This window comes from Triticum aestivum, chromosome 6B, assembly GCF_018294505.1.
Source record: "Triticum aestivum cultivar Chinese Spring chromosome 6B, IWGSC CS RefSeq v2.1, whole genome shotgun sequence".
Classification (NCBI taxonomy): Eukaryota; Viridiplantae; Streptophyta; class Magnoliopsida; order Poales; family Poaceae; genus Triticum; species Triticum aestivum.
Window position 1 is genome coordinate 146,414,993 of NC_057810.1, and position 72,089 is coordinate 146,487,081.

The 72,089-nt window shown below is 42.9% G+C and overlaps 2 protein-coding genes across 3 annotated transcripts; one reads left to right on the top strand and one right to left on the bottom strand.

The window, feature by feature from the left end:
- Positions 1–27,333: 27,333 nt before the first annotated feature.
- LOC123136247 (AIG2-like protein D) lies at positions 27,334–29,113 on the top strand. Its single transcript, XM_044555582.1, has 5 exons — positions 27,334–27,569; positions 27,670–27,742; positions 27,902–27,994; positions 28,289–28,372; positions 28,758–29,113. The coding sequence occupies exons 1-5, from the start codon at positions 27,430–27,432 to the stop codon at positions 28,848–28,850; spliced, it is 483 nt and encodes a 160-aa protein (XP_044411517.1). The 5' UTR covers positions 27,334–27,429; the 3' UTR covers positions 28,851–29,113.
- A 250-nt stretch (positions 29,114–29,363) lies between these two features.
- Positions 29,364–37,105, bottom strand: LOC123136246 (auxin response factor 5). 2 transcript variants are annotated; one of them, XM_044555580.1, is made up of 14 exons: positions 36,665–37,105; positions 36,409–36,527; positions 35,093–35,191; positions 34,941–34,997; positions 34,688–34,843; positions 34,510–34,594; positions 34,320–34,410; positions 34,012–34,176; positions 33,780–33,902; positions 33,631–33,706; positions 33,418–33,547; positions 31,101–32,953; positions 30,364–30,554; positions 29,364–30,056 (listed from the first exon to the last, which is right to left on the bottom strand). In XM_044555580.1, the coding sequence occupies exons 1-14, from the start codon at positions 36,714–36,716 to the stop codon at positions 29,858–29,860; spliced, it is 3,396 nt and encodes a 1,131-aa protein (XP_044411515.1). In that variant the 5' UTR covers positions 36,717–37,105; the 3' UTR covers positions 29,364–29,857. The 2 variants fall into 2 exon arrangements, with proteins under 2 accessions (XP_044411515.1, XP_044411516.1); XM_044555581.1 differs by lacking the exon at positions 36,665–37,105 and having other exon boundaries at positions 34,920–34,997; positions 36,409–36,447.
- Between the last annotated feature and the right edge of the window lie 34,984 nt (positions 37,106–72,089).

The window sequence follows — 72,089 nt, forward strand, 5'->3', positions numbered from 1 at the left end:
TACCCTCTTGCCAGACATGTGGCAAGGCACACATCAGGTGCGGTACTTAGCATAGCATACTGTAGAGCCTACGTCTAAAGCATAGGGGACGCCCTTCGTCCTTTCTCTCTTTTCTGTCGTGGTCGAGCTTTAAGTCTTAACTTCATACCTTACATCTCAGGCAAGAACTCCTTATTTGACTGATCCATCTTGAACACCTTCAAGATCATGTCAAGGTATATGCTCATTTGAAAGTACCATTAAGCGTTTTTGATCTATCCTAATAGATCTTGATGCTCAATGTTCAAGCAGCTTAATCCAGGTTTTCTATTGAAAAACACCTTTCAAATAACCCTATATGCTTTCCAGAAATTCTACATTATTTCTGATCAACAATATGTAAACAACATATACTCATCAGAAATTCTATAGTCCTCCCACTCACTTCTTTGGAAATACAAGTTTCTCATAAACTTCGTATAAACCCAAAATCTTTGATCATCTTATCAAAGTGTATATTCCAACTCCGAGATGCTTACTCCAGTCCATGGAAGGATCGCTGGAGCTAGCATACCTTTTAGCATCCTCAGGATCGACAAAACCTTTCTGATTGTATCACATACAACCTTTCCTTATGAAAACTGGTAAGGAAACTCGTTTTGACATCCATCTGCCAGATTTCATAAATGCAGCTAATGCTAACATGATTCCGACGGACTTAAGCATCGCTACGGATGATAAAATCTCATCGTAGTCAACTCCTTGAACTTGTGAAGAACTCTTCGCCACAAGTCGAGCTTCATAGACGGTGACATTACCGTCCACGTCCGTCTTCTTCTTAAAGATCCATTTATCTCAATGGCTTGCCGATCATCGGGCAAGGCCACCAAAGTCCATGCTTTGTTATGATACATGGATCCTATCTCGGATTTCATGTCTTCTAACCATTTGTCAGAATATGAGCCCACCATCGCTTCCCCATAGCTCGTAGGTTCATTGTTGTCTAGCAACATGACCTTCAAGACAGGATTACTGTACCACTCTGAAATAGTATGCATCCTTGTCACCCTACGAGGTACGGTAGTGACTTGATCCAAAACTTCATGATCACTATCATAAGCTTCTACTTAAATTGGTGTAGGTGCCACAGAGAACAACTTCCTGTGCCCTGCTACACACTTGTTGAAGTGACGGTTCAATAACCTCATCAAGTCTCCACCACCCTCCCACTCAATTCTCGAGACAAACCTTTCCTCGAGAAAGACCCGATTCAAGAAACAATCACTTTTGCTTCCGGATCTGAATTAGGAGGTATACCCAACCATTTTGGGTATCCTATGAAGATGCATTTATCCGTTTTGGGTTCGAGCTTATCACGATGAAAAATTTTCACATAAGCGTCGCAGCCCCAAACTTTCAAGAAATGACAGCTTAGGTTTCTCTAAACCATAGTTCTCACGGTGTCATCTCAACGGATTACGTGGTGCCCTATTAAAGTGAGTGCGGTTGTCTCTAATGCCTAACCCATGAACGATAGTGGTAATTCGATAAGAGACATCATGGTACGCACCATATCCAATAGGGTGCAACTATGATGTTCGGATACACCATCACACTATGGTGTTCCAGGCGGTATTAATTGTGAAACAATTTCCACAATGTCTTAATTGTGTGCCAAAACTCGTAACTCAGATACTCATCTCTATGATCATATCATAGACATTTTATCCTCTTGTCACGAAGATCTTAAACTTCACTCCGAAATTACTTGAACCATTCAATAATTCAGACTTGTGTTTCATCAAGTAAATATACTCAACATCTACTCGAATCATCTGTGAAGTAAGAACATAACGATATTCACTGCATGCCTCGGCACTCATTGGACTGCACACATCAAAATGTGCTACTTCCAACAAGTTGCTATCTTGTTCCATCTTACTGAAAACGAGGCTTTTCAGTCATCTTGCCCATGTGGTATGATTTGCATATCTCAAGTGATTCAAAATCAAGTGAGTCCAAACGATCCATCTGCATGGAGTTTCTTCATGCGTACACACCAATAGACATGGTTCACATGTCTCAAACTTTTCAAAAACGAGTGAGTCCAAAGATCCATCAACATGGAGCTTCTTCATGCGTTTTACACCAATATGACTTACATGGCAATGCCACAAGTAAGTGGTACTATCATTACTATCTTATATCTTTTGGCATGAAAATGTGTATCACTACGATCGATATTCAATAAACCATTCCTTTAGGTGCAAGACCATTGAAGGTATTATTCAAATAAACAGAGTAACCATTATTCTCCTTAAATGAATAACCGTATTGCGATAGACATAATCCAATCATGTCTATGCTCAACGCAAACACCAAATGACAATTATTCAGGTTTAATACTAATCTTGATGGTAGAGGGAGTGTGCGATGTTTGATCACATCAAACTTGGAAACACTTCCAACACATATCGTCAGCTCACCTTTAGCTAGTCTCCGTTTATGCTGTAACCTTTTATTTCGAGTTACTAACACTTAGCAACCGAACCAGTATCTAATACCCTCGTGCTACTAGGAGTACTAGTAAAGTACACATTAACTTAATGTATATCCAATATACTTCTATCGACCTTGCCAGCCTTCTCATCTACCAAGTATCTAGGGTAATTCTGCTCCAGTGGTTGTTCCCCTTATTACAGAAGCACTTAGTCTCGGGTTTGGGTTCAACCTTGGGTTTCTTCACTAGAGCAGCAGCTGTTTTGTCGTTTCATGAAGTATCCCTTCTTGCCCTTGCCCTTCTTGAAACTAGTGGTTTCACCAACCATCAACAATTGATGCTCCTTCTTGATTTCTACTTTCGCGGTGTCAAACATCGCGAATACCTCAAGGATCATCATATCTATCCCTGATATGTTATAGTTTATCACAAAGCTCTAGCAGCTTGGTGGCAATGACTTTGGAGAAACATCACTATCTCATCTGGAAGATCAACTCCCACTCGATTCAAGTGATTGTTGCACTCAGACAATCTGAGCACAAGCTCAACGATTTAGCTTTTCTCCCTTAGTTTGTAGGCTAAGAAAATCGTCGAAGGTCTCATACCTCTTGACGTGGGCACGAGCCTGAAATCCCAATTTCAGCCCTCGAAACATCTCTTATGTTCCGCGACATTTCGAAAAACGTCTTTGGTGCCTCAACTCTAAACAGTTTAACTGAACTATCACGTAGTTATCAAAACGTGTATGTCCGATGTTCGCAACATCCACAGACGATGTTTGGGGTTCTGCACACTGAGCGGTGCATTAAGGACATAAGCTTTCTACTGATCGCATAATCGCTACTGTCAACTTTCAACTAAATTTTCTCTAGGAACATATCTAAAATAGTAGAACTAAAGCGCGAGCTATGACATAATTTGCAAAGGGTCTTTTGACTATGTTCAGGATAATTAAGTTCATCTTATGAACTCCCACTCAGATAGACATCCCTCTAGTCATCTAAGTGATTACATGATCCGAGTCAACTAGGCCGTGTCCGATCATCACGTGAGACGGACTAGTCATCATCGGTGAACATCTTCATTCTGATCATATCTACTATACGACTCATGCTCGACCTTTCGGTCTCTTGTGTTCCGAGGCCATGTCTGTACATGCTAGGCTCGTCAAGTTAACCTAAGTGTTTCGCGTGTGTAAATCTGGCTTACACCCGCTGTATGTGAACGTCAGAATCTATTACACCCGATCATCACGTGGTGCTTCGAAATGACGAACTTTCGCAACGGTGCATAGTTAGAGGGAACACTTTCTTGAAATTATTATGAGGGATCATCTTATTTACTATCGTCGTTCTAAGCAAATAAGATGCATAAACATGATAAACATCACATGCACTCAAATAGTGACATGATATGGCCAATATCATTTTGCTCCTTTTGATCTCCATCTTTGGGGCTCCATGATCATCATCGTCACCGGCATGACACCATGATCTCCATCATCATGATCTCCATCATCGTGTCTTCATGAAGTTGTCTCGCCAACTATTACTTCTACTAATATAGCTACCGGTTAGCAATAAAGTAAAGTAATTACATGGCGTTGTTTAATGACACGCAGGTCATACAATAAATTAAGACAACTCCTATGGCTCCTGCCGGTTGTCATACTCATCGACATGCAAGTCGTGATTCCTATTACAAGAACATGATCAATCTCATACATCACATATCATTCATCACATTCTTCTTGGCCATATCACATCACATAGCATACCCTGCAAAAACAAGTTAGACGTCCTCTAATTGTTGTTTGCATGTTTTACATGGCTGCTATGGGTTTCTAGCAAGAACGTTTCTTACCTACACAAAACCACAACGTGATATGCCAATTGCTATTTACCCTTCATAAGGACCCTTTTCATCGAATCCGTTCCGACTAAAGTGGGAGAGACTGGCACCCGCTAGCCACCTTATGCACCAAGTGCATGTCAATCGGTGGAACCTGTCTCACGTAAGTATACGTGTAAGGTCGGTCCGGGCCGCTTCATCCCACAATGCCGTCGAAACAAGATTGGACTAGTAACGGTAAGCATATTGAACAAAATCAACGCCCACAACTACTTTGTGTTCTACTCATGCAAAGAATCTACACAATAGACCTAGCTCATGATGCCACGGTTGGGGAACGTAGCAGAAATTCAAAATTTTCCAACGAGTCACCAAGATCTATCTATGGAGAAACCAACAACGAGGGGAAGGAGAGTGCATCTATATACCCTTGTAGATCGCTAAGCGGAAGCGTTCAAGAGAACGGGGTTGAAGGAGTCGTACTCGTCGTGATCCAAATCACCGGAGATCCTAGTGCCGAACGGACGGCACCTCCGCGTTCAACACACGTACAGCCCGGTGACGTCTCCCACGCCTTGATCTAGCAAGGAGGGAGGGAGAGGTTGAGGAAGACTCCGTCCAGCAGCAGCACAACAGCGTGGTGGTGATGGAGGAGCGTGGCAATCCTGCAGGGCTTCGCCAAGCACTGCAGGAGAGGAGGAGGAAGAGAGGTAGGGCTGCGCCAGGGAGAGGTCAAAACTCATGTGTTGGCAGCTCCAAAACCCTCAAGTATATATAGGGGAAGGGAGGGGGCTGCGCCCCCTCTAGGGTTCCCTCCCCAGGGGTGGCGGCAGCCCCAGATGCCATCTGGGTGGCGGCCAGAGGGGGAGAGAGGGGAGGCGCGTGTGGGGTGGGCCTTAGGGCCCATCTGCCCTAGGGTTTGCCCCCTCCCACTCTTCCCTGTGCCTTGGGCCCCTTGTGGGGGGCGCACCAGCCCACCTGGGGCTGGTCCCCTCCCACACTTGGCCCATGCAGCCCTCCGGGGTTGGAGGCCCCACTTGGTGGACCCCCGGGACCCTCCCGGTGGTCCCGGTACTTTACCGATAAAACCCGAAACTTTTCCGGTGACCAAAACAGGACTTCCCATATATAAATCTTTACCTCCGGACCATTCCGGAACTCCTCGTGACGTCCGGGATCTCATCCGGGACTCCGAACAACATTCAGTAACCACATACAAACTTCCTTTATAACCCTAGCATCATCGAACCTTAAGTGTGTAGACCCTACGGGTTCGGAAACCATGCAGACATGACCGAGACGTTCTCCGGTCAATAACCAACAACGGGATCTGGATACCCATGTTGGCTCCCACATGTTCCACGATGATCTCATCAGATGAACCACGATGTCAAGGACTCCATTGATCCCGTATTCAATTCCCTTTGTCCAGCTGTATTATACTTGCCCGAGATTCGATCGTCGGTGTTGGTATGCCGATACCTTGTTCAATCTCGTTACCGGCAAGTCTCTTTACTCGTTCCGTAACACATCATCCCGTGATCAACCCTTTGATCACATTGTGCACATTATGATGATGTCCTACCGAGTGGGCCCAGAGATACCTCTCCGTCACACGGAGTGACAAATCCCAGTCTCGATTCGTGCCAACCCAACAGACACTTTTGGAGATACCTGTAGTGCACCTTTATAGCGACCCAGTTACGTTGTGACGTTTGGTACACCCAAAGCATTCCTACGGTATCCGGGAGTTGCACAATCTCATGGTCTAAGGAAAAGATACTTGACATTAGAAAAGCTTTAGCATACGAACTACACGATCTCTGTGCTAGGCTTAGGATTGGGTCTTGTCCATCACATCATTATCCTAATGATGTGATCCCGTCATCAATGACATCTAATGTCCATGGTCAGGAAACCGTAACCATCTATTGATCAACGAGCTAGTCAACTAGAGGCTTACTAGGGACATGGTGTTGTCTATGTATCCACACATGTATCTGAGTTTCCTATCAATACAATTATAGCATGGATAATAAATGATTATCATGAACAAGGAAATATAATAATAACCAATTTAGTATTGCCTCTAGAGCATATTTCCAACAATAAACCCCATCTTTTTATCCTTGATGGCAACAATACAATATGTGCCTTGCTGCTCCTGCTGTCACTGGGAAAGGACACCGCAAGATTGAACCCAAAGCTAAGCACTTCTCTCGTTGCAAGAAAGATCAATCTAGTAGGCCAAACCAAACTGATAATTCGAAGAGACTTGCAAAGATAACTTAATCACACATAAAAGAATTCAGAGGAGATTATTTCTCATAGATAAACTTGATCATAAACCCACAATTCATCGGATCTCGACAAACACACCGCAAAAAGAGTTACACCGAATAGATCTCCAAGAAGATCGAAGAGAACATGGTATTGAGATCCAAAAAGAGAGAAGAAGCCATCTAGCTAATAACTATGGACCTGAAGGTCTATGGTAAACTACTCACAACTCATCGGAGGGGCTATGGTGTTGATGTAGAAGCCCTCCATGGTCGATTCCCCCTCCGGCGGAGCGCCGGCAAAGGCTCCAAGATGGGATCTCGCGGATACAGAAGGTTACAGTGGTGGAAATAGTTTTTCGTGGTCGCCTTTGATGTTCTCGGGGTATGTGGGTATATATAGGAGGAAGAAGTAGGTCGGTGGACGCCCGAGGGGCCCACGAGATAGGGGGGCGCGCCCAGTAGGTGTGGGCGCGCCCTCCACCCTCGTGGCCGCCTCGACTGCTTCTTGACTTGCACTCCAAGTCCTCTGGATCATGTTCGTTCCAAAAATGACACTCCCAAAGGTTCCATTCCGTTTGGACTCCGTTTGATATTCCTTTTCTTCGAAACACTGAAATAGGCAAAAAAAACAGCAATACGGGCTGGGCCTCCGGTAAGTAGGTTAGTCCCAAAAATGATATAAATGTGTAAAGTAAAGCCCATAAACATCCAAAACGGGTAATATAATAGCATGGAACAATCAAAAATTATAGATACGTTGGAGACGTACCATGCTACCGGAGGGGAAATCCATCACCGAAGCTACCTTAATCAACCTTGCTACCAACATGTCCATGTGTGAGTAGTTTCCTTAGGATCTTGGATACATGGCAGTAGCTAGATGGCATCCTCTCTCCCTTGTGATTCAATACAAAGTTCCTGTGAGTTGCCTCACATGATTGAGATCGATATGATGTAATCGGTGTTGTGTTTGTTGGGATATGATCAATTCTCACTTTATGATCAGACTATTCATGAATTTTATTGAATCTCATATTGTTTTTGTTGCTGCATAATTAAGTAGTCATGTATGCTTTTTGATCTATGTGTTGTTCTTTGGCCAAGTTTAATGCGTAGATCTTCAGTGGAAGTTGTGTATGGTAGTGGGTTCAATCTTGTGGTGTTCTATATCCTAGGGACAATAAGGGATAAGACACATTGTATTGTTGGTACCAAGGATAAGACAATGGTTTCTTTATCACACTTGGATGATAGCTGCTACTTGTGAGTTGTGTTGGGATTTCCCCGAAGAAGAGAAGATAATGCAGTACAATAGAGGTACGTATGTCCCTCGGTTAAGAACCAAGGTTATCAATCCAGTAGGAGAACCACATAGAACCTCATTAACAACACCTCACACACAAAAGTAAATACTTGCACCCAATGCGAACAAAAGGGTTGTCAATCCCATTGGCGGTTACTTGCAAGGATCAAATCTCGTAGTGATAGATAAATAATTATAAAAACAAAATAGAAATAAATAGAAATATGAGGTATTTTTGTGTTTATATATGATAATGATGACCCGGGGGCCATAGTTTTCACTAGAGGCTTCTCTCTTGAACATAGCATTACGGTGGGTAAACAAATTACTGTCGGGCAATTGATAGAAAAGCGCACAGTTATGATGATATTCAAGGCAATGATCATGTATATAGGCATCATGTCCGAGACAAGTAGACCGACCCCTGCCTGCATCTACTACTATTACTCCACCCATTGATCGCTACTCAACATGCATCTAGGGTATTAAGTTAAAGAAACGGAGTAACGCCTTAAGCAAGATGACATGATGTATACAAAGTAAATCCAAGCAATATTAATAAACCACGTCATTTTATCCTTAATGGAAACAATAAAAATATGTGTCCTTTCTCTTTCTATCACTGGAATGGCGCACCGCAAGTTTGAACCCATCATAAAGCACCTCTCCCATTGCAAGATAAATCAATCTAGTTGCCAAACTAAACGGATAGATCGGAGATAAATACAAAGCTATAAATATCATGCATAAAAGAATTCAGAGAAGACTTGGTTAATTAATATTAATGAATAATTTGATCATAAACCCACAATTCGTGGGATCCCAGCAAACACACCGCAAAAAAGGATTGCATCGAATAGAACTCCAAGAAGATCGAGGAGCACATGGTATTGAAGATCAAAGAGAGAGAGAAAAGTCATCTAGCTACTAGCTATGAACCCGTAGGTCAGTGGTGAACTACTCATTGGTAGGGGCAGCAACATTGATGTAGAAGCCCTCCGTGATCAATCTCCCCTCCGGCAGAGTACCGGAAAGGCCTCTAGATGGGGTCGCGGACGAACAGAGACTTGCGGCGGTGGAAAAATATTTTGGGTTGGATCACTAGTATAATGGGAATATTTGAAAATTTATAGTGGCGGAATTAGGTCAAGAGGGGCCATGAGGGTCCCACAAGCTCAGGGGGGCGGGCCCCAGGGGAGGCGTGTTAGGGAACGTAGCAGAAATTCAAAATTTTCTACGCATCACCAAGATCAATCTACGGAGATACTAGCAACGAGAGAGAGGGGAGTGCATCTTCATACCCTTGAAGATCGCGATGCGGAAGTGTTCAAGAGAACGGGGTTGATGGAGTCGTACTCATCGTGATCCAAATCACCGATGATCCTAATGCCGAATGGACGGCACCTCCGCGTTCAACACACGTGCAGCCCAGTGACGTCTCCCACGCCTTGATACAGCAAGAAGAGAGGGAGAGGTTGGGGAAGACTCCGTCCAGCAGCAGCACAACGGTCTGGTGGTGGTGGAGGAGCGTGGCAATCTTGCAGGGCTTCGCCAAGCACCGCGGGAGAGGAGGACATGGAAGAGGGGAAGGGCTGCACCAGAACTTGGGTGTGGCTGCCCTCCCACCCCCCACATATATATAGGGGCAAGGGAGAGGGGGGGCGGCCCCCTCAGATCCAATCTGTGGAGGGGGCGGCGGCCAGGGGGGTTGCCTTGCCCCCCAAAGCAAGGGGGCGCCCCCTTTTAGGGTTCCCCCAAACCCTAGGCGCCTTGGGCCCTGGTGGGGGGGCACACCAGCCCACCTGGGGCTGGTCCCCTCCCACTCTTGGCCCACGCAGCCCTCTGGGGCCGGTGGCCCCACCTGGTGGACCCTCGGGACCTTCCCGGTGGTCCCGGTACGTTACCGATAGCACCCGAAACTTTTCCGGTGACCAAAACAGGACTTCCCATATATAAATCTTTACCTACGGACCATTATGGAACTCCTCATGACATCCGAGATCTCATCCGGGACTCCGAACAACATTCAGTAACCACACAAACTTCCTTTATAACCCTAGCATCATCGAACCTTAAGTGTGTAGGCCCTACGGGTTCGGGAACCATGCAGACATGACCGAGACATTCTCCGGTCAATAACCAACAGCGGGATCTGGATACCCATGTTGGCTCCCACATGTTCCACGATGATCTCATTGAATGAACCACGATGTCAAGGATTCAATCAATCCCGTATACAATTCCTTTTGTCTACCGGTATAGTACTTGCCCGAGATTCGATCGTCGGTATCCCGATACCTTGTTCACTCTCGTTACCGGCAAGTCTCTTTACTTGTTCCGTAACACATCATCCCATGATCAACTCCTTGGTCACATTGTGCACATTATGATGATGTCCTACCGAGTGGGCCCAGAGATACCTCTCCGTTACATGGAGTGATAAATCCCAGTCTCGATTCGTGCCAACCCAACAGACACTTTCGGAGATACCCGTAGTGCACCTTTATAGCCACCCAGTTACGTTGTGACATTTGGCACACCCAAAGCACTCCTACGGTATCCGGGAGTTACACAATCTCATGGTCTAAGGAAATGATACTTGACATTAGAAAAGCTTTAGCAAACGAACTACACGATCTTGTGCTATGCTCAGGATTGGGTCTTGTCCATCACATCATTCTCCTAATGATGTGATCCCGTTATCAATGACATTCTATGTCCATGGTCAGGAAACCATAACCATCTATTGATCAACGAGCTAGTCAACTAGAGGCTCATTAGGGACATGTTGTGGTCTATGTATTCACACATGTATTACTGTTTCCAGTTAATACAATTATAGCATGAACAATAGACAATTATCATGAACAAGGAAATATAATAATAACCATTTTATTATTGCCTCTAGGGCATATTTCCAACAATCTCCCACTTGCACTAGAGTCAATAATCTAGCTCACATCACTATGTGATTGCAATGAATCCAACATCCATTGGCTTTGATCATATCTCACTTGTGAGAGAGGTCTATTAGTCAACGGGTCTGAACCTTTCAGATCCGTGTGTGCTTTACAAATATTTATGTCATCTCCTAGATGTAGCTACCACGCTCTATTTGGAGCTATTCCAAATAACTGTTCTACTATACGATTCCGGTTTACTACTCAGAATAATCTGGATTAGTGTCAAAGTTCGCATCAGCGTAACCCTTTACGACGAACTCTTTTACCACCTCCATAATCGAGAAAATTCCTTAGTCCACTAGTTACTAGGGATATGTTTGACCGCTGTCTTGTTATCCATTCCTGGATCATTCTTGTACCCCTTGACTGACTCATGGCAAGGCACACTTTAGGTGCGGTACACAGCATAGCATACTGTAGAGCCTATGTCTGAAGCATAGGGGACGACCTTCGTCCATTCTCTCTCTTCTGCCGAGGTCAGGTATTGAGTCTTACTCAATACTCACACCTTATAACACAGCCAAGAACTCCTTCTTTGCTGATCTATTTTGAACTCCTTCAAAAACTTGTCACGGTGCGTACTCATTTGAAAGTACTATCAAGCGATTTTTGATCTATCCTTATAGATCTTGATGCTCAATGTTCAAGCAGCTTAATCCAGGTTTTCCATTGAAAAACACTTTTAAAATAACCCTATATGCTTTCCAGAAATTCTACATCATTTCCGATCAACAATATGTCAACAACATATACTCATCAGAAATGATATAGTGCTCTCACTTCTTTGGAAATACAAGTTTCTCATAAACTTTGTATAAACCCAAAATCTTTGATCATCTCATCAAAGCGTATATTCCAACTCCGAGATGCTTACTCCAGTCCTTAGAAGGATTGCTAGAGCTTTGCATACTTGTTAGCATCTTTTAGGATTGACAAAGCCTTCTAGTTGTATCACATACAAACTTTCCTCAAGAAAATCGTCGAGGAAACAATGTTTTGACATCCTATCTACAAGATTTCATAAATAATGCAGTAACTGCTAATATAATTCCAATAGACTCTTAGCATCGCTACGAGTGAGAAAGTCTCATCGTAGTCAACTCCTTGAACTTGTCGGAGAACATCTTAGCGACAAGTCGAGCTTTCTTAATGGTGACACTTACCATCATTGTCTGTCTTCCTTATGAAATCCATCTGTACTCAATAGCCTTACGACCATCGAGTAGTTCTTCCAAAGTCTATACTTTGTTTTCATACATGGATCCTCTCTCGGATTTTATGGCCTCGAGCCATTCGTCGGAATCCGGGCCCACCATCGCTTCTCCATAGCTCGTAGGTTCATTGTTGACTAGCAACATGACCTCCAAGACAGGATTAAGTACCACTCTGAAGTAGTACGCATCCTTGTCGACCTACGAGGTTTGGTAGTGACTTGATTTGAAGTTTCATGATCACTATCATTAGCTTCCACTTCAATTGGTGTAGGCGCCATAGGAACAACTTCCTGTGCCCTGCTACTCACTAGTTGAAGTGATGGTTCAATAACCTTATCAAGTCTCCACCATCCTCCCACTCATTTCTTTCACGAGAAACTTTTTCTCGAGAAAGGACCCGATTCTAGAAACAATCCCTTTTGCTTCCGGAACTGAGACAGGAGGTATACCCAACTGTTTTGGGTGTCCTATGAAGATGCATTTATCCGCTTTGGGTTCGAGCTTATCAGGCTCAAACTTTTCACATAAGCGTCGCAGCCCCAAACTTTTAAGAAACGACAACTTAGGTTTCTCTAAACCATAGTTCATACGGTGTCGTCTTAACGGAATTACGTGGTGCCCTATTTAAAGTGAATGTGGTTGTCTCTAATGCCTAACCCATAAACGATAGTGGTAATTCGATAAGAGACATCATGGTATGCACCATATCCAATAGGGTGCAGTTATGATGTTCGGACACACCATCACAGTATGGTGTTCCAGGTGGTATTGGTTGTGAAACAATTTCCACAATGTCTTAATTGTATGCCAAACTCGTAACTCAGACGCTCATCTCTATGATCATATCATAGACATGTTTATCCTCCTGTCACGACGATCTCCAACTTCACTCTGAAATTACTTGAACCTTTCAATAATTCAGATTTGTGTTTCATCAAGTAAATATACTCAGTATCTACTCAAATCATCTGTGAAGTAAGAACATAACGATATCCACTGCGTGCCTCAGCACTCATTGGACTGCACACATCAAAATGTATTACTTCCAACAAGTTGCTTTCTTGTTCCGTTTTACTGAAAATGAGGCTTTCAGTCATCTTGCCCATGTGGTATGATTTGCATGTCTCAAGTGATTCAAAATCAAGTGAGTCCAAACAGTCCATCTGCATGGAGTTTCTTCATGCGTATACACCAATAGACATGGTTCGCATGTCTCAATCTTTTAAAAAACGAGTGAGTCCAAAGATCCATCAACATGGAGCTTCTTCATGTGTTTTATACCAATATGACTCAAGTGGCAGTGCCACAAGTATGTGGTACTATCATTACTATCTTATATCTTTTTGGCATGAACATGTGTATCACTATGATCGAGATTTAATAAACCATTTATTTTAGGTGTAAGACCATTGAAGGTATTATTCAAATAAACAGAGTAACCATTATTCTCCTTAAATGAATAACCGTGTTGCGATAAACATAATCCAATCATGTCTATGCTCAACGCAAATACCAAATAACAATTATTTAGGTTTAACACCAATCTCGATGGTAGAGGGAGCGTGCGATGCTTGATCACATCAACCTTGGAAACACTTCCAACACATATCGTTAACTCACCTTTAGCTAGTCTACGTTTATTCCGTAGCTTTTATTTCGAGTTACTAACACTTAGCAACCGAACCGGTATCTAATACCCTGATGCTACTAGGAGTACTAGTAAAGTACACATTGACATAATGTATATCCAATATACTTCTATCGACCTTGCCAGCCTTCTCATTTACCAAGTATCTAGGGTAGTCCTGCTTCAGTGACCGTTCCCCTCGTTACAGAAGCACTTAGTCTCGGGCTTAGTTTCAACCTTGGGTTTCTTCACTAGAGTAGCAACTGATTTGCCATTTTATGAAGTATCCCTTCTTGCCCTTGCCCTTCTTGAAACTAGTGGTTTCACTAACAATCAACAAATGATGCTCCTTTTGATTTCTACTTTCACGGCGTCAAACATCGCAAATATTTCAAGGATCATCATATCTATCCCTGATATTTTATAGTTCATCACGAAGCTCTAGCAGCTTGGTGGCAATGACTTTGGAGAAACATCACTATCTCATCTGGAAGATTAACTCCCACTCGATTCAAGTGATTGTGGTACTCAGACAATCTGAGCATAAGCTCAACGATTGAGCTTTTCTCCCTTAGTTTGCAGGCTAAGAAACTCGTCGGAGGTCTTATACCTCTTGACGTGGGCACGAGCCTGAAATCTCAATTTCAGCCCTCGAAACATCTCATATGTTCTACGATGTTTCGAAATCGTCTTCGGTGCCTCAACTCTAAACCGTTTAACATTACTGAACTATCATGTAGTTATCAAAACTTGTATGTCAGATGTTCGCAACATCCACAGACGACGTTCGAGGTTCAGCACACCGCGCGGTGTATTAAGGACATAAGCCTTCTACGAAGCAACAAGGACAATCCTCAGTTTACGGACCTAGTCCGCATAATTGCTACTATCAACTTTCAACTAAATTTTCTCTAGGAACATATCTTAAATAGTAGAACTAAAGCGTAAGCTACGACATAATTTGCAAAGTCCTTTTAACTATGTTCATGATAATTAAGTTCATCTAATGAACTCCCACTCAGATAGACATCCCTCTAGTCATCTAAGTGATACATGATCGGAGTCAACTAGGCCGTGTTCGATCATCACGTGAGACGGACTAGTCATTGTCGGTGAACATCTTCATGTTGATCATATCCACTATACGACTCATGTTCGACCTTTTGGTCTCTTGTGTTCCGAGCCCATGTCTGTACATGCTAGGCTCGTCAAGTCAACCTAAGTGTTTCGCGTGTGTAAATCTGGCTTACACCCGTTGTATGTGAACGTTAGAATCTATCACACCCGATCATCACGTGGTGCTTCGAAACAACGAACTTTCACAATGGTGCACAGTTAGGGGGAACACTTTCTTGAAATTATTATGAGGGATCATCTTATTTACTACCGTCGTTCTAAGCAAATAAGATGCATAAACATGATAAACATCACATGCACTCAAATAGTGACATGATATGGCCAATATCATTTTGCTCCTTTTGATCTCCATCTTCGGGGCTCCATGATCATCATCGTCACCGGCATGACACCATGATCTCCATCATCATGATCTCCATCATCGTGTCTCCATGAAGTTGTCTCGCCAACTATTACTTCTACTACTATGACTAACGGTTTAGCAATAAAGTAAAGTAATTACATGGCATTGTTCAATGACACGCAGGTCATACAATAAATTAAGACAACTCCTATGGCTCCTGCCGGTTGTCATACTCATCGACATGCAAGTCATGATTCCTATTACAAGAACATGATCAATCTCATACATCACATATCATTCATCACATTCTTTTGGCCATATCACATCACATAGCATACCCTGCAAAAACAAGTTAGACGTCCTCTAATTGTTGTTGCATGTTTTACGTGGCTGCTATGGGTTTCTAGCAAGAACATTTCTTACCTACGCAAAGCCACAATGGTGATGTGCCAATTGCTATTTACCCTTCATAAGGACCCTTTTCATCGAATCCGATCCGACTAAAGTGGGAGAGACTGGCACCCGCTAGCCACCTTATGCAACAAGTGCATGTCAGTCGGTGGAACCTGTCTCACGTAAGCGTACGTGTAAGGTCGGTCCGGGCCGCTTCATCCCACAATGCCGCCGAATCAAGATAGGACTAGTAACGGTAAGAAAATTGTACAAACCATCACCCGCAACTACTTGTGTTCTACTCGTGCATAGAATCTACGCAATAGACCTACCTCATGATGCCACTGTTAGGGAACGTAGCAGAAATTCAAAATTTTCTACGCATCACCAAGATCAATCTACGGAGATACTAGCAACGAGAGAGAGGGGAGTGCATCTTCATACCCTTGAAGATCGTGATGCGGAAGCATTCAAGAGAACGGGGTTGATGGAGTCGTACTCGTCGTGATCCAAATCACCGATGATCCTAGTGCCGAACGGACGGCACCTCCGTGTTCAACACACGTGCAGCCCGGTGACGTCTCCCACGCCTTGATCCAACAAGAAGAGAGGGAGAGGTTGGGGAAGACTCCGGCCAGCAGCAGCACAACGACGTGGTGGTGGTGGAGGAGCGTGGCAATCTTGCAGGGCTTCGCCAAGCACCACGGGAGAGGAGGAGGACATGGAAGAGGGGAAGGGCTACGCCAGAACTTGGGTGCGGCTGCCCTCCCACCCCCCAAATATATATAGGGGCAAGGGAGAGGGGGGCCGGGCCCCTCAGATCCAATCTGAGGAGGGGGCGGCGGCCAGGGGGGTTGCCTTGCCCCCCAAGGCAAGGAGGGCGCCCCCTTTTAGGGTTCCCCCAAACCCTAGGCACCTTGGGCCCTGGTGGGGGGTGCACCAGCCCACCTGGGGCTGGTCCCCTCCCACTCTTGGCCCACGCAGCCCTCTGGGGCCAGTGGCCCCACCTGGTGGACCCCCGGGACCCTCCCGGTGGTCCCGATACGTTACCGATAGCACTCGAAACTTTTCCGTGACCAAAACAGGACTTCCCATATATAAATCTTTACCTCCGGACCATTCTGGAACTCCTCGTGACGTCCGGGATCTCATCCGGGACTCCGAACAACATTCGGTAACCACAGACAAACTTCCTTTATAACCCTAGCGTCATCGAACCTTAAGTGTGTAGACCCTACGGGTTCGGGAACCATGCAGACATGACAGAGACGTTCTCCGGTCAATAACCAACAACGGGATCTGGATACCCATGTTGGCTCCCACATGTTCCACGATGATCTCATCGGATGAACCACGATGTCAAGGATTCAATCAATCTCGTATACAATTCCTTTTGTCTACCGGTATAGTACTTGTCCGAGATTCGATCGTCCGTATCCCGATACCTTGTTCAATCTCGTTACCGGCAAGTCTCTTTACTCGTTCCATAACACATCATCCCGTGATCAACTCCTTGGTCACATTGTGCACATTATGATGATGTCCTATCGAGTGGGCCCAGAGATACCTCTCTGTTACACGGAGTGACAAATCCCAGTCTCAATTCGTGCCAACCCAACAGACACTTTCGGAGATACCCGTAGTGCACCTTTATAGCCACCCAGTTACGTTGTGACGTTTGTCACACCCAAAGCACTCCTACGGTATCCAGGAGTTACACAATCTCATGGTCTAAGGAAATGATACTTGACATTAGAAAAGCTTTAGCAAACGAACTACACGATCTTGTGCTATGCTCAGTATTGGGTCTTGTCCATCACATCATTCTCCTAATGATGTGATCCCGTTATCAATGACATTCTATGTCCATGGTCAGGAAACCATAACCATCTATTGATCAACGAGCTAGTCAACTAGAGGCTCATTAGGGACATGTTGTGGTCTATGTATTCACACATGTATTACGGTTTCCAGTTAATACAATTATAGCATAAACAATAGACAATTATCATGAACAAGGAAATATAATAATAACCATTTTATTATTGCCTCTAGGGCATATTTCCAACAAGGCGCGCCTGATGAGCTTGTCGCTCCCCCGTGGCTCACTGGTCTTCTTCCAAACTTTCTAGGGTCTCGCTGAGTCCAGAAAAAATCGTCAAAAAGTTTCGTAGCGTTTGGACTCCGTTTGTATTGATTTTCTGAAAAGCAAAAATCAGCAATTGGCACTAGGCACTGAGTTAATAGGTTAGTCATAAAAAAATGATATATAATGGCATCTAATTGCATATAAATCATCCAAGATTGATACTATAATAGCATGGAACAATCAAAAATTATAGATACGTTGGAGACGTATCAATAGCTTTAGGACATCTCCAATGCCAACCCACAAACCGCCCACATCCGTCTGGACCACAATGTCCGGACTACAGAAGCCATCCAACATGGTCCTGTATTGGTCTGCTGCACGGTCTGGACGTACTTTCTCCCGCATACCAGAGACAAACTAGGGGGGCTTTACGGGAGTCTGAACCGCTGCCAAGCCCGCTTCTGACCGCCCTGGCCCACCCAAACCCCATCCTCCCTCGCCCGCGTGCGTTCCCTCCCGGTGTCAGCTACCCAAGGTGGCACCGAGGGAAACCCTAGATCCTCTAAGAGATCAGACGAAGCTTTGCACCACTTCTCTTGAGGCATCATTTTAGGAGCATGAGCGGTGTCGCTGGAGGAACCAGTGGTCGACGTTGTTGGTGCCTGGCAAACGTGATCCATGCTCTCAGTTAAGTGGTGGGCAGACTTGATGTTTGCATTTGAAGCTGGGCTGCCGAGCCGTATTCCTTCATGGATTAACTCATTCCCACATGACACCACTCCCTCTCTCTTCGGGGTGTTGTCGGGTGGCAACCAGACGACCAACCTAAAGGTGTCCGCCTTACTTGGACAGATGATGGTGGAAGCTGAAGACCTATTTCTCATCATTGAGACTTCATGATCCTTGAAGCCGAGATTCCTAGTCTTCTAGGGTGTGGGTTTGTTGTGGCGCTAGTATGGTCTCTTATTTTTGTGTTGTGTTTGTCTGCTCAGCGTGAGCATTGTAATGTGTTCTTCTTAATCAATGAAATGCAACACGTGTTCCTTTTTGTCAAAAATAAAACCTAGCTCTAGAATGCGAGCTTAAGTTTGCTTTTTTGCTGTAGCAGCCATGATTGTTGCTTTCAAGGGTTCATGTACATGTGAAATTTATGTGGTATCATGTTATAACGTAACCCACTAGATTTTAGTTGGCTATTTGCTAAGATGATATATCAGTTTATTTCTTTTCAATTTGATTGTTTTCTATTCAAATTGTAATTTGCTATTCATATTTGATTGGTCTGCACCAAAATACACTGTGATTTTTTGTTGTTGTAGGTCAATAGGTCAACCACATCTTTAGTGATGGCAGAACTGGTAGGCTATGCAAGTGATGATCTCTTATTACTATATTCTCTCTTTCTGTGGGATAGTTTTGTTAGCACTAATCGTGGCCATTCTTTTATGATGAATAGGATCAAGAATGATAGGTGAAGGAAGAGGTGTTCCAGAAGGACTACTCTTTACTAATGATACGTCATAATTTGTTATGGCGTCCATATGTTATATTTGTCCGGTTGAAGTTTGTTTTTTATGAACAACAACAAACAACATATATTTGATCAAGAATTGCTTAAAGGAAGCGGTTACCCTTGTATTTCATTGTTACTTAAAGGAAGAGGTTACATATTAATCAGTATGATGCATTTGTTTACATTGAAAAATTATAAGTTGTATATGGTATAAATTGGTTCTTTGTTACAACATTTAATGTCGGGTTTGTATTTTTCATGGTTCCTGTGTCAGTGTTCAATGTCGATATAATCTAGTGTACTTAATTACGATGGATTGAAAATATTCATTTTGAATAAAAGTAATTGTAGATCCATGATTTGTGAAATGATTCAAAATTCCTGCTATATTTTATGGAAATGATTTTTTTAATATTTTCTACATAATGTGCACCATGCTCTAGTTCCACTATGAGCAGATGTCTTTCGGAGATTAATAATCTAAATGATAAAAGTAAGGTTGGATTATTTGCTCAAGTAATCGCTAACTAAAAATATGTTGAGTCATTGACTTGTAATCTTGAATATTGTTTTCATCGGATTGTTGTCAGGAAGGGTTTGTTTAACGAACATGCATTAGAGTATTAGAAGCTTCCACACTGCACTTGCAGATAGCATGTTTGATTGCTCAACATTTTACATCCAAGCCATTTTCTATAGTGATATTTTCAAAGGACAACCACCGACAAGTTTAGTAGTCATGATAATTTTGAGATATTTATACATCAAGTTAGTTCAACCAATTGAATTGTTCATCTGACACTAAGAAGGCAAAAGGTACAAAAGTTTTAACCTTCTATGTATATCATCCTGTTGGGATAACATAGCAAGCGAAGTTTATCACAAGACAATGTTGCTTTTCCCGCTTTCTTTGAGCAACAATTGATATGTGCACAATATACTTGATCACACCATGATATAGGTGAAAGTGAAACGCTTGCATGAAGATTGAAGTACTACATTTGGCATGTTTGATAGATTAGATTGAATTTCTATGATTAAATATGGAGAGTTTCTTTAGTATTACTATGCTTTAGTGTGACAATATACCTAAATGTTCCAAATAAATTACCCTCCCTCCTCCCCACCATCGAAATGTCACAATACTCCCAACATCAGATCCAGTATAGATCTACAACATATTGGAAATCATCTCCATGACCATAAACTTGAATGTGTGCCAACAATAAAACATGCACCCCACGCCACCCCTCCCCAGTGGGCCGCCAGAAGGGCTAGAACTTATGCACCAGAACCTTCCAACCCCATCCCACACACCTACCCTATTTATCTTTGGTGGTGACATCACCATCCTCTGTGTTTCCTAGCCCTAACCACCACTTGTCCATCCTCTATATCCATGGTGATGATACCGCGATCGCCTCGTCGTTCCACCGCTAACAAGACTCCAAAGAGGTAGATCTAGATCTTCAAAAGTTGCAACCATTTTTGGTATTCCATCCTCTTTCGCCGCCATCACCATCTCCGTTGCTTAGATTGCAGTTAATCGTTAGTTTTCCATAAATTGGTACCTATTTTGCAACAATCTCCAACAAGGCGAAGAAGAAGAATTCTCACAGGTACTCTTCCATTGGAGATTTTGTGAATTTCTTAGTCATGGAGTCGGTCTCTCCCCAAAAACCTTGATAACTGACTAATATTGGTTGTTTTGTGTTCTTCACCCAGGCTCCACCAATGAATCCCCTGAGTTTGCTCCTACCAGAAGCAAGGCGGTGTGCCGGTGATGGTTGCACCTCTGGCACCGGGACCTGGCCCCTACAGTACGCTCGCCACCAAGGCGTGCTCTGCCGCCTCTGCTGTTCCTGCCTACTGCTCTCCCACCGTTCCTTGTACTGTTGTTGTTGCTTCGAACTCCTCAATGATGACTCGTCTTCTGACAACGACGACCCTATCATCTCCCTGGACGCGCCTATCGTCCCCTGCATTGTCTGTCGTAAGGCCATTGTTCACTTCTCATGTATCCACTCCCCCAGCGATGTGTTCGTCTGCCCCGCCTGCAACGCGGCTGCGGTCCTCCATGGCGCTGCTCGACATGCAAGGAGCACGGGTCATATTGTTGTCCACTAAGATAGCGCTCCAACTGCTGAAGGCGGAGGCTAGCCAAGTGCGTGCGTTGGGGGAGCGGATGGAAGTTGAGTCCATGGAAGCGCGGAAGCAAGCGTACAGTCGGTGAACGAACTCATCTGTGAACAAACTCATCTCATAATCCACCCTCTGTGAACGAACTCATCTCATCACCTGAGAACATGCGCCCCCAAGGCGGTGAGCCGCACATTGACATGATGAAGCTGGACCTAAACGAGCCGCCACCACCTTCCCCAGGCACGCTTGCAGTCGGCGCCGAGGATGTCCACGGAGGAATGGCAATGGCTTCCAACTACGAGCCCACATTGTCTTCCATGGCGATGCTTACACTTGGCAACGAGAATGTATGCGAGGAATTTGAAGTGACTTCTGGCGAGTTCACACTACAAATGTTCTGGAAAGACAATTATGAGGCGAAGGATGATGATGATGAGGAGTAATCAAGTATGATGCTCAAACTAGAGCCACTTTAAAATATCCATTTACTTGTTACACCTAGACATATTTACTTATCTTATAATATATAAGTGGTTTTTATTCAAGTATTAAGGTCTATGACCTAGAGTCATAATGTTGTTCTTGGTGAATTGCTAGTCAATATAGCAATGCTCATCTTGTGCAGCCCCGGTTTACAATATGGGCATGCCATGTTTCAGTTGGTTTTGTTGCCATATCAGCACTGAACAATGTATTGGGCTCCAGCGGCCTATATCCTGCTACCTGGAAATTGTAAACTTGCTAAACTTTCAACTTGCACTTTGTCAGTTTGAACTGTTGTAAGTTCTCTAAAATGTTAGCGTGCACTATTTCTAGTTTGGAAGGAAGAATCAAGGTGAGATGGGTTTCAGCCGTCTAGTTGCCTCTGGCAGCCGTGCACACGCGGTTTTGACATAAGTAGGGCCGACATAGAATGTACAGCGGGTGTCGCACAATATGGCATCACGTCGTAGCTTAGCTCTTATATGAATAAACTAGATCACTGATGGCGCTCTGTGCCGCGCCCATCTATTTTGACGATAGAATGACAATAATTTGCAACAAAGCATACTATATATGAGCATGATGCATACATGATCAACTATTCAACTTATGAAGTCTTGAGAATATGGTTGTGCTTCTAGCCAAAAAAATGTTTCAAGATAACACTTTCGTGCATAGAATTGCTCACAACTTGCAAAGTTTAATACATAGGCATACATGACCAAGAGTAGTGGCTGGTCCCCGCCTCGTGCAGGTTGGTTCAAGATTAATGTCGATGCTAGTTTCGTGGAGTCCATTAGAGAAGCCAGTGTGGGGGTGGTGGTCATGGACGAGGAAGGGGAAGTTATTGTTTCGTCGTGGGATTTCATTGATGCATGTCAAAGCATGGAGGAAGCGGAGCTTAGGGCTTGCATTGCCGGTCTCATAGGTATTTTTCTTCATAATCCTGTAATTTTAGAGACTGATTGCGCTTTTGTTGTAGCGTCTCTTGCATCGGAGGACTGCACAAGATGAAAGCGTTGAGCCTCTCGAAGTTGATCAACAATTTTCAATTGTCAAAGATTAGCCGTTCGGCCAATATGGTGGCACATTTAATCGCTAAGTATAGCTTTCACAATAGATTAGATGGTATTCTTGTAAATGACGTACCGCCCTGTGTGGTGAATATTGTATCGAATGAGTGTACGGGTGTGGCTGGTTAATTAATATTAGGTGGTGTTCAATAAAAAAAAGAGTCAGTGATCTTTCATTCCATAGCTAGCACATGCCAGAAAGATCCACGAGATAAAGAATGAACCGATCAGCAAATTCAGCAAAATATGACATTTCTAGATTTATTCAAAGAATATGCAAGAAAGTTAGACCAACATGTAGATATTGATAGTGAACTAATTGATTTCTAAGGCCTATAAAATCCTTTCTGGACCCATTCAGTTGGTTTCAAGTCTACATTCGAAAACAGAAAATGGACTGCAAGAGCGTACAATGATAAAATCGATGTAAAGGGAACCTGTAAAGATTCACTGTCAATTGACTCACGGCTGTTACGTAGTAGCATCTACGTGTGCTGGTTTGACGCATGCAGATGGTACACACATGTTAAAAAAATGTATTTACTGGTCAAATTCCAACATCATCTGCCTAGACAGAAATCTACATAGATCAATTTACCCTGGAACATGCTGGAAGATCAGATCAACAAATAAGTAATTCTGGAACAGGATTAACCGGCTGCTGTCCATCGGAGATCGGGTACCCAAGAATTTCCCCCAAAACGGGCGCTTGCGCCGAAGAAAACAGAAAGGAACGCCCGCGTTAGAAGCAGGGGGCGTATCACTCGCGTCGCCTCGCTCGACTTGCCTCTGCTCTCCACCTGCAGCAACCTGGGCCTCGCCCAGCTCGCCCCCAGGATTTGGATCCCCCTTTTGCCGGCGCCTGCCTCGCCCGGCGGTTTTTCCTATTTGCCGCTCGCTGCGGCAAATTGCCGGAGCGAACAAGCGCTCGGGGTGGGCCGGCCCATTAAATGCTTGAGAGTTTCCGGTTTTGGGAACGTTCTAGCTGGTCCCCAGACGGTTTTCTCCGGTTTTGGGACCTTCTAGGGGTTCCTGAAACGTTTGTTTTTCCTTTTTTATCTTTTTTTCGTTTTTATGTTTCATTTTTCTGTTTTCTGATTTCTTTTTCTTTATTTTTCATTTTTTCATTTTTCATTTTTCTGTTTTAAAAGTTATTTTCTTTTTTTTTCAAAAAATATTTGTGTTGCTCACAATTGTTCAAATCTTCACAAAATGTTCTCATTTTTTAAATTTTGTTCATGCTTAGAAAAAATTGTTCAAAACTTCACAAAATGTTCTCATTTTTCAAATTTTGTTCATGCTTTCAAAAAATTGTTCAAAACTTCACAAAATGTTCTGATTTTCAAAAAAAATTCCTGACTTGAAAAAAAGTTCATGCTTTCAAAAAATGTTCAAAGTTCAAAAAATGTTCTCATTTTCAAATTTTGTTCCTGACTTTAAAAAGAATGTTCCTGGCTTTCTATTTTTTTTATTTCTCTTTTTTCCTTTTTTGTTACTTTTTTTAGTTTCTGTTTCTTTTTTTATGTTTTTTTCACAATTTCACAACTTTGCAAAATTTGTTTGCAAATTAAGAAAAATGTTTGTTTTTCCAATTTTTGTTCATGAGTTTCAATAAATGTTCCTATTTCAAAATTTGTTCGCATTTTTCAAAAAATGTTCGTGTTTGAAAAGTTTCGTAAAATGATCCCGTTTCAAAATTTTGTTCACATATTTCAAATTTTATTTGGGAGTTTTAAAAAATGTTCACATATTTCATACGACCTTCTTTTTTTTTGTCAAACATAACGTTCGCGTACAAATATTAGAAATGTTCGGATGTGCGCTCGGTTTTGTTCTTAATATGTTGTGCTGCGGTAGAAACTAGGTAGCTCTCTAGATCAGCTGGTTAGCTGCACTTGTTTCACGCGTCTGGCATTCTTTTTATAGAGTCCGGTCGGCATTCTGCCGCAAAGAGTGGCACATAGGAGCTCTCTCGCCTGGCCAGCCTCTCCACCAAGCGACGCTCCTGTAAAAAAGCAATCGGCCGAGCAGTTCCCAGTCCAGCTAGCTAAATGGGCTAGGGACAGAGTCCCATTGTACCAGAGGGCTCAGATTTTCCTCGGAAAAAGCGCCCCTCCAGGGCTTTTCGCCCACGAGTTAGCAGATGCGGTTCAGCACAGAAAATCTAACAGCCTGGAGTTGCTCAAAAAAATATCTAACGGCCTGGATGGCCAGATCAGGAAAACAGATGGCCAGAAACGCATATGAGACATGGGAGGGCTGGAAAATGGCTCAATTTTACTGTCCTAAATAAAAATAAAATAAAATAGGTTGAAATTATCCAGCGCGTTCATATCAATCAAGTAACAAGCTGGCATTTATCTCAGGTGTACTTTCGCAACTTTTATAATCATACTGTAAATTGAAATCATAATAAAAATATATTGCCTCTCCCCGCAAAAATAAAAAAAATAAAAATATATTACCTTTGGAAACCATAAAAAAAATTAAGTGTCTTCAGTTTCAGAATGCATTTAGAGAGTACTAGTTCATAGTAACCAGGGACATGTCTTGTCATCCCAAGATAAGTGGCATGAATATAGTCTAGACGATATATTTGCCTTTTTCAGCCAATGAGGGCAGTCCAATGTTATCTTCTGCATACTGGCCAACTAATGCAACTAATTTCGGCCTTAGTTATTACCCGAGGCAGCTCTGCAGCTTAGTTGTGGTTCAATATACTATCACCAGGGCTCCATCGGTATCGAGTAGGCTCTATAAATTCTGAATTCTTTCAAGGAGATTATTGAAAACGCATAATGCGTTGTGATGTGAAGGCACAATGATGTCTTTGCTTGATATTTGCTCTTTTTCTTTTTGCAATAGTTGGTGCTTACTCCTCGATAGACTCAATGCTCATGATGCCGGTGCCACTTCAGTGTTGTTGAGTATGATGCCTCCTCTTGTTCTATGCCTCTTTCACCGGCCTCACACCGTTGAAACATTTGATCACTTTGTTTTTTCAATATATCTGTGTTTTAGAAATCCTTTTGAATCAAAGAACAACAAGGTTTGCCCAGCTTCGGTGAGGGAGGAGCAATGACGGTGGCGCGTCTTCGGCTCGCTTCAGTGCTTATAGTCGTCGCTAGATGGTCCACGGACATTGTTGTAATTGTTATTACCTTTGTTATTATTTGTACTGTCATAATTGAAAATGAATAAATTGAAAGTTTCTCATAAAAAAATAAAGAGAGTTCTTTGTTATTATTTGTACTGTCATTATTTGTACTGTTATTATTTGTTCGGCTTCCAATGCTCCACCTTGTATAGGTGCTAAGGCTGTCATATAGACAAAAAGTCTGATGTGGCAAGGTAATTAAAAGGAGAGAGATGAGTGTGATGACCCAGAAAGAAACAATGCCAAGCGCGAGAACCTAGGGAAAACACTTAAATTGGAAGGATCCCACCAATATATGAATAACTTTAGTTGCAAGATCATTAAATGAAGGATGCTTAGCACCAACAAATTAAGGTCATGTTTGGTTCATAAGTCCTAGGAGTTTTTCTAGTCCCAACTAAAAAGTCTCTAGTCCCTAAAAAGTCCCTCCCTGTTTGTTTCCAGAGACTAAAAAGTCCCTAGTCCCTTCCTAGAGGTTATTAAATGACCATGTTGCCCTTAATATATAGAAAAATAACAATCAAACAACACCATGGGGTGGCGGGCCAATGAATGCATGGAGAGGCATTGTTGGAAAATTCCCAAAAAATCCCAAAAAAGACTCTCCTTGAGAGTCTTCTTCATTTAGTCCCAAATGCCTAGTTTAGTCCCTAAAAAGTTCCTCCCGTTTGGTAAAAAAGTCTCTAAGAGGGACTTTTTCTAGTCCCTACACAAAAAAGTTCCTGGAAACAAACACCTCCTAAGCACCTATGCATTGGGGGCTTTAGAGCATGCTTGGATACAAGGGACTATTTTTAGTCTGACTTAAACTAGTCTCTTTTAGAGGCTAAAGTTCCAATCACCCCTGACTAAAGAGAGGCTAGAACTAGTCTTGAGACTAAAATTTTTTAGTCAGGGGAACCCTACTAAAATGTGGATTAGTCCTCTCTCTCCTCATTTAACTCATCTCCTTTAACACATGCGAGTTATAGATTTGAGGGTTTGGAGGATAATAAATGCTCATTAACTCGATTTTAATCTATTTAGTATTTGTATCCAAACATGGGCGAGGCTAGCAAGTTTTAGTCCCACTACTTTTAGTCATGAGACTAAAACGTATCCAAGCATCCTCTTAGTTGCTAACATTTTCAATGTGCTTAACATCTCATGTAAGCACCAATACATTGGAACTGGCCTTTACTCGAACAGATCCCCACGATCCGGAGGTTGTACACCCATGGTCAGCAACCTTAAATAAAACACATTTTTACCCCTGAAAAAAACAATGTCACACGAATGCTGATACAGTACCAGATACGCATCTTCGTGTAGCGTCCGGCCTGTGTTTCCCCGTCCCCTCTTTGCAGCTGTCACCGGCGGCTACTCTACTCTCCCCGCATGGCGTCGCCTCCACCGCCGGCTCCCGCCGCCGCGGCCGCCCACAGCGTGTTCGTCTACGGCACCCTGATGGCGGAGGAGGTCGTGCGCGTCCTCCTCGGCCGCGTCCCGCCGTCCTCCCCCGCGCTCCTCCCCAACCAGTACGTGCGCCCTCCGCTCCACTCCTCCCGGCGTTCGTCCTGTGTTATCCCTCTCCCTCTGCGCCCCCCTTTCGCTCTTCTCACGTTGCTTTTGTCGCAGCCAGAGGCTCAGCATCAGGGGCCGCGTCTACCCGGCGATCCTGCCCGTCGACGGCAGCAAAGTCCCCGGGAAGGTGCGTGCAATCCCACACACACACACATCGCGTTTGCTTGGTGTTAATTTTCTTAGGTTGGCCGGTGCGAGTTAAGATGTGAGAAATGGCGAGTACTGTCAGTATGGAACGGTTGAAGTGCAGAAGGAGTGACAATCTGTTCCTGTGTCTGTGCTGCAGGTTTGGAAGGGGATCACTGACAGGGAGCTCGATGTGCTGGACATCTTTGAGGATGAGCAGTATGTCAGGGAAACTGTTGGTATCTCGCTGACCGTAAGTCCATTCGCCGGCCTAGTTCTCTGCTCCAGTCGATGGTAGCCGGATTCATGCCGAACCGCAAAATTCAGTAGAATGTTCAGTTGGAATCAGTTATCCTGATACCCTTTTTAATGATTGAGCCCTCTGTTTGGAGGGGGGAAAAGCATGATTTTCGTATTTGTCTTTAAAGGCATGCAGATATTACTGCTATCAAGTGGTTTTGTTCTATCATGAAAGGATGGCACCTTAGAGAACAATTCTTCACTAGACTGTTCCACGGAAACAGGACTGAGTACTTTGGCTATGCAGGATTCAGCGGACACAATGATCGCCTATACATACATATGGGGGAATGTGGATGATCCTGACCTCTATGGTGAATGGGATTTTGATGTGAGTACTTCCCTTCATGCTAATCTTAAGCATTTTTTGTATGATGAATGAAAGGCAGACAAACACCGCCGCTATCTAACTCAGCGCATGCACCAATCTGATGATGCTATGAGAAAGCAAAGCTGTTGCAACATATGTTATTAAATTACACGTATAATGCTACTATTTGTTAAACAGTCTCCATTTGCTCAGCTGATACGAATTCTGATACGAAGAATAACATCACTAATTTACCGTGCTTGATTTAATGAAGTTCTGAGTATGCCACTATTTGCTGCTCACTGGTATATGCTATTTGGCAATGTCTTGCTCTCTTCGGATTTCCGGGGCATGTTTCCGTAGTATCCATTCAAGCACTGACCTGTATACTACGTGGTATCTGTAGGAATGGAAGAAAGTGCATCTGAAGGACTATTTCACAATGACACAAGATTTCAAGGAGGAACTGGAACAGCTTGAATCTGAGACACATGATTGAAGCTTGCCAATCATTCTTCCAGAAGGATTAATTCGCCAATTTATTGTATGTGCTTTGTTCAACCAGCTCTAATGTGAATTGTAAATAAGGTATTCATCGGATTGCCATCAACCTAGCAAAAAAATAAATAGTTTTCATATCTTGTGACGACCATAGACTCGAGGTGTTCAAGTCTACGTTCTTTTCTGTGCTTTTTGGATCCGTCAATGCTGCTTGAGACATTTGCATGTGAAACAAATTAAACTTGAATTTGTTTTGCGTAAGTTGTACTAGCCCTTTTGCCTGTTTTGCCATATGCTGTCATGTTAAAATTTTGCCTATGGTATATACCTATCAGTCACACTCTTCATCCCTCTTGATCAATGAACAGTTAATAAGTTCTGTCATAAAATTCAGCCAAAATAAGGGGTAGAGAAAGTCGTGCTTCCAAAAAACATGTGTAAGAGGTAGTCCTGGCAATAATCAACAAAACTCATCACATTTCCAGTATGCCATGAAAGGTCAACAGGTCCATTTGGCGGATTTAGAACCAAATTTCATATGGGTGTTTGATAAGACCAAACAGTAGAACTACATGGAGGCTTGTTATCTCAGTTTCATTTTTTTAGTAAACCTAGCAGTTTCTATTTGGGGATGGTGACCTTAATAAGGGCTACACACAACCCAACAATAGTCCAGTACAAATGTTCTTCCCAAGAACATACTATCTTCAGATCTGCCTAACTGTCTCAGGTCTCTAACAACTCTGGGAAAGTTTTCAGTTCTCATCCCTACGACTCGTTTCAACTGATAAAACTACATATATATCCAAAATAAAACCTAATCTGAGGAGCATTTTTCCTCACAGCTATAAGCTGACGCATCTACACTACATTCTTCACTGCATTTCTTTTGCAGCTTTGATGATTGCTGTAGTACACATGAATCCATAATGGTGAAGACAAATAGTGAATACAACTAACCAAGATGTTAACATGATAACTATGTGAATGCGCCTCTAAGTCATGTCATTCGAATTGGTCATAGGGGCCAATGGAAGGGTTCCCGGAGTTCTGCTCGTAACGAGGCTTCCAAGTATTCCCTCCATCTGAGCTGCTGCAAGCCTGGTTGGGCAGAACATTGCTCCCTAAATCACCATCCAGACTCATCTTCTGCACTTCTTGAGGGGACAGGATCCTAATGCACTTCACGCAATTCACAAACTCCCTGCATCATCCACATGAAAAAAATTAGGGCAGCGATGGATAGAATCTCTCACGGTGAACATTCATGTGCACATCCTATATGCATCAACACAAACTTAGATGTATGAAAAGAGGATAGTGGCACCAAACACAGTCTATTCCAGTTTTTTCCTCCCCTATTTATGTTTCAGTTATGTCAGCGTCCTGGATTGATCCTGTTTCACATTTCTAAACATTTCTACATGTGTCCTTTTGACAAACTTTATTTGGTTCAGACCGGGAAGTTTAGAAATTCAGTTAAACACAGGCAGAAAGGCAGATGGACTTACTCCCATGGGTCATCGCCGAGAAGTAGGACGTCATCCTCATGATCTGTGTAGACTAGCTTCCAACCGATTCTCTGTCGGTCTTCAAGTTGCCCCTCTATACCAAACATGCGGGCCAAAGCTTGATTCAGTTCTCCATATCCAGAGAACCTACCGATGTCAATGGACCGGCCTACAGCTCCACGCTTGTACACCTACAAGACACAGTTTAAGCTAAGATACAAAAGGGGAAGCATACAACAAAGAAAGCATACTCTCAAGAGAATATGGCTCCATAATGAGCATGGCCATACGAGGGCCCTGATTTCCAACTAACCCTTTAACAAGCTTTTAAAGCTCTATGTGCCTATGTGTGACCATCTCATCCACTACACATAGAAGTGTTGTCTTACAACATATATCTCATGCAATCAGTTCTTATCTGAACCATCAACCACCATTTCAAACATTATTACATACAGAATGTAAAAATTATATTGGTAAAAAACTGTAACTTTGCTAAACTACAATTGTTGTTGTGTGCATTCCTTTTTTAAAACTTTTTTACAGGCAATTGCAATGACATTATTTTATAACTAGCTGCTGGATCATAACTTAGTTTTGAGATGGTCATGTTCTTAAAATATCTCAGTGGAGGGGCTTCATTTTGCTACTATTTGGTAATATAGGCACCACACGACATATACTGCCTTAAAAATCGTACTTTCAATAGGATAAGCACATAACAGAAAAAGGAAAACCTTGGTGAATGTACGCATCCTCTGTGGTGGAGCAGCAGGAGGCCAAGAACTTCTGTTCATTAAGGCACCATCATTAATTGCAGAATCGATGGAATTAAAAGCCATATCTGATTGACCAAATGACTGTGAAACCATGGAGGTTGATATCTCTTGACGGGCATCCTTTTGCATCTGGTAGTTGTTCTCATCATCAGTTGAGAAATGATTCTGATACTTCACAGAATCAAGTGCATTTTCCAACAAGCCTTCTGTTTCCATAGGAAACCCTAATGGGCCATCATTGTTCATCCCAAAGAGGGCACTGTTACTTGGATCCACACCTTGAATTTCTACATCAGGAAGTTCATCTTTGAACATCTGGTGCTGGTTGAAGTTAGAAGTGGCGAAACCTTGATGCAGAAGTCCATCTGTTTGTGAAGGCCATAATGAAGTTGCTGACGAAGCTGTTTCCAGGTTGTCTGTTGGCAGTGCATTGTTCATAAAATTTTGAAGGCCGGACACAACATTTGGTAATTTCGAGGTGATCGCACTTGACTTAACACCATTGTTTAACTTTGGCAATTCCTTGGTCGTTACTGGAGTGACTGATACAGCTTCAATGGGGGTCAGAATTGACATCTGAGCAATAGAGTGTGGCACCTTCTCTGTGCTGACTTTGCAATGATCATTCCTGCCAATGGTTGGCTGCGCAAGATGGTTGCCATTAGCTGTGGAAGGGGATGTCGAACAAGAAGGTATTTCTTCTGTAACAGCAGATTGTGCAGCACCCGGAACTATCATGGTGTTACCAGTTTTGGGGATCACACTGGTAGAAGAGATCTGTGCAAAGGCAGCTTCTGACACATATGTAGGTGCAACCTGTTTCTGTGAAGGCTTCTGCTGTTGCTGCTCTTGCTGAATGGGCGGTGGCAGTTGTGTTGTCTGCAATGAAGAAGTTCTGCAGTCCTGTTGGGGCATCACTTGTTGCTGGGCAAGCGAATGTGAATTCGACAACTGCTGTTGCATGTCTACAAGAAAATTTTGCTGCTCTTGGATTATTGGTAATCTTGAGAGTGTAACTGCGGATTGTGACATCAGTGACTGCTGCTGTAGTTTCTGTAACAGCTGCAAGTGGAGTTCCTGCTCGGACAATTGTGTTTGCTGACTTGCCAGATTAGCTAGCTGCCCAGGCAACTTATTTAGCTGCTGCTGCTGCTGCTGCTGTAACTGTTGGTGAAGTAAAAGTTGTTGCTGCTGCATTTGCAAATTTTGGTCCTGCAGTTGATGAGACTGAAGCAGGTGCTGGCCACTGGACCCATGCTGGTTTTGAGTTGGTGATGGTGGCGGTTGTTTTTGTTGCTGTTGTTGCTGCATCTGATTCTGGAGAATTACTTGTGCCTGGACATTATTAGTTTGAGGCTGGGCCTGGCTTAGGGGAATTGCTTGGATACTGGACTGCTGTTGCCTCTGCTGATCTTGCTTCTGATCTTGGTGATTTCTGATGGCACCTAGCTGATTCAACGGAAGTGCTGCATTTGACAAATCATTAATAGGTTTCATTTGCTGATGGAGTTTGGGAGGATTAAACTGCATGCTATTCTGTTGTAGTAGATGGTTCTGCATATATAACTGCCTTGCAAGATCGGCAGCGCCAATATTTTGCATCGCAGGGTTACTCGCTGATCGGTAGTACTCGGACTGCATGGCTGTGCTAGCTAATGAGGAGCTCTGCTGCCGGTTCATGTTCATCCACTGAACCAAACTCAGGCCAGGCATTGTAACGCTCTGGGTTTGAGGGTCCTTTATGCATACCTCCTCACCAAGCCAAGGCATTGCTCTCTTCAAAAGACTTTCCATCTCTAATGACTCATCATCTGTTAATTCAAATTTAGAAGAGCATGAAGCATGCAAATTATCAGACATGATATGGTAATATGGTTAGCATTCTCCAATTTTAAGAACAGTGGCATCCATTTACTGACACATTTCAGTTCAATCTACTGTTTGCAAGACAACATACTTGATTATCTGTTGGTATGTTAAGATATGCAGACAGGTTATCTGTATGGCACATAAACTACGGTAAAATCTATATTCACATGCTTCTTTTGATGCACTTTATGTGCTGGAAGACTAAGAAACATAGTATATTCTCTTCCAGAAAAGAAGATAAAAAGTACCAAAAGCAGTCAATCACCACTCCACCAAGTAGTCTTTATGTATCTTTGCAATTAAGATCTTTACCCCCATACATGCAGTTAACATAGTGATTTGAAGAAATTCACCATTTTTTTACTGCAAGAATTCACAGTCTTTGTCATACTTATACCAGACGTACCTAATTGCCTAGGGCGCTTCACACCGAAGAATGGCTGGGGACATATGAAAAAAGGAGCAGCAAGCGGTTCAATCTCCCATATTGAAACTCTGTTCCTTCTTTCTCCTGCAGCCGACTCGTCCCACCCAACCTATCAGAGAAAATCAAATCAGTGAATCAGAAAGAATAACACAGTGCAAGAGCTGCAATTAGGATGGCGTTTGTAAATCCAACCTGTAAGCTGCGCCACTGGGAATTTTTCCATCTCACTGGATCTAGATCACTTATTCCAGTTATCGTACCCATGTACCTGAAAAGTATTAGATATGTCAGCACTATTTGGAGCTTCAGAGGTAAGAGTTTGTATGGGTAACTTGACATACCGTCTTGTTCCTAGTTCCTCCGTCTCGCACATCATGCGGAAGCGCATCCCTAAAGAGATCTGATTACTGTACATTGCCTTCTGGTATTTGGCAAACGGGATAACAAATTCAGTAGGACTGGCCCTGAAAGTCCACAGTTCATAACATAGTCATGATAGCTACTGAATCTACGTAGAAACTTTTAGGTAATTAGCATGGTTATTGAAACTAAACCGCAGATTTAGAAGCTCACCTAGGGTTATAAAATATGGTAAATGGGCTGGTGTTGGCAGAAGCATGTGCAGCTGCGGCAAGGACACCTATGTGCATACTGTCGCTTGAAAGTACCGAAGACGATATGTTCGTGGGCTGTCGGTTAGCGCGCCTGATTCCCAGTAGAAGTTGCTGCTTTTCATCTCTGGAATGTAGCAAATAAAACGAAAATGTGGCATTTACATTTCCAGTTCTGTTCTCTATTTCAAATAATCTGCTGCTAAAATTGGAACTCTAGGATGAACCGATATATGCTTAAAGAAGATGGACGGAAGCATGGGCATTTACCTAACAAATATGACAGAATCACCAGCAAATAGCTTCTTGCCACTCACAAAGAGGCTCCAACCAGTAGTAAGTAAATGTCTTTTGGGCTGACCTGGTTATTACCAAGCGCAATTATATTAGTTAAACTCGAATCGTACTCAGTTATTGCAGCAGAAGGAAGCTCTCCTCAATTGTACTACATTTTCTGTACCCCGAAATATATGACGGAATGTCCACACATTGTCATGTATATCCCTGGCCTGCAACTCTTGGCACGGAGGCTGCAACGAGAAATCCTACAGAACAGAGTAACGAAATTAAGATGGCACCATGATACTGGTACACGAGCTTTGTCGTGGAAAAGACCTGGAAATCTGATGCCTGCTTACCAGGGAAGGGAATATCTTCTCCGCGGCACGGCGAGGCACGGAGAAGCCTCCGTGCGTGCTCGTATCGCTAGCGGTGAGCGTCTTGCAGAAGAACTCCATCTGTGGCCTCGCTTGTCTCAGCGCAAGCTCTGACAGCTGCAACGCCTCTTTTGCATACTGATAAAAACACATGATCAGGAGCAACACAAGGATTAAGGGATTGGAAACATGCAGAGAAATTCTTGGGGAAAACCTGCAGAATTCAGATGCTTACTGTATTCACTGGCTGAAGAGTCATCTGTGCATACACCTCATCAGTATCCGGGTCTGCCTGAAAAAAAAATCAAGAGACAACATCTTTCAGAGCTTGCAATAGCGGGCATGCCGTGTTTGTCGAACAGTAGGGGCAGTGGTCTGTTAGATTACTTGCAAAGTGACGCTGTGCAGAAGACATATCAACTTCGATGGAAGGTTGGGGTAGCTCGGCACGTGTGCTTCGACATCCTTTTGCATAGAAGCTGCAACCTGAACCAGACACATACCAAGTCCAAGTAAGTTCCTTTTTCTATTTTGATTTGAAGATAAAGAGAAGTTCACTCGCAAAAGAAAAAAAGATAAAGAGAAGTGACTATTATTATTGAATAAAGATGCAACACAGCGTTTTCATCCATACAAAAAGTAAGAAATTCAGGCGGCTAAACCAAGTACCAGGTATTTTGGACAAGGGTTTTCCAAAAACAAATCCAGCTGTTTTCTGTACACGTATGCACTGTTATCCTACCAATCATACATTGCTAAAACTTTCCGTTGTAAAACATGAATTATCTCATGGAATGATTAAGGAAGTACAAGCATTCAAACATGCTTCCCTTTTTATACGCCAACTTTCTGCGGCTTCCCTAAAAAATTAGGAGAAAAGTAATTTTGAAGTGCAGAAAGTGCAGCCTCATGAGTGAACTCCTTTTAGATGAACTCTGCATGCATAGGTACACTGCTAAAGTGTTCCCCCCACATATCATCATGGGCAACACAGCCGAATGTCCCACATACATTAAAAAAAACTTATTTTTCTTGCTGAACTTTTTAAAAGGGGAGCACAGTTGCAGAATTAGGGATTGATCTTTTACAGAATCTATCAAGAACACCGTAGCATATCAGCTGAAAATCTTTCTGAAAGCAGGCTGTTTTTCCAGTGCAGAATCAGTGGAAGGTGCAACAGAAATCAGGACCATAAATGCAAGCAATGCAAAGCTATACATGGATGCATGTTGCATGTACCAAACTTGATAACAAGAAAACAGTACTCCTATGCTCTACAAGGCACCAAAAGCCAACAGAAGGAAAGGAAGCAAGTAGGCCCAAAGCTCCCAACCACTCCTCCAATAACCCAAGAATACCACTGGCTTGAGATAGCAATTAGTAGCAAGCAAGTATAGTCCCCCAATCACAACTACTGAAAATGCAACATGTTTGATAGCATCTTTTTTCCCCCTAAGAAGACCATGTTAGGAACCCTCTTGAACTTCAAAGGATTCTCCCATGGTAGATTAAATCATCAAAAAAAACATAAATAAAAAACAAATGCTTACTCTAAAAGAAGTATAGAGCAGGGAATCGATTTAGTTGGCTAGAGGCGCAAAAAAGGAGGGGAGATAATCATTCTTCAAGAACAGAACCAGTGGGAGCATAGAACGAACACTGCGGAAATGGCACTCGCCAGTAGATAGGTCTCACTCACTCACCTGCTCGCTGTGGCCTTGGGGGAAGTAGACGACGAGGCTGCCCACCGGCGGCAGCGACACCAGCGGGCCGGCGCAGGCGTGCCACAGCTCCCCGTTGATCGCCGGCGCCTTCCGCTCCCCTGCGCCCACCACCGCGTCAGCGACCAAGAAAAGGAGAGACCCCTCCTTCCTTTTCTAGCTGTACCATCTCCGCCTCGTCGAAGCGCGGGGAGGGGCCGGAGAAATGCGCGAAAAGCAAGAAAGAAGCAGCAAGTACCTTCGCAAGGAGCCGGCGCGGCGACGGCGGAGCTCGCCGGCGACTGCGCCATGGCCGCCTTCTCACACGCGGAAGCTAGCTAGCTTCGGCGGCTCCCGCGCATGAGTCACAGAGGAGCGCACGCGGCGCCGAGTTCTTCTTTTTCGCTCCTTTTCGCGGTATGGGTCCCGGTCACCGGCTGGCTCGCCGGCCGGGCTCTTCCAGAAAGCTGCCGTGCCCCAGCGAGCGGCGGCGGCGCCTCCGTCCCGACAAGCTAGACCAGAAGCAGCAGCAACACGGAGACCAAGGACCCCGTCTAGTCCTACCACTAGAGAGAGAGAGAGGGAGCTAGAGAGAGAGAGAGGGATGAGAGTTGTGAGCTTGCTGCCGCTGAGGCAGGCCTCTGGGCTTTGCTGTCGCTGGTTCGTGCGTCGTGTGTGCTGCTGCCTGTCGGGAGTTAAAACCGAGACGCTTCTTCTCTCTCTCTCTCTCTCTCTCTCTCTCTCTCTCTCTCTCCTCTTCGAGTTCTTTTTTATACTCCGTTTTTAGTGAAGTGAGAATCGCACCCGAGGGAGCTCCGTCCGAGCTCATCTACGCTTCAGCTCAGCTCGCGGCTTTTCGGGAGGCCATTTCGTGCCTTTTTCTAGTGTTTCAGGAATTATCCCTTCTTTTCAGAAAAGGGGCAATAATACCAACCCCCATTTGTGGGCCTTTTTGGTTTAACAGATTTCTAAGGGAATTTTGGTGTATTTGAAAATTTTCATCAACTCGAACCTCATGCGAAGAATTCTACGCCCATAAATATCATGTGAACTAAAACCATGACAATAATTTTTAAACGGATGAGTAGTAGCATCGAAGATGGCATGCCACTATTTTTTGTATTTTTATATTCCTGTGTTTTACAAATTTATACTAATCAAAGAAGCCAAAAGGAAGGAAATTGCACGACTGGCATTGCGAGAGGCCGGTTAGTACAAAAGGAATAAATATTTTTCATGCGCGTGTAAACTGAGAAATCAGTCTTGCTAGTTTTTTCCGAGAAAACTTCTGATCTATTCATCTTTCATCATGACAGTATAACCAGAAATAATAAAAATTACATCCAGATTCATAGACCGTCTAGTGACGACTACAAACACTGAAGCGAGTCGAAGGCGCATCGCCGGGCATAGTAGACAATCGGGAAGTCGTTGTGCTAAGGCCCTATGGAACCAGCGCACCAGAACAACAACCGTCGCCATTGAACAGTAGCGTGGATCAGAAGTATCCAACCTGAAGATACAGGAACATAGACGAAATACGGCCAGATCCGAGCAAATCCACCAAGGTCGGATCCATCGGAAACACCTCCACACGGGCCACCTGGCGTTGGTGATGGCACCTCAGGTGGGAGGTTATAAGTTCACCAAGGTACTCATGGATGAAGGGAGCAGTATCAACATTCTCTATTATGAAACCTTCCGTCGCATGGGGTTGACAGACAAGAGTCTTAAACCGTCCAATACCGTTTTCCATGGTGTGGTACCAGGTAAATCGGCATATCCTGTTAGCAAGATCGCTTTGGAAGTTGTGTTTGGTGATGAACATGATTAGACATTAACCTTTGAGGTGGTAAGGATCCAGAGCCCGTACCACGCACTGTTTGGGCGACCGGCTTATACAAAGTTCATGGCGAGGCCTTGTTATATTTACTTGCAGCTCAAGATGCCGGGTCATAAAGGGACCATTACGGTTCACGGAAGTCGTAAAATCGCTTTGGATTGCGAGGAAGGTGATGCGGCCTATGCTGAGTCGGTTTGTGCTACATAGGAGTTGAAGTTTTATAAGGAAAATGTTGATCCGGCAGACATGGCGCCTCTGAAGAAGCCCACGACTGAGCACGACCCAACCCTGCATTTCAAACCGGCTGATGAGACCAAACTTGTTGACTTTGTTCCTGGCGATTCATCCAAGCAGTTCAGCATCAGCACAAATCTGGATCCGAAATAGGAAAGCGTGCTCATCGAGTTCATCTGTGAGAACCGGGACATTTTTGCATGGAAGCCTTCTGACATGCCAGGTGTACCGAGGGAACTCGTTGAGCACACTCTCAATATTGATCCCAAGTTTAAACCGGTCAAGCAATTTCTTCGTTGCTTTAACGAGGAAAGACGCAAGGCAATTGGTGAAGAGGTAGCCCGGTTGTTGGCTGCTGGGTTTATCGTTGAAGTGTTTCACCCTGAGTGGTTGGCTAATCCGGTGCTTGTTCTTAAGAAAAACGACACTTGGTGCATGTGTGTGGATTACACCGATTTGAACAAGGCTTGTCCGGCCGATCCTTTTGCTCTCCCGCGTATTGATCAGATCATTGATGTGACGGCGGGATGTGAGCGTTTGAGTTTCTTGGATGCTTACTCAGGCTATCATCAGATCAAAATGGCAGTTAAGGACCAGGAGAAGACCGCCTTCATCACTCCCTTTGGAGCCTTTTGCTATGTTTCTATGCCCTTTGGGCTCAAGAGTGTCCAATCAACTTATCAGCGTTGTGTGCAGAATTATCTTCACACTCAGATTGGGCGCAATGTTCATGCCTATGTTGATGACATTGCGGTGAAGTACAGGACGAAGGAGACATTGATAGATGATCTCAAGGAGACCTTTGACAATCTGCGAGTTTACAAGATGATGCTCAATCCGGATAAGTGTGTCTTTGGTGTTCCGGCAGGCAAGCTTCTAGGCTTTCTGGTGTCTAACAGGGGTATTGAGGCTAATCCGGAGAAGATCAAAGCGATTACATCTTTGGCTAAACCGGCGTGCATCAATGATGTTCAGCGTCTAGCGGGTCGGATTGCCGCACTAAGCCGGTTTATCAGCCGTTTGGGAGAGAAGGCGATCCATTTATATCAGATGCTGAAGAAAACATACACCTTTGTCTGGAGTGATGCGGCTAATGCGGCGTTTGAAGACTTGAAGCGGCAGTTGGCTGAACCGCCAGTCCTTGCTGCTCTGGTTGACAGGGAGCCCCTATTGTTGTACGTGGCTGCTAATGCCCGTGCCGTCAGTGTGGCAATCATGGTGGAGCGCAAAAGAGGTTAGTAAGGAGTACACGGTTCAACGGCCGGTTTACTATATCAGTGAGGTGCTTATTGAGTCAAAGCAGCAATTTCCGCATTGGCAGAAACTTGTATATGGGGTTTTTATGGCAAGCCGGAAGCTCAAGCAATATTTTCAAGGCCATCCCATTACAGTGGTCAGTTCAGCTCCATTGGGTGATATAATTCAGAACAGGGAGGCAACTAGCCGGGTTGCAAAATGGGCAATTGAGCTTGGCCCACATGGTCTAAAGTATGTGCCTCGAACAGCTATAAAATCTCAGGCACTTGTGGATTTTATCAACGATTAGACTGAGTTGCAGGCGCCGGAGGACAAACCGGATAATACATACTGGACTATTCACTTTGATGGGTCCAGGCAATCGGAGGGCTCAGGGGCTGGTGTTGTTCTTATTTCCCCTCGAGGTGATAAGATTCGTTATGTCCTTCGTTTAATGTTCCCCTATACTAACAATGCAGCTGAGTACGAGGCTCTGCTTCATGGACTCCGTGTGGCCAAGGAGATGAACTTAAGCCGGGTGTGATGCTTTGGAGACTCTGATCTGGTGGCTCAGCAAGTTTCTGGTACTTGGGATTCTAAGGATCCACTCATGGCGGCTTATAGACATGAGGTGGATATTGTGGCGGGTTACTTCAAAGGGTATCAGGTTGAGCATATCGACCGGCGCAAAAACGAAGCAGCAGATGCATTGAGCCGGCTTGGATCTCAGCGTAAACCGGTGCCTCCCAATACCTTTCTAGATATCTTGCATAACCCGTCTGTTAAGCTGCCTACAGAGGAGGATTTGGTTGTTCCTGATCCGGAGGCTCAGTTAGTGGCCGCCTTGCATGTTGTGCCGGATTGGACAGTTCCGTATTTGGCGTATATGAACCGGGGCGAGTTACCAGATGATGAAGTCCTGGCTCGGCAGATTGTCCGGCGGTTCAAATCCATGGTTATTCACAATGGTGAGTTACACCGCTGCAGCGTTTCAGGCGTATTTCAGCGTTGTGTTTCCCCTGAAGAAGGCCAAGAAATCCTAAGGAAAATTCATGAAGGGGATTGTGGTCATCATGCCGGTTCAAAGTCCTTGGTTGCAAAGGCTTTCCGTCATGGGTTTTACTGGTTGACAGCTCATGCTGATGCGGAGGATCTGGTAAAGCGGTGTGATGCTTGTCAAAAGTTTTCACGCAGGGCTCATGTTCCGGCTCAAGAATTACGGATGATTCACATCACTTGGCCGTTTGCCACATGGGGGCTTGACATGGTGGGACCTTTTAAACGCTTCAAGGATAAGAAGACTCACCTGCTGGTGGCGGTTGACAAATTTACCAAGTGGGTTGAAGTGGAGCCTGTCGGCAAGTGTGATGCGGCTACGGCGGTTCAATTTCTCAAAAAGATTATCTTCCGCTTTGGTTTTCCACACAACATCATCACGGATAATGGCACGAACCTCTCTAAAGGTGAGATGGAAGATTTTTGTCAGAGAGAACACATCCGGCTTGACTTAGCATTTGTGGCGCACCCCCAGACCAATGGTCAAGCAGAGAGAGCTAATCAAGAAATCTTGAAGGGTATTAAACCCCGGCTTATGGTTCCTTTAAAACGGACGCCGGGTTGTTGGGTGGAAGAATTACCTTCTGTGTTATGGACGGGTTACACGCCTTTCTTCATGGTGTACGGGGCAAAGGCGGTCTTACCAAGTGATATTCGTCACGATTCACCCCGGGTTGCTAATTATGTTGAAGCGGACAATGAGCAAGCACGCCAGGAGGCATTGGACCTGTTGGATGAGAAACGAGATATGGCTTTAGCCCGTTCGACGGTTTACCAGCAAGACTTGCGGCGTTATCATAGCCGTCGGGTTAGAACAAGAACCTTTCAAGAAGACGATTTGGTGCTCCGTCTCATCCAGGATCAGACCGACATGCACAAGTTATCCCCACCTTGGGAAGGACCCTTTGTGGTCAGCAAAAATCTACACAACGGATCATACTACCTCATTGACGTTCGAGACAACTCACGTACTTCTAAGGAGGAGACCCGGCGGCCGTGGAACATAGCTCTCCTACGGCCTTACTATATTTGAGCTGTAGGCTTTTCTTATGTACATATTTCGACAATGTATATATTATGATCAATAAAATAAACTAGCATCCTTGCTGTAAGCAGTGCCTTTGCTGTTTTTTCTCTCAAAATATCTTTGAGTTGCATGGGGGCTTCAGCTGTCAAAGCGGAGTACTACCTATTAAATCGGCTATTATGCCACAATACAGCTCGGGAGCTTCACACCCGAAGAGCCAAAGAGAGTCTGGATGCTATGCACAGCTCAAACATAGGCACCTAATGAGCACAACTCATCATGTTACTTGGGGGCTCCTTGTGTCAAATACTCAGGAGTTTGAATGGACCCTTGTAGCTGGGTATCGCCCCACGGCTTGGAAGCCTGGTATATTTACCTAAAACCCCGGGTTAACCTGCCTTCATCAAGTAAGCCACTCCTATCCAGGTCATCCTGGCACGACCCTCCGAATGTTTGACAGTTACTCTCATTGAGACCCTGCACTTGTCAAAGTTAAAACGGTGATTGGTTAGTTGGAGGGCCATCTTAAAAGGCTTTGTCAAATGGTTTAACTCAGCGGCCTGGCAGCCCATGAAAAGCCTCGAATTTGGGCCTGGCAGCCCTTGAAAGCCTCGACTACACGGTCTTGTTTGCACTTGTTTCTTTTTGCTGAATTTTGTGTTAAACCGGCATCTTCGATCTAGTATGGCTTTTCAAGTCATCATTTTAACCCGGTGTTTGTTAACCCGGCTTGGGTCTCAACTAAAAGTTGACGAACCTTATTAAATCAGAGTTTATTAACCCGGCCTGGCTTTGACTACTTGTCGCCAGTTTTTGATCATCTGGTGTTCATCGTAGCCTGGCATGATACACCATCAGTACAAGGTGAAGTTGTACAAAAGCTTCAAGATTTGGGTCTTCACCCTTATTACAGTCAAAAGTTGGTAAACCAACTAACGTGATATCACATCACAGGTATGAGTTATTTCATATTTCATCAAGTTTGATTATCAATCAGGCTTTGTTTTGGGCATTATGACCCGTCTAGCGGTAAAACGCCAGGACACTTCTTTTATGCAGACATAGGGATTGCATCTTATGATATATGAGCCAACATTGAAATTTTAATGACGAATCACATAAAGTATTTCCCACTGCACGATGGCAACAGATCAAAGTATTTTTGCTACCCTATTACAAGGCACTTAAGCAGCCCAAAATATGGAATAGTTTTTGTGCAAAATCAACCGGATTGCCGGATCAAACATCATCACCATGTTGACGTGAGGTAGATGGATCATCTGGCGTCGGTTCAACCTCCTCATCCTCCTCCAAGGGTTGGAAATCAGCGGTGGTCCAGTCAATCCGGGTTAAGGCCTGAAAGACAGCCTCTTCACTTATAAGATCAGTCGGATCAACGTCAGGGGCGTAAGTATGCTTACGGATTGGCGGAATAAGATTTTGCACTTCCGGAATGACAGCCTCAACCCGTTTGTTGTCAGCATCATAGAAGGACCGGTGAACTGTCAAGTTTGCTTCTTCTGCCAGTTGACTCGCCAGAGGACGCATCTCTCTTGTCACACGTTTGAGGGTATCATTGTCAAACACTGCCCCATTTTCCTATTCACTAGGAAAGCCCTTGGCGATATCGACCGGATCAAGGTCAGCTATCCATGCCTTGGCTCGGGTCAGTGCTAACAAAGCGCCAGCTCTGGCAGCGGACCGCTTCACCTATTCTATCTCTGCTGGCGTTGTAGATAACTTCAAGTGGAAGAAATCCCGAAACAACTCCACAGATGGCTTTTCTTGGAGGTAAACTTCGCAGAAGACTTGAAAGTTGCATATATTAGACACGGAGTTCGGTCCAATGTCTTTTGGATGGAGCTGGAAGCTTGCGAGGACATTCCGGAATTTTTTTGATCCGGGCGGGCTGAATCCCCGATCTAAGTGTTGCATAAAAACAGTCACTTCTCCATCTTGAGGCTCAGGAGAGCATTCAAAATCCGGAACACGCCAATGAAGGACCCTTTTGGAGGCTAAAGCGCCAGTGGTGACATATCCATTGATTTGAGTTTCCGTGATCTTGGATGGAACCCAATTACAGGTAGAGAATTGTTTGGCCATTCCGGAGGAAATAGCTGAAAAGAAAAATAAATGCTGGTTTACAATTTAGGCGGTTTAAGTGTATTTTCAGTTTTAAACCGGCAAGTTGCTGATTAAGATCGGTTGACGGTTTAAGAGAGGGCTAATGGTATATAGCGGATTGGTCATCAAAAGTTAAACCGCCCGTAGGCAGAAGGGCCTGAGTTCAAAATCTACTAAGTGTTGGCCGAAACAGTTTTCACGCAGAGACGGAATTAATTCAGATCTACCAAAGGTTCAGTAAGAAAATTTTCTACGATTTATAAGGGTGTTAAGCAGAGCAGAAAAGTTCATGCGTTCTATCAAGAGAGTCTATACAAAGAGGAAGACCTACTAAGTACTAAATTGGATGCGGAGGAACTACCGCACGGGATATATGCTACAGTTGAGTCCAAAAAGTTATGGCAGAAGTGAATACGAAGAGACTAGGGATGAGCACCTATGAAACGCAGATGAAAACAGGAGCCCTAAGAGATAGATCTAGGGTTATGAGGGAGAAGGTTTACCGGATGCGCAGGACATCGGAGGAACGCCGAAGGTCTCTGGTACAACCAGGTTGATGCAGCGGCCTCTGTTGATGCAGCGTTCGAAGGTCGAGGGCGGCGGCGGAGCTTCAGAGCTGAGCCGTCGCGAAGAAGAATAAGAAGTGCGGAAGGGGAAGAAAAGAAAGGGCCCCCGGGTCTATTTATAAGGAAAATGAATAAAGACCGGCGCGAAAATCAAGGAGTCAAAAGCGGCGAGTGGCATAGCTGTCGCCTCGATTTCTGGGATGGCATTAATAAGAGGAATCTTTTTATTCGTTTTTTATAGAGATGACGTCATGATGATCTGTTGTTGTGTCCATAGGATGACGTCACGGCGGTTTAACAAGATCTCAAGGAAGACATCATGGCGGTTTACAAGAAATGATGAAAGATGTTCACATGATTTTTCTAAAGTGCTGAAGATTGACATGACCAAGTTCAAACCAATCTGGGGCCTAATGTTGGGGATATAACTACTGAGTGTAAACCGCCCTGGAGGGGCGGGTTCACCCTCAAGTATATTGAAGCCTCACGAAGACTCGGGAGATGGCGCTTTACTATGAAGCTTAGAGGCCTGGAGCCCAAGGGCGGATTAGGGCCCATAGTGGTAAACCGCCATAGTCATGTAACTTGTGTTGTAAGATGAGGAAAGGAGAGACCGAGCTGAACACTTGTATGAGTCGGCCTCGGGACTCTGTAGACCGGCCAGGAGTCAACCCGTGTATATAAGGGGACGACCCGGCGGCAGTTCAAGGACAAGAAACACAACTCGATAGCCAGACATAGCTTGTTTAGCCCCCTGGTTAGCGAGACCCCAATAATCCCATCACAACTAGACGTAGGCTTTCACCTTCATCGAAGGGGCCGAACTAGTATAAAATCCCTCGTGTCCTTAGTCCGATTTAACCCCTTTAAGCTAACCCGTCGCGATGGCTCCACGACTAAGTCCTTACACGAGGACATCTGACGTGATATTTTCACGACACCCACCGACGATGCTGGACGCATCACTAGGACGGGTGCTAGGTAGGAAGAACCTTATTTCATCTTCAGGGAGTCGCTGTTGTCTCTTCTTTTTGAGCATGACACAAATCCTAACAAAACTCAAAGGAACATCTAAAATACGAAGCCCTCTCTCCGGCAAGGGTCGGAATCCACCACACCGCTAGTTCTTGGCTACTTCTCCATGCAACTAAACTTTACATTACAGTACTCCCTCCAGTCTTTCTTAGTCTGCATACAAGTTTTGTCCGAAGTCAATGTATCTCTACTTTGACCAAATTTATAGAAAAAAGCATCAACATTTACTATGTCAAATTAATATTTTTATATTCATTACAAAATGTAGTTTCATAGTATATATATTTGATATTGTAGCTGTTCATTTTTTTAATATAAATTTGGTCAAACTTTATAAAATTTGACTTGACATAAATCTAATACGCGGAGTAAAAAGGACCGGATAGAGTATCGACATGTCAACTTTACTAGGAAACATTGCTGCAGTATCACCGTTACGCAGACAAGCATCGGTGATCGGAGACTGGGCGATAGATGATCGGACACAGTCGCTGGTGTAAACACCACTGGCGGGCAGAAACTTAGGTCCTCACTGATGACTTTGACACATAGACGTGCTGAGAAAAAGAAAACTTGTTACCGCGGATGGGTATGGACTAGTGACGGGACGGAAACGGCTTGTTACAATGCGTGGGGACCTCGCAGCGTGAGGATCACGAGTGAAGAGCTCAATTTGAAGAGTAAGATATAGCGGTGGGTGTACGGACTTCCATAACAAACATTGTTTTGTGTCTTTTTTTTCTTATCGTATCTTTTTGCAATCCATATATTATTACTTGTGCAAGTTTTTTTTTTTTTTGCGATGGTACTTGTGCAATTATCTCGAAAAGAAATTGCATTATTTGCTTGTCTTCATAGAATTTCTTTAGCTTTGCATATCTTGTCTTGTTGGCACAACTAGTTGACCCTAGTCGATTTAGGCTTTGAACTTGTGAAAGAAAAAACGTCTAGTTATATTCTGCAATTAAATTAGGCCTAAATTGTGACAAGAATAAATTAAAATGCCTATTCACACCCCCATCCCATTCATAGGCAATATCCAAGGTCTCTCTTGCTTTGGCTTTACCGGCTGGAAGCAAAGATTGATAGCTAGTGGTTTAGCGTATCGAGACACATTTCGCTATTATAGTACTCCCGCTGTTTCTTTTTACTCCGCGTATAAGTTTTGATCAAAGTCAAACTACACAAAGTTTGACCAAATTTATATTAAAAAATATGAACATCTACAATACTTAAACTATATAATATGAAAATACATTTTATGGTGCATCTGAAAATGTTGATTTCATATTATGAATGTTGATATTTTGTAATATAAAGTTAGTCAAAATATGCAAAGTTTGACTTTGACCAAACCTTATATGCAGACTAAAAAATCCGGAGGAAGTATAAATAAACCATTACATGCTTCATAATTTTCGGGACAAGGTCTAAATATAGAGTAAAAAAAATGTAGGTGCAGGTTTTCCCCTATGAAGGATTCCCAAAGTCCCTCTTGAGGTAGTGGAAATCGCCATAGCCATGCCCAAACTGCTAATGCTATTTTCGGTGCTTTGAGGGATCTAGTGTTTGAGTCGATCATGCCCCTCGATAATGTCCGTGAGGTTTCGACAAAGCTTAAAACTAGATTCGATGTTTCCAAGATTTACGAGGATGATCACTTGTTTTCATGGTCATTGATTGAGGATTACTCGACGACTTTCACCTCCGACCATGAGGAATTTCCTCAACCGTGTCCACTTCGCCAACATGTGACCAACATGTGTATGCAATGTATGTCTGGATCAGATTTGTTACATATTTGTGTAATGTGCTTCCTTACCACAAACCGCCTCGCTACGGGCAGAGACTAATGCCTTCTCTTGTGACGAAATAGTTCTTGAATCTGAAATCTGTTCAACCTCTAACCTGTGACAATTAATCAAGTGCTCGCAGTTGAATCCACCCTTTTGCTATAGAAAAGGCCGGGTTTTGTTAGTACTGCTAAGCAAGCCACCTTGGACGTCATCCCCTAGGCGGCTCCTTACAAATATTAATAGAGCTACTGACAGGTAAGATTGATTAGTGTTAATACTCTTACCCAAGCTAGGAGTAGCTAGGATATAAAACGCTCCCACATGGAATTTGAGGGATATCCATTCCCGTGCAAGACCCAAGAAAGGAGGGAGGAAGAACACCGAAGTCTTCGACCCACATTTGTATATACATCATGATCGATGTCACTATGACTAAACTATCCATGCAGCCGGACCTATAGGTATTACAATAATTGTACCGATTGTGCACCAAAAACACACTACCACTGCATCAGTACATAGTATATTTCTTAGTTCTCCCTCTTTGCGAATGGGAGGCTGATTGATTAAGCATGCTTAATTAGTATGACCATATTAAGTTTAGTTTTCCAAAGTGTACTGTGGCCGGTGAGCTTACGTCCTAACTCGATGCTCATAAGAAAGATTCATAAACATTTGTGTATTGTTTGACATTTTAATACATTTGACTCCTGAAATACATGAAACGCAATGAAAGCAACCCTTACCTTACAATTGTGGATACGTCTATTGTGTTTTTCTGTTTACCACGATGGATATTGTACTATTTACTCCCTTCGTCTTGGTTTATGTAGCATCATGTATTTTGAGCTTAAGTTTGACTATCAGCTTGACAAACAAAACAAGAGTTATGTGCCATAGATAATGGTATATAAAATTTTATGATACACGACTCATATACTCCCTCCGTTTCAAAATAGATGACCCAACTTTGTACTAACTTTAGTACTTCCTCCGTCCAAAAATACTTGTCATCAAAATGGACAAAAAATGATGTATCTACAACTAAAATACATCTAAATACATCCCCTTTTATTCATTTTGATGAAAAATATTTTCGGACGGAGGGAGTATAAAGTTAGTACAAAGTTGGGTCATCTATTTTAGAATGGAGGGAGTAGGGAGTATTATTTTGTCAATTCGATAACCTTTTTTTTTTCGGAATACTAACTGGCAATCAAAGTTAAAACATGAAATTCAGGGGCGCTATATAATTGTATAAATGTAGATAGAAACAGAAGAAGTAGTTTATAAAAACTGAACAGAAAACATGTAAAGCAGACACGCGGACATAATTATCATAATCCAATCCAATAATCCAAAGAGGTATTTGGACTCTCAACCAGTGGAACTTCCGGCGAAAATGATATAGAAATCCACACAACCAGCCCACCAAATACTCCCACGTAATTGTCTAATCAGTGTGGGGGGCGTCATTAGCCACAGAGGGAGACGAGGTGCAACACTGCTATAGGCCGGCAGTTGGACGCGAGATCTTGCAGTTGGCTAACCATCCAATTAGTTAAGCTGTCCAAATTAAGGAATCGCACGCAACGAAAATACGGGCCGATCGGTCGAGCTTGACGTATGCGTCCAATCCAGCTAATGATCCAGCTGGCTCGTACTACCAGCTGATTTGCTAGGTAGGAGTAGGACGCACAGTGACACAGGTACGCATGTACTAGCTTCTTGTGCGTGTCCGTACGTCCTCAGCAACCGCCGTTCTTCCTTGTGTTCACATGCGTGCTGCTAACAATGTTTTTTTCTTTGCGATGGGTGCTACGAACAGTGTTGATAACTTGATACTCCATCCGTTTTCATAATGTAGTGCGTCCACGCTTTTTGAGATTTAACTTTGATTATAAATTTAACCAACATGGACGATTGCGGCGGAAGCATGACAAATACCTTTGAATTCGTATTCGAAAGAAGTTTTCAAATGTATAAGTTTTCAGCAAAATGATTTATATATAATTGGTCTAATTTATGGTTAAAATTGAATCTCCAAAAAGGTTGACGCACTATAGAATGGAGGAAGTACGATTTTTCACGTATTAGTACAAAAATTCGAAGAGGCGCGTGAGTGCGGGGGCACTCACCTGGCAAGCCCTGTCGCCACTTGATATGTCTCGCGATTCATGAAGCAGTTGAATCACGTAGGAGGGCACAGTAAAAAGGAAAATCTCTCAAAAGGCTTTCAGTTTCAATGATGAAATTTATGGTTTTGCAACTAAAAATGCCACGTTTCAGATATATTATTTAAAGCAAATTTTCCAGTCGGTTGTAGACATAAAATATTTTATTTTTACCGATCACTCATACTAAGTTTTAACATTGAAACTTAACATATTTTTTTAAAGTTGTCAAAATATATTCAAAATAGATCTTATTTCAAAGCGTTGGTCACGAGAAACACAAATATGAAAACATAACTTAATTTGGAATTTTCAATTTAAGATATAAAATTTTGAAAATCGAAAGCCAAAATAAAAATTGGCATCAGGGACCTGAATGCCCCCGCACTTGCGTGCCGCAAATCCTTTTTCTGTGTTACTATGGGTTAACTGCTGCTACAGGACTTCAGAAGTGTCGCCATCCTATGGATTTTCTTAAGAATTGCCATCCAATGCTAATTAGGTACCACTACCCATTTCGGTGGTATCTTGATTTTCTAACCATACTGGGCCATAGCAACATGCCTACATTGATATGCATGGAAATGGTATGCATGGTTGGAGGTTAGCTCTAAAGTAACCATCAAAGTTCCTCCTTTTAGGGGAAACCTGTCATCATGGCTTCATATGTACGGAAATAAGTATAGATATTTTTATTACTATGGACACAGCACCACAGAAAGCTAAAATAGAAAGAGAAAGAAACGCGTGATTAAAATGTCATAACCTTGGTGTATAGATGAAAACCAAATAAAGGCATAGCCTATTGTCTTATACGGAAATATTACACCAACCTGAAGTGGGAAGGTGTGTCAAACATGCAAATAAATTATTTGGTCGGATGTACTTCCTCTGTTCCATAATATAAAAACGTTTTTACACTACTCTAATGTCAAAAACGTTCTTATATTATGGAATGGAGGGAGTAACATCTTACTAGTTAGGGCAACTCCAACGCCGTACCTCAGATCATTGCTAAATGTTCGGAATTCACCATACCTTAAATGTCCGCAAAGGCGTCCGGGTGTCTGAAATCTCATAAACCGGTTGCAAAGTTGGGCAAGATTTATGGGCATCCAGACCTCCGTCACGTAGGCCTCCGACATCCCTAGCCCACCCAAAAACTCCACCAGGACCCCCTGTTTTCCCCCTTCGTCCCTCCTCCCTCTTCTGCATCCACTCCTTCCCAGTCCAACGCTGCTATTGTGCCACCCAACCGCCGTTCAGGCCTTAGCGGACCTCAACCACTACACCACGGCGTCAGACCCACTCTACCAACGTCGATGGTCCACCCCTAATCCGACCGCTGCCCAGCTACCCTCCGCCCTGTAGATGACGCCCATTGCGGACACGACGCCTAGCAAATGTTCGACCAAATGCCATAGCCAAAAAAATTGACTTTTTTTTCTTACTTTGAAGAAAACACGATGCATTCAGACATGGAGTACTTCTCTGGGAATTTCATGGGTTCGTGTTCGTTAGATGAGAACTGAGGATTCTGTAAAGGAACTAATGCAGATAAGGTTCAAGATAGCGAGACATCCCTGTTGCTCTCCAAAAAAGATGATAAAAATTATCTTGACGATAGTGAGACAACCCAAAAGTTCTGTCTTGACGTAGTGTTCGAGTTACTGGCCACTACTGCTGGCACAAGCTCCTTGAACTCGCTGCCCGAATCAGTTCGTCTTCTTGAGTCTCAATTTCAAGTTGAAATACATCGATCAGATGTGTTGCGACATGAAGCCGAAGGACTGAGGAAGTCCCTGCAGAATTCAGATGCATACTTTCTGGTGCAACAACAAGCGCTGGAGGATTAAGCGCCAAACAAGAGAAAGTTAATAAGCTTGCTAAGCATCTTTCCAGCATTATGGATACCCAGGATATTGTTTCTTAAACTCTTCTGAAGTGATTTCAGTTCTGGATTTGTTTTGCTGCGGTGTTTATTTGCACTGGTCACCAACTTTGACGACCAGTGTATGTGATATGCTGCTTTGTTTACTATATTTGGACTGGTGGCGAACTTTGATGCCCAATGGATGTAATATGTGTAATAATCGTGAATCCGTGATAGCCTAGCGTAAGTTGCTTGTTTATTTATTTCCTTGTTGTCTTGTTTATTTGTTTGCTTGTAGTCAGTGCGGTTCTTCTTCCATGGTTTGCTAGTGGCCGCAATAACCTATTTTTTAAGACTAGGTCACAATAACCTATCTTTTAAAATTAGGCCACAATAACCATGGGCTACATATTTACTGTAGTGACCATGGGCCTCCTATGGGTCGTACAAACAATGGGCCTTTTACGGGCCGTAGAAAAATGGGCCTTCTAGGGGCTGTAGAAACAATGGGCATTATACGGGCCATAGCATCAATGGGCCTTATACGAGTCGTATGATCAATTGGTCAAACATCGGCCAATAACAGACCGCATTATGGGCCGTAAATGGGCTAGAGTAGGAATCATCCGTTCATGAGCCGGCCGTAACAGGCCGTCGTTAATGGGCCATATTTGATGACGCTATGAAAACGGCCAAACGGATTAACGGGCCATAAACAGGCCGACTGTAACCACGTGCTAAATTTGGCCCACAAGCAGAAAGGGCCAGTAACGGGCCGTAAGTAACCGAATGCTGGAAATGAGCCCAAAAATAGATGCATCCTGAGAAGGCCGGAAGATAACATCGGCTAAAAACAGCCCAATGAAATAATGGGCCATTAATGGGTATAAAGCAATACACTGTTCATTACGGGCCAGATTCACCACAGGCCGTTAATGGGCCAAGAGTTACAAAGGGCCTCATATGGGCCGAAAGACGTAATGGGCCATACATGGGCCTTAAGTGACAACGGGCTGGAATCATATTGGACGGCCCAGATAACGTTATTGGGCCTAATTCAGATAGGCCGTAATGGGTCGTGACTTAGCGGGCTGTAAATGGGCTATATGCGAACAAGTCGTTAACAGGCTTTCCGTGGGCCAGCCCGCTACCTTTTAACCAAGTCAAACGGGCCGGCCTTTTCACCGGAATGGGCCTCTGTTGGGCTGTGAAACATTACAATGTATCATAGGCGCCTTCGGTCCAATGAGTGGATGACATCTGTCCTAATGGTGAGCCGACACGTGGTTCCTCTGGCCATTGAGAATTTTGCACGTGGAAAATCCCCATTGGTCGGGGCTGTTAACTGATGACCCGCAAGTATACGGGATAATTGTAGCCTTTTTCGATAAGTAAGAGTGTCGAACCCAACGAGGAGCTAAAGGTAGAACAAATACTCTCTCAAGCCCTATCTACCACTGATACGACTCTACGCATGCTTAGTGTTCGCTTTACCTAGAACAAGTATGACACTAGAAGTACTTTGTAGGTGTGATAGGATAGGTTTGCAAGATAATAAAGAACGCGTAAATAAAAAGTATGAGCTCTTTAGATAAAGAAGCAATAATGTAAATATAGCGAGTGTGGAAAAGTGATGGTAGGAGTTGTGGAATTGTCCCTAAGCAATTGACTATGTTACTAGACTGGTAATCACTATTGCAATTCTATTTGAGGGAGAGGCATAAGCTAACATACTTTCTCTTCTTGGATCATATGCACTTATGATTGGAACTCTAGCAAGCATCCACAACTATTAAAGATCATTAAGATAAAACCCAACCATAACATTAAAGCATCAAGTCCCCTTTATCCCATACGCAAACAACCTACTTACTCGGGTCTGTGCTTCTATCACTCACGCCACCCACCATAAGCAAATCATAAACATATTGCAAACCCTACGGCGGGAATCCCTCATGCTTGTGTGACACAGAGGGCACAATAGGACAACACCAATAATAAAACATGCAATTCAAACCAATCATAGCAATTCATCAATCACCGATAGGACAATGAAAATCTACTCAGACATCATAGGATGGCAACACATCATTGGATAATAATATGAAGCATAAAGCAGCATGTTCAAATAGAGGGTACAACGGGTTGCGGGAGAATGGACCGCTGAATATAGAAGGGGGAAGGTGATGGAGGTGTTGGTGAAGATGGCAGAGGTGTTGGTGAAGATCGCGGTGATGATGATGGCCCCCGACGGTGTTCCGGCACCACCAAAAGCAAGGGGGAGAGAGCCCCCCTTCTTCTTCTTCTTCCTTGACCTTCTCCCTAGATGGGAGAAGGGTTTCCCCTATGGTCCTTGGCTCCCATGGTTTGGGAGGGGCGAGAGCCCCTCCGAGATTGGATCTATCTCTCTGTCTCTCTCTGTTTCTGTGTTCCCTGATCCTTCCCCTTCACCGTTTCTTTTATATCCGGAGATCCGTAAATTCGATTGGGGTGAATCTTTCACCCAGATTTTTCTCATAAAATTATCTTTCTTGCGGCAAAAGAAGAGCATCAACCGCCTTACGGGGTGCCCAAGAGAGTCCAGGGCGCGCCTGCCACCCTGGGGCGCGCTCCCCTGTCTCCTGGCCCCCTCAGGCACCATCTCGCGTTGATTTTACTTCCCAAAAATCATAAATATTCCAAAATAATTCTCCGCCCGTTTTTACCCCGTTTGGACTCCGTTTGGTATGGGTTTTCTGTGAAACATAAAACATGCAACAAACAGGAACTGACACTAGGCACTAGATCAATATGTTAGTCCCAAAATATAGTATAAAAAGTTGCCAAAAGTATATGAAAGTTGAATAATATTGGCATGGAACAATCAAAAATTATAGATACGACGGAGACATATCAGCATCCCCAAACTTAATTACTGTTCGTCCTCGAGTAGGTAAATAATAAAAAAGATAATTTTTGATGTGGAATGCTACCTAGCATAATCTTGATCATATGTCTAATCATGGCATGAATATTAAAACATGAGTGATTAAAAGCAATAGTCTATCATTTGACATAAAACAATAATACTTAGGGCATCCCAACAAACAATCATGTCTTCCAAAATATCAATGCTTCCAGAACGTTATCCCTACAAAATCATATAGTCTTCTATGCTCCCTTTTCTTAACACAAGGTACCCCTCAGGCCTATCCCAGTGTCAGCCAAGCAATTGTTTCATATTTTAGTATTCTCAAACTTTTTCAACTCTCACGCAATACATGAGCGTGAGCCATGGATATAGCACTATGGGTGGAATAGAATATGATGGTGGAGGTTATGTGGAGAAGACAAAAAGGAAGAAAGTCTCACATCGACACGGCTAATCAACGGGCTATGGAGATGCCCATCAATTGATGTCAATGCGAGGAGCAGGGATTGCCATGCAATGGATACACTAAGAGCTATAAGTGTATGAAAGCTCAAACTGAAAACTAAGTGGGTGTGCATCCAACTTGCTTGCTCATGAAGACCTAGGGCATTTGAGTAAGCCCATCGTTGGAATATACAAGCCAAGTTCTATAATGAAAATTCCCACTAGTATATGAAAGTGACAATATAGGAGACTCTCTATATGAAGAACATGGTGCTACTTTGAAGCACAAATGTGGAAAAAGGATAGTAACATTGCCCCTTTTCTTTTCTTCTTTTTTTTCTTTTTTTGGGTGGGCTTCTTTGGCCCCTTTTATTTAGGCTTCTTTGGCCTTTTTTTCTTTTTTTTCATGGGGCAACGCTCTATAATGATGATCATCACACTTTTATTTACTTACAACTCAATATTACAACTCGGTACTAGAACAAAGATATGACTCTATATGAATGCTTCCGGTGGTGTACCGGGATGTGCGATGATCTAGTGAAGCAATGACATAAAAAACGGACAAGCCATGAAAACATCATGCTAGCTATCTTACGATCATGCAAAGCAATATGACAATAAATGCTCAAGTCATGTATATGATGATGATGGAAGTTGCATGGCAATATATCTCGGAATGGCTATGGAAATGCCATGATAGGTAGGTATGGTGGCTGTTTTGAGGAAGATATAAGGAGGCTTATGTGTGATAGAGCGTATCGTATCACGGGGTTTGGATGCTCCGGCGAAGTTTGCACCAACTCTCGAGGTGAGAAAGGGCAATGCACGGTACCGAAGAGGCTAGCAATGATGGAAGGGTGAGAGTGCATATAATCCATGGACTCAACATTAGTCATAAAGAACTCACATAGATATTGCAAAAATTTATTAGTCCTTGAAACAAAGTACTACGCGCATGCTCCTAGGGAGGAGGTTGGTAGGAGTTAACCATCACGCGCCCCCGACCTTCACGCAAAGATAAACAATCAAAATACAATGCGCGCCAATTTGGTTACATAGTTAGTAGACCATATGTGCATGCTTCGGGAATCACAAACCTTAAAACCAACATCCTTACTAAACACAACCATCTACTAGTACCTCCCACATATTATCATCTCTATATCACAAAACTATTGCAAGGAATCAAACATATCGTATTCAGTGATCCACAAGTTCATGTAGGATTTTATAACTAACCATGTGATTGACCAATTCCTGTCATCTCTCTAAATTGATATAACTGAAGCAAGAGAGTTTAATTCTTTCTACGAAAGATATGCCCACGCTCTAACAAATATAAGTGAAGCAAAAGAGCATTCTACAAATGGTGGTTTTCTATGTGAAGAGAAACAGGCAATCCAGACTTCAAATGATATAAGTGAAGCACATGAAGCATTCTATAAAGCCATACTCAAAAGATTTAAGTGAAGTGCAATGAGCATTCTATAAATCAACCAAGGACTATCTCATACCAGCATGGTGCATAAAAGAAAAGTGGAAACTAAATGCAAAAGACGCTCCAAGACCTGCACATATCGCATGAACGAAACGAATCCGAAAGCATACTGATACTTGTTGAAAAAAGAGGGGATGCCTTCCGGGGCATCCCCAAGCTTAGACGCTTGAGTCTCCTTGAATATTTACTTGGGGTGCCTCGGGCATCCCCAAGCTTGAGCTCTTGCCTCTCTCCCTTTTCTTCATATCGAGACATCCTCGATTAGACACTTCATCCACAGGAAACTTCAACAGAAAACTCGGTAAGATCCTTTAGTATGATAAAGCAAATCACTACTCTCAGTACTGTTGCAAACCAATTCATATTTTGTTTTTTCATTGTGTCTACTGTAATATAACTTTTTCATGGCTTAAATGCACTGATATAAATTCATAGATTCATCAAAACAAGCAAACTATATGCATCAAAAACAGAATCTATCAAAAAACAGAACATTCTGTAGCAATCTGAACATTCACCACACTTCTGGTACCCCAAAAATTCTATAAAAATTACTAACAATTCGTACAGAAAGACGGTGCAAAAAGAATCAGAACCGTTTGACATTCCAGTTAAAAATGTAAAATTGCGCACTACAACCAAAGTTTCTGTCCTGCACCGTACAAACCAACAAGCATTGTGAACATCCTATAGGCAAACCTTAGCACATTATTTTTATAATACAATGGAATTATACAAGGGGATAATTATTTTTGATGAAAAGTTTATGTAATCAAGATTCACAAAGTTTCCGTGAGCATGAAGAAAGTTCAAGGCTAGCTCCCACTTCAACAATGCTTGTCTTTCTCACTTTCACTTTCCTTTTTGAAAAGGTTTTAGGTTCCCCTCTTTATTTTTGTGTTTTTAGACTATATAAAAGCATTCAACAGAAGTAAATGACTCTCTAAAACTTCCGGGTTGTCTCCCTGGCAGCGCTTTCTTTAAAGCCATTAAGCTAGGCATATAGTGCTCCAGTAATGGATCCACCCGGATCCCACGGTATATCAAAGCCAATTTTAATTACCAATGATTTGTAATTTAGTAGTGAGCACAAACTAACATATATCATGCAACAACGAAGTCTAACTCTCTTCCTATGCATCAGCATGTGATAAAAGAACAATTCATGCACACATAGTAAAGGCCAATGCATAGTGTAAACGGTTTCTTGCAATTCTATCGTGTTGGAAACATAAAGAGGTGGAGATGTAGTTCCTCTCTCATAATAATTGCAAGTAGGAGCAGCAAGCACATGCATATTATATTCATCAAAATCATCATGTGCAACGGTAAAAGGCAACCCATCAATATAATCCTTAGTAAGCACAAACTTCTCCGATATAGTGTAGTTGGGAGAATTCAAAAAGATAATAGTGTTGGGGAACGTAGTAATTTCAAAAGAATTCCTACGCACACGCAAGATCATGGTGATGGCATAGCAACGAGAGGGGAGACTGTTGTCCACGTACCCTCGTAGACCATAAGCGGAAGCGTTAGCACAATGTGGTTGATGTAGTCATACGTCTTCACAATCCGACCGATCCAAGCACCGAACGTACGGCACCTCCGAGTTCAGCACACGTTCAGCTCGATGACGATCCCCGGACTCCGATCCAGCAAAGCTTCGGGGATGAGTTCTGTCAGCACGACGGCGTGGTGACGATGATGATGTTCTACCGGCACAGGGCTTCGCCTAAACTCCGCGACGATATGACCGAGGTGGAATATGGTGGAGGGGGGCACCGCACACGGCTAAGGAACGATCCGTAGATCAACTTGTGTTTTTCTAGGGTGCCCCCTGCCCCCGTATATAAAGGAGCCAAGGGGGAGGGGGCGGCCGGTCAAGGAGGGCGCGCCAAGGGGGAGTCCTACTCCCACCGGGAGTAGGACTCCCTTCTTTCCTAGTTGGAGTAGGAGAAGGGGAAAGGAGGAGGAAGAGGGGAATGAAAGGGGGGGCGCCACCCCCCTCTCCTTGTCCTATTAGGACTAGGGAGGGGAGGGGGCACAGCCCACCTCTTGCCTCCTCTCCTCTTCTCCCTTAGGGCCCATGAAGGCCCAATAACCCCCGGGAGGGTTCCGGTAACCCCCCGGTACTCCGGTAAAATGCCGATTTCACCCGGAACACTTCCGATGTCCAAACATAGGCTTCCAATATATCAATCTTTATGTCTCGACCATTTCGAGACTCCTCGTCATGTCCGTGATCACATCCGGGACTCCGAAGAAACTTCGGTACATCAAAACTTATAAACTCATAATAAAACTGTCATCGTAACTTTAAGCGTGCGGACCCTATGGGTTCGAGAACTATGTAGACATGACCTAGAACTATTCTCGGTCAATAACCAATAGCGGAACCTAGATGCCCATATTGGTTCCTACATATTCTACGAAGATCTTTATTGGTCAAACCGCATAACAACATACGTTGTTCCCTTTGTCATCGGTATGTTACTTGCCCGAGATTTGATCGTCGGTATCCAATACCTAGTTCAATCTCGTTACCGACAAGTCTCTTTACTCGTTACGTAATGCATCATCCTGTAACCAACTCATTGGTCACATTGCTTGCAAGGCTTATAGTGATGTGCATTACCGAGAGGGCCCAGAGATACCTCTCCGACAATCGGAGTGACAAAACCTAATCTCGAAATACGCCAACCCAACATGTACCTTTGGAGACACCTATAGTACTCCTTTATAATCACCCAGTTACGTTGTGACATTTGGTAGCACCCAAAGTGTTCCTCCGGTAAACGGGAGTTGCATAATCTCATAGTTACAGGAACATGTATAAGTCATGAAGAAAGCAATAGCAATATACTAAACGATCAAGTGCTAGGCTAACGGAATGGGTCAAGTCAATCACATCATTCTCCTAATGATGTGATCCCGTTAATCAAATGACAACTCTTTTGTCCATGGTTAGGAAACATAACCATCTTTGATAAACGAGCTAGTCAAGTAGAGGCATACTAGTGACACTATGTTTGTCTATGTATTCACACATGTATTATGTTTCCGGTTAATACAATTCTAGCATGAATAATAAACATTTATCATGATATAAGGAAATAAATAATAACTTTATTATTGCCTCTAGGGCATATTTCCTTCAGTTCCCACTTGTACTAGAGTCAATAATCTAGTTCACATCATCATGTGATTCAACACCAATATTCACATTTGTATGTGATTAACACCCATAGTTCACATCGTCATGTGACCAACACCCAAAGGGTTTACTAGAGACAATAATCTAGTTCACATAGCTATGTGGCTAACACCCAAAGAGTACTAAGGTGTGATCATGTTTTGCTCGTGAGAGAAGCTTAGTCAACGGGTCTGTCACATTCAGAGCCGTATGTATTTTGCATATATTCTATGTCTACAATGCTCTGTATGGAGCTACTCTAGCTAATTGCTCCCACTTTCAATATGTATCCAGATTGAGACTTAGAGTCATCTGGATCAATATAAAAGTTTGCATCGATGTAACTTTTACGACGAACTCTTTTATCACCTCCATAATCGAGAAACATATCCTTATTCTACTAAGGATAATTTTGACCAATGTCCAGTGCTCTACTCCTAGATCACTATTGTACTCCCTTGCCAAACCAGGGCAGAGTATACAATAGGTCTGGTCCATAGCATGGCATACTTTTATAGAACCTATGACTGATGCATAGGGAATGACTTTCATTCTCTTTCTATTTTCTGTCGTGGTCGGGTCTTGAGTCTTAGTCAATTTCACACATTTGCAACACAGGCAAGAACTCTTTCTTTGACTGTTCTATTTTGAACTATTTCAAAATCTTGACAAGGTATGTACTTATTGAAAAACTTATCAAGCGTCTTGATTTATCTCAATAGATCTTGATGCTCAATACGTAAGTAGCTTTACTGAGGTCTTTTTTTAAAGAACTCCTTTCAAATACTCCTTTATGCTTTCCAGAAAAATTCTACATCATTTCTGGTCAACAATATGTTACTCACATATATTTATCAGAAAGGCGATAGTGCTCCCACTCACTTTATTGTAAATACAGGCTTCACCGTAAGTCTGCATAGAACTATATGCTTTGATCAACTTATCAAAGCGTATATTCCAACTCTGAAATGCTTGCACCAGTCCATAGATGGATCGCTGGAGCTTGCACATTTTGTTAGCACCGTTAGGATTGACAAAACCTTCTGGTTGCATCATATACAACTCTTCTTTAATAAATCCATTAAAGAATGTAGTTTTGACATCCATTTGCCAGATTTCATAACATGTGACAATTGCTAACATGATTCAGACAGACTTAAGCATCGCTACAGTTGAGAAAATCTCATTGTAGTCAACACCTTGAACTTGTCGAAAACCTTTTTGTGACAAGTCGAACTTTGTAGATAGTAACACTACTATCAGTGTCCGTATTCCTCTTGAAGATCCATTTATTTAACATGGCTTGCTGATCATCGAGCAAGTCAATCAAAGTCCATACTTTGTTCTTATACATGGATCCTATCTCAGATTTCATGGACTCAAGCCATTTCGCGGAATCTGGGCTCATCATCGCTTCCTCATAGTTAGTAGGTTCATCATGGTCTAGTAACATGACTTCTAGAACGGGATTACCGTACCATTTTGGTGCGGATCTTATTCTGGAAGACCTACGAGGTTCGGTAGTAACTTGATCTGAAGCTTCATGATCATCATCATTAACTTCCTCACTAATCGGTGTAGGCATCACTGGAACTGATTTCTGTGATGAACTACTTTCCAATTTGGGAGAAGGTACAATTACCTTATCAAGTTCTACTTTGCTCCCACTCACTTCTTTCGAGAGAAACTCCTTCTCTAGAGAGGATCCATCTTAGCAACGAATATTGCTTTCGGATCTGTGATAGAAGGTGTACCCAATAGTTACCTTTGGGTATTCTATGAAGACGTACTTCTCCGATTTGGGTTCGAGCTTATCAGGTGAAAACTTTTTCACATAAGCATTGCAGCCCAAAACTTTAAAAAACAACAACTTTGGTTTCTCGCCAAACCATAGTTCATAAGGCGTCGTCTCAACGGATTTTGATGGTGCCCTTTTTTTTAAAGTGAATGCAACTGTCTCTAATGCATAACCCCAAAATGATAGTGGTAAATTGGTAAGATACATCATAGATCGCATTATATCCAATAAAGTACTGTTATGACGTTCAGACACACCATTAAGCTGTGGTGTTCCAGGTGGCATGAGTTTGTGAAACTATTCCACACTGTTTTAATTGAAGACCAAACTCGTAACTCAAATATTTGTCTCCGCGATCAAATTGCAGAAACTTTATTTTCTTGTTATGATCATTCTCCACTTCACTCTGAAATTCTTTGAACTTTCCAAATGTTTCAGACTTGTGCTTCATTAAGTAGATATACTCATATCTGCTCAAATCATCTTGTGAAGGTCAGAAAATAACGATACCCGCCACGAGCATCAACACTCATTGGACCATATACATCGGTATGTATTATTTCCATCAAGTCAGTAGCTCGTTCCATTGTTCCGGAGAACGGAGTTTTAGTCATCTTGCCCAAAAGGCACGGTTCACAAGCATCAAATGATTCATAACCAAGAGATTCCAAAAATCCATCTTTATGGAGTTTCTTCATGCGCTTTACACCGATATGACCCAAACGGCAGTGCCACAAATAAGTTGCACTATCATTATCAACTTTGCATCTTTTGGCATCAATATTATGAATATGTGTATTACTACGATCGAGATCCAACAAACTATTTTCATTGGGTGTATGACCATCGAAGGTTTTATTCATGTAAATAGAACAACAATTATTCTTTGACTTTAAATGAATAACCGTATCGCAATAAAAATGATCAAATCATATTCATGCTCAACGCAAACGCCAAATAACATTTATTTAGTTTTAACACTAATCTCGAAAGTATAGGGAGTGTGCGATCATGATCATATCAATCTTGGAACCACTTCCAACACACATCGTCACTTCACCTCAACTAGTCTCTGTTTATTCTGTAACTCCTGTTTCGAGTTACTAATATTTAGCAACCGAACAAGTATCAAATACTCAGGGGCTACTATAAACACTAGTAAGGTACACATCAATAACCTGTATATCAAATATACCCTTGTTCACTTTGCCATCCTTCTTATCCACCAAATATTCAGGGCATTTCCACTTCCAGTGACCATTTCCTTTGTAGTATAATCATTCAGTTTCAGGCTTTGGTCCAGCTTTGGGCTTCTTCGCGGGAGTGACAACTTGCTTGTCATTCTACTTGAAGTTTCCCTTTCTTTCCCTTTGCCCTTTTCTTGAAACTAGTGATCTTGTCAACCATCAACACTTGATGCTCTTTCTTGATTTCTACCTTCGTCGATTTCAACATTACGAAGAGCTCGGGAATCGTTTTCGTCATCCCTTGCATACTATAGTTCATCACAAAGTTCTAGTAACTTAGTGATGGTGACTAGAGAATTCTGTCAATCACTATCTTATCTGGAAGACTAACTCCCACTTGATTCAAGTGATTGTAGTACCCAGACAATCTGAGCACATGCTCACTAGTTGAGCGATTCTCCTCCATCTTTTAGCCATAGAACTTGTTGGAGACTTCATATCTCTCAACTCAGGTATTTGCTTGAAATATTAACTTCAACTCCTGGAACATCTCATATGGTCCATGACGCTCAAAACGTCTTTGAAGTCCCGATTCTAAGCCGTAAAGCATGGTGCACAAAACTATCAAGTAGTCATCATATTGAGCTAGCCAAACGTTCATAACGTCTGCATCTGCTCCTGCAATAGGTCTGTCACCTAGCGGTGCATCAAGGACATAATTCTTCTGTGCAGCAATGAGGATAAACCTCAGATCAGGGATCCAATCCGCATCATTGCTACTAACATCTTTCAACACAATTTTCTCTAGGAACATATAAAAATAAACATATGAAAGAAACAATGCAAGCTATTGATCTACAACATAATTTGCAAAATACTACTAGGACTAAGTTCATGATAAATTAAAGTTCAATTAATCATATTACTTAAGAACTCCCACTTAGAAAGACATCCCTCTTATCCTCTAAGTGATTACGTGATCCATATCAACTACACCATGTTCGACCATCACGTGAGATGGAGTAGTTTCAACGGTGAACATCATTATGTTGATCATATCTACTATATGATTCATGCTCGACCATTCTGTCTCCGTGTTCCAAGGCCATATCTGTATATGCTAGGCTCGTCAAGTTTAACCCGAGTATTCCGCGTGTGCAACTCTTTTGCACCCGTTGTATTTGAACGTAGAGCCTATCACACCCGATCATCACGTGGTGTCTCAGCACGAAGAACTTTCGCAACGGTGCATACTCAGGGAGAACACTTCTTGATAATTAGTGAGAGATCATCTTAAAATGCTACCGTCAATCAAAGCAAGATAAGATGCATAAAGGATAAACATCACATGCAATCAATATAAGTGATATGATATGGCCATCATCATCTTGTGCTTGTGATCTCCATCTTCGAAGCACCGTTGTGATCACCATCGTCACCGGCGCGACACCTTGATCTCCATCGTAGCATCGTTGTCGTTACGCCATCTATTGCTTCTACGACTATCGCTACCGCTTAGTGATAAAGTAAAACAATTACAGGGCGTTTGCATTTCATACAATAAAGCGACAACCATATGGCTCCTGCCAATTGCCGATAACTTCGGTTACAAAACATGATCATCTCATACAATAAAATATAGCATCACCGTCTTGACCATATCACATCACAACATGCCCTGCAAAAACAAGTTAGACGTCCTCTACTTTGTTGTTGCAAATTTTACGTGGCTGCTACGGGCTTAGCAAGAACCGTTCTTACCTACGCATCAAAACCACAATGATAGTTCGTCAAGTTAGTGCTGTTTTAACCTTCGCAAGGACCGGGCGTAGCCACACTCGATTCAGCTAAAGTGAGAGAGACAGACACCCGCCAGCCACCTTTAAGCACAAGTGCTCGTAACGGTGAAACCAGTCTCGCGTAAGCGTACGCGTAATGTCGGTCTGGGACGCTTCATCTCACAATACCGCCGAACCAAAGTATGACATGATGGTAAGCAGTATGACTTGTATCGCCCACAACTCACTTGTGTTCTACTCGTGCATATAAGATCAACGCATAAAACCTATGCTCGGATGCCACTGTTGGGGAACGTAGTAATTTCAAAAAAATTCCTACGCACACGCAAGATCATGGTGATGGCATAGCAACGAGAGGGGAGAGTGTTGTCCACGTACCCTCGTAGACCGTAAGCGGAAGCATTAGCACAACGCGGTTGATGTCGTCGTACGTCTTCATGATCCGACCGATCCAAGCACCGAACGTACGGCACCTCCGAGTTCAGCACACGTTCAGCTCGATGACGATCCCCGGACTCCGATCCAACAAAGCTTCGGGGATGAGTTCCATCAGCACGACGGCGTGGTGATGATGATGATGTTCTACCGGCACAGGGTTTCGCCTAAACTCCGCGACGATATGACCGAGGTGGAATATGGTGGAGGGGGGCACGGCACACGGCTAAGGAACGATCCGTAGATCAACTTGTGTTTTTCTAGGGTGCCCCCCTGCCCCCGTATATAAAGGAGCCAAGGGGGAGGGGGCGGCCGGTCAAGGAGGGCGCGCCAAGGGGGAGTCCTACTCCCACCGGGAGTAGGACTCCCTTCTTTCCTAGTTGGAGTAGGAGAAGGGGGAAGGAGGAGGAAGAGGGGAATGAAAGGGGGGGTGCCGCCCCCCTCTCCTTGTCCTATTAGGACTAGGGAGGGGAGGGGGCGCAGCCCACCTCTTGCCTCCTCTCCTCTTCTCCCTTAGGGCCCATGAAGGCCCAATAACCCCCGGGAGGGTTCCGGTAACCCCCCGGTACTCCGGTAAAATGCCGATTTCACCCGGAACACTTCCGATGTCCAAACATAGGCTTCCAATATATCAATCTTTATGTCTCGACCATTTCGAGACTCCTCGTCATGTCCGTGATCACATCCGGGACTCCGAACAAACTTCGGTACATCAAAACTTATAAACTCATAATAAAACTGTCATCGTAACTTTAAGCGTGCGGACCCTACGGGTTCGAGAACTATGTAGACATGACCTAGAACTATTCTTGGTCAATAACCAATAGCGGAACCTGGATGCCCATATTGGTTCCTACATATTCTACGAAGATCTTTATCGGTCAAACCGCATAACAACATACGTTGTTCCCTTTGTCATCGGTATGTTACTTGCCCAAGATTTGATCGTCGGTATCCAATACCTAGTTCAATCTCGTTAACGACAAGTCTCTTTACTCGTTACGTAATGCATCATCCCGTAACCAACTCATTGGTCACATTGCTTGCAAGGCTTATAGTGATGTGCATTACCGAGAGGGCCCAGAGATACCTCTCCGACAATCAGAGTGACAAAATCTAATCTCGAAATACGCCAACCCAACATGTACCTTTGGAGACACCTGTAGTACTCCTTTATAATCACCCAGTTACGTTGTGACGTTTGGTAGCACCCAAAGTGTTCCTCGGTAAACGGGAGTTGCATAATCTCATAGTTACAGGAACATGTATAAGTCATGAAGAAAGCAATAGCAATATACTAAACGATCAAGTGCTAGGCTAACGGAATGGGTCAAGTCAATCACATCATTCTCCTAATGATGTGATCCCGTTAATCAAATGACAACTCTTTTGTCCATGGTTAGGAAACATAACCATCTTTGAAAACGAGCTAGTCAAGTAGAGGCATACTAGTGACACTATGTTTGTCTTTGTATTCACACATGTATTATGTTTCCGGTTAATACAATTCTAGCATGAATAATAAACATTTATCATGATATAAGGAAATAAATAATAACTTTATTATTGCCTCTAGGGCATATTTCCTTCAAATAGAACTATCATGCATGGGTGCAATAGCAACAATTTCATGTTTAACATAAGGAACTATAGCAAGTTCATCTCCATAAGCATAATTCATATTGGCATCTTGGCCACAAGCATAGCAAGCATCATCAAAAAGGGGTAATTCAAGAGAATCAACGGGATCATAACAATCATCATAGCAATCATCCTTCGGTAAGCACGTAGGGAAAGTAAACAATGTATGAGTTGAAGAGTTACTCTCATTAGAAGTGGGCACGGGTAGCTAATCTGCTCTTCCTCCTTTTGTTCTTCGCTCTCCTCATCTTTTTCATCCAATGAGCTCACAGTTTCATCAATTTCTTCTTCCATAGACTCCTGCAAAATATTAATCTCTTCTTAGAGAGCAGATACTTTCTCAATAAATGCATCAATATTGTAATTGTATTCATAATTCTTATAACAATATTTAAGTATAGCAAAATTTTCATCCAACTGAGTCATCAAAATCATCAAACTCTTTAAACATAGATTCAGTCTCATAGGCACCCATAAAAGCAACAAATTCTTCTATTTGTTCCACATCATAGTAATCATATACACCATTAGCATAAGAAGCTAAGGTTTTATTATCATTGAATTTGCATGAAAAAGGAAGGTGTGGAGCCTCCATCCTAGAGCAACAAGTATAACTATATCTCAAGCATAGTTCCCGAGCATACCAATATAATATATAAATTTGATCCCATAATAGTTTCCCTTTTTGTGTCAAGCGATAATCCCTAAAGTATTCACGTTGATCCAACGTGTCTCCCATAACAAAATTGAATGGGTTTTTCTCAGGATTATCAAAGTAGTACATAATTTCTTTCACATAACGAGCATCGAGGGTTTTAGGAGGTTCCCCATCTCCATGAGTAGCGAGTACACCTAAAATTTTGGTATTTCGTGTTCCATATCCATAACTAAAGATAAAGAACATTAGGAACAACAAATAAAAATTACTTAGTGATAAAGCAAACAAGCACACACGAGAATAATCACCCCACCTATGACTCCCCGGCAACGGTGCCAGAAAAAGGTCTTGATGACCCGCAAGTATACGAGATAATTGTAGCCTCTTTCGACAAGTAAGAGTGTCGAACCCAACGAGGAGCTAAAGATAGAACAAATACTCTCTCAAGCCCTATCTGCCACTGATACGACTCTACGCACGCTTAGTGTTCGCTTTACCTAGAACTAGTATGAAACTAGAAGTACTTTGTAGGTGTGATAGGATAGGTTTGCAAGATAATAAAGAACGTGTAAATAAAAAGTAGGGGCTGTTTAGATTAAGAAACAATAAAGTAAATATAGTGAGTGTGGCAAAGTGGTGGTAGGAGTTGTGGAATTGTCCCTAAGCAATGGACTACGTTACTAGACCGGTAATCACTATTGCAATTCTATTTGAGGGAGAGGCATAAGCTAACATACTTTCTCTTCTTGGATCATATGCACTTATGATTGGAACTCTAGCAAGCATCTGCAACTACTAAAGATCATTAAGGTAAAACCCAACCATAGCATTAAAGCATCAAGTCCTCTTTATCCCATACGCAAACAACCTACTTACTCGGGTCTGTGCTTCTATCAGTCACGTCAACCACCATAAGCAAATCATAAACATATTGCAAACCCTACAGCGGGAATCCCTCACGCTTGTGCGACACGGAGGGCACAATAGGACAGCACCAATAATAAAACATGCAATTCAAACCAATCATATCGATTCATCAATCACCGATAGGACAACGAAAATCTACTCAGACATCATAGGATGGCAACACATCATTGGATAATAATATGAAGCATAAAGCACCATGTTCAAATAGAGGGTACAGCGGGTTGCGAGAGAGTGGACCGCTGAATATAGAAGGGGCAAGGTGATGAAGGTGTTGGTGAAGATGGCGGAGGTGTTGGTGAAGATCACGGTGATGATGATGGCCCCCAGTGGCGTTCCGGCACCACCGGAAGCAAGGGGGAGAGAGACCCCCTTCTTCTTCTTCTTCTTCTTCTTCTTCCTTGACCTTCTCCCTAGATGGGAGAAGGGTTTCCCCTCTGGTCCTTGGGTCCCATGGCCTGGGAGGGGCAAGAGCCCCTCCGAGATTGGATCTATCTCTCTGTCTCTCTCTGTTTCTGCGTTCCCTGGTCCTTCCCCTTCACCGTTTCTTTTATATTTGGAGATCCGTAACTCTGATTGGGGTGAATCTTTTGCCTAGATTTTTCTCATAAAATTAGCTTGCTTGCGGCAAAAGAAGAGCGCCAACCGCCTTACGGGATGCCCAGGAGAGTCCAGGGCGCGCCTGCCTCCCTAGGGCGCGCCCCTTGTCTCCTGGCCCCCTCGGGCACCGTCTCGCGTTGATTTTACTTCCCAAAAATCATAAATATTCCAAAATAGTTCCCCATCCGTTTTTATCCCATTTGGACTCCGTTTGATATGGGTTTTCTGCAAAACATAAAACATGCAACAAACAAGAACTGGCACTAGGCACTGGATCAATATGTTAGTCCCAAAATATAGTATAAAAGGTTGTCAAAAGTATATGAAAGTTGAATAATATTGGCATGGAACAAACAAAAATTATAGATACGACAGAGACGTATCAGCAATCCCCAAGCTTAATTCCTGCTCGTCCTCGAGTAGGTAAATGAGAAAAAAGATAATTTTTGATGTGGAATGCTACCTAGCATAATCTTGATCATATGTCTAATCATGGCATGAATATTAAGACACGAGTGATTCAAAGCAATAGTCTATCATTTGACATAAAAACAATAATACTTAGGGCATCCCAACAAACAATCATTTCTTTCAAAATATTAATGCTTCCATAACGTTATCCCTACAAAATCTTATAGTCTTGTATGCTCCCTTTTCTTAACACAAGGTACCCCTCATGCCTATCCTGGTGTCAGCCAAGCAATTGTTTCATACTTTAGTATTCTCAAACTTTTTCAACTCTCACGCAATACATGAGCGTGAGCCATGGATATATCACTATGGGTGGAATAGAATATGATGGTGGAGGTTATGTGGAGAAGACAAAAAGGAAGAAAGTCTCACATCAACGCGGCTAATCAACAGGCTATGGAGATGCTCATCAATTGATGTCAATGCGAGGAGTAGGGATTGCCATGCAACGGATGCACCAAGAGCTATAAGTATATGAAAGCTCAAACTGAAAATTAAGTGGGTGTGCATCCAACTTGCTTGCTCATGAAGACCTAGGGCATTTGAGGAAGCCCATCGTTGGAATATACAAGCCAAATTCTATAATGAAAATTCCGACTAGTATATGAAAGTGACAATATAGGAGACTCTCTATATGAAGAACATGGTGCTACTTTGAAGCACAAGTGTGGAAAAAGGATAGTAACATGGCCCCTTTTCTTATCTTCTTTTTTTCTTTTTTTTTTCTTTTTTTGGGTGGGCTTCTTTGGCCTCTCTTTTTTTTGTTTTTTTTCATGGGGCAATGCTCTGTAATGATGATCATCACACTTTTATTTACTTACAACTCAATATTACAACTCGATACTAGAACAAAGATATGACTCTATATGAATGCTTCCGGCGGTGTACCGGGATGTGCAATGATCTAGCGTAGCAATGACATCAAAAATGGACAAGCCATGAAAACATCATGCTAGCTATCTTACGATCATGCAAAGCAATATGAAAATTAATGCTCAAGTCATGTATATGATGATGATGGAAGTTGTATGGCAATATATCTCGGAATGGCTATGGAAATGCCATGATAGGTAGGTATGGTGGCTGTTTTGAGGAAGATATAAGGAGGCTTATGTGTGATAGAGCGTATCGTATCACGGGGTTTGGATGCACCGGCGAAGTTTGCACCAACTCTCGAGGTGAGAAAGGGCAATGCACGGTACCGAAGAGGCTAGCAATGATGGAAGGGTGAGAGTGTGTATAATCCATGGACTCGACATTAGTCATAAAGAACTCACATACTTATTGCAAAAAATTATTAGCCCTTGAAACAAAGTACTACTCGCATGCTCCTATGGGGGAGGTTGGTAGGAGTTAACCATCGCGCCCCCACCCCCGATCTTCACGCAAAGATAAACAATCAAAATACAATGCGCGCCAATTTGGTTACATAGTTAGTAGACCATACGTGCATGCTTCGGGAATCACCAACCTTAACAACAACATCCTTACTAAACACAACCATCTACTAGTACCTCCCACATATTATCACCTCTATATCGCAAAACTATTGCAAGAAATCAAACATATCATATTCAGTGATCCACAAGTTTATGTAGGATTTTATGACTAACCATGTGATTGACCAATTCCGGTCATCTCTCTTAATTGATATAAGTGAAGCAAGAGAGTTTAATTCTTTCTACAAAAGATATGCCAACACTCTAACAAATATAAATGAAGCAAAAGAGCATTCTACAAATGGCGGTTTTCTATGTGAAGAAAAACATGCAATCCAGACTTCAAATGATATAAGTGAAGCACATGAAGCATTCTATAAAGCCATACTCAAAAGATTTAAGTGAAGTGCAATGAGAATTCTATAAATCAACCAAGGACTATCTCATACCAGCATGGTGCATAAAATAAAAGTGAAAACTAAATGCAAAAGACGCTCCAAGACCTGCACATATCGCATGAACGAAACGAATCCGAAAACATACCGATACTTGTTGAAGAAAGAGGGGATGCCTTCCGGGGCATCCCCAAGTTTAGATGCTTGAGTCTCCTTGAATATTTACTTGGGGTGCCTCAGGCATCCCCAAGCTTGAGCTCTTGCCTCTCTTCCTTTTCCTCATATCGAGACATCCTCGATTAGACACTTCATCCACACAAAACTTCAACAGAAAACTCGGTAAGATCCGTTAGTATAATAAAGCAAATCACTACTCTAAGTACTGTTGCAAACCAATTCATATTTTGTTTTTGCATTGTGTCTACTGTAATACAATTTTTTCATGGCTTAAATCCATTGATATAAATTGATAGATTAAAGTGCGTTATGTCGACTATAGGGGGGGGGGGGTGAATAGGCGATTTTTATGAATTCTTCACTGAGGAATTTGCCGGTGAGGAAATTCCTTAGCGAATAACTATTAGCAGCAGAATAAGTACTCAGAAGTAAGCATAACAGAATACAAGCATGGTCATCATGATGAAATGAAGACTAGCACAGAGTACAGAAAGCGTAATCACAGGATAACACAAGATGAAGACAAACAGACTGAAGAAATTGAACTGAGGAAATTGAGAAAGTCTTCAGTCAAAGTCTTCAAACATAGATATGAACAAACACTCAACACAGTAATGAGGAAATGAAAGGGTTGAGGAAATAGAACCAATTAGGTTGGTGAAGACAATGATTTGGTAGACCAGTTCCAACTGCTGTCTCAGTTGTATGTCTGGTTGGAGCGGTTGAGTATTTAAACTCGAGGACACGCAGTCCCGGACACCCAGTCTCTGAGCACGCAACTCAGGACACCCAGTCCTCACCGTATTCTCCTTGAACTAAGATCACGCAGATCTTGTCCAATCACTCGTGGTAAGTCTTCAGGCGACTTCCAAACCTTCACAGACTTGGTCACTCGGCAATCCACAATTCCTCTTGGATGCTCTAGACCTTGACGCCTAACCGTTTGGAAGAAGCACAGTCTTCAAAGGTAACAAGCGTCGGATCCACGCAGGATCAATTTCTTCAGTGATGCTCAATCACTTTGGGTTTGTAGGGGTTTGGTTTTGGGTTTCCTCACTTGATGATTTTCGCTCAAAGTCCTGGGAGGATGGGTTGCTCTCAAATGACAAGTGTCAAGTTCTCTCGGAGCAGCCAACCAGCTAGTGGT

Excerpts from the sequence above, each read along its gene's own strand:
- LOC123136247 (XM_044555582.1), top strand. The coding sequence starts at position 27,430 with ATGGCGTCGCCTCCACCGCCGGCTCCCGCCGCCGCGGCCGCCCACAGC. Across the intron at positions 27,743-27,901 it reads GCAGCAAAGTCCCCGGGAAG|GTTTGGAAGGGGATCACTGA; the intron begins GTGCGTGCAATC and ends TCTGTGCTGCAG. Across the intron at positions 27,995-28,288 it reads CTGTTGGTATCTCGCTGACC|GATTCAGCGGACACAATGAT; the intron begins GTAAGTCCATTC and ends TTGGCTATGCAG.
- LOC123136246 (XM_044555580.1), bottom strand. The coding sequence starts at position 36,716 with ATGGCGCAGTCGCCGGCGAGCTCCGCCGTCGCCGCGCCGGCTCCTTGC. Across the intron at positions 33,903-34,011 it reads ACCATATTTTATAACCCTAG|GGCCAGTCCTACTGAATTTG; the intron begins GTGAGCTTCTAA and ends GTGGACTTTCAG. Across the intron at positions 30,057-30,363 it reads CTCGGCGATGACCCATGGGA|GGAGTTTGTGAATTGCGTGA; the intron begins GTAAGTCCATCT and ends TGGATGATGCAG.